This window comes from Megalobrama amblycephala, linkage group LG5 (genome assembly GCF_018812025.1).
Source record: "Megalobrama amblycephala isolate DHTTF-2021 linkage group LG5, ASM1881202v1, whole genome shotgun sequence".
Taxonomy (NCBI): domain Eukaryota; kingdom Metazoa; phylum Chordata; class Actinopteri; order Cypriniformes; family Xenocyprididae; genus Megalobrama; species Megalobrama amblycephala.
The window spans coordinates 35,408,640-35,471,139 of record NC_063048.1 but is presented as its reverse complement, the minus strand read 5'-3'; the positions used below and the strand labels follow the sequence as shown (position 1 = coordinate 35,471,139).

Sequence of the window (62,500 nt, the reverse complement as noted above, 5' to 3'; positions counted from 1 at the left end):
TCAAGATCAGTGCTTTACTGTCACATTTCCAAAGAATAAACATGTAATATTATTAATAACTGCGCTTATTAATGCAGAACAATAGTAATATGATTAAATTACCTTTATGATTAAAAAAAAAAATCCCAGCGCCACCTTCTGAAGAACTTCCTGGCACCAGCGCCGCCGCTGCTCTCAAATGTTAGTCTGAAACGCACATGTTTGAATGAGCAGCACCTTCCAGCCTTTTTGCTTTTAACTTCTCAGGTGATGTCACTGGTGTGACCCATTTAAACGTGGCCGAAATGACAACAACAGTGGTAGTATATGAGTGTTGTTTGATTGAATGTTGCATCTGTATAGATTACACCCTTTCTTTGAGCGAGAGAAAACACAAAACACCTCCAGGTTTTTATGTTGATATATTCTCTTGTACTTTCAGGGCAAGTTCTACCTGGAGGACCTCAGTGGCACAGTGCAGCTGAATCTATCAAAGGCAATATCCTTCCTGTGTTTATCATGAAGCAGATGAGCTTCTGTCTCAGAGAATGTCTCGAGTTTGTTCCTTAACGCTCATCATACCAGTTTCACAGCGGGCTTTACACCGAGTCCTGCTTCGTTCTGGCTGAGGGTGCGTCTCTCTTCCTCTGCCGTCTGAAACTCCTGACCCTGATCTGGATCTCTATAATCACATGCTCTGTCTGCGTTCACAGGATGGTACGAGGATTCTGTCTTCCATGTCAACGCTTTTGGGTTCCCGCCCACAGAACCCTCTTCGTTCACCAGGTGTGCTTTAGCTGTTGTTCACTGAGACTGGTCAGCTGACGTCGCTCTACATCCTCTCACGGTGTTTTCTCGTCTACACACAGGGCGTATTATGGCAATATAAACTTCTTTGGTGGGCCGTCCACCACTGCGGTCAAAGCGTCAGCCAAACTCAAGCAGCTGGAGGAGGAGAATGAAGACGCCATGTTTGTGATGGTGTCGGACGTGTGGCTGGACAGTGTGGAGGTTCTGGAGAAGATCCACACCATGTTCTCAGGTTCGGATTCTCTCGGATCATTTTGACGGCATCGTTATTAGCATAATCGCAGTGTCTGCTGTAAAACACCTTCGTGAATGTGAATGTGTGCGACTGACTGAGATAAATCGTTGCAGGCTACTCTGCCATGCCGCCCACCTGCTTCATATTTTGTGGGAATTTCTCCTCCGCTCCTTACGGCAGGAACCAGCTCCGAACACTCAAAGGTTGGCCATCTCTTCAGAGCTTTTGCTGTTGCACAATCACCTTTTAAAGGAAAACAAAGTGTTCACAGTGTAACAATGTTGTTTTCAGATTCCTTTAAAGCTCTTGCTGATCTGATTTGTGAATTTCCCAGCATTCACAACAGGTAAGACATTTTAATTAAACCTGAAACTGTGACACGTGAAAGCTTGATGACGTACTGAGTCCGACTGACTCCCTCTGAATGTGTTTTTGCAGCAGTCGTTTTGTGTTTGTTCCCGGACCAGAAGACCCCGGGCCCGGCAATGTCTTACCCAGGTATAATGTTAGGACTAGACATGTGCTGATATTCGGTAATGCGATATATCACGATAATGAATATGCACGATATTGTTATCGTGGGCATTTCAAAATACCATAAATAATAATTTATTACCAGTTATTAACGTTTTTATAATGCATTTAAGAATACTTTCCCCATCAACCGTATAAAATGCACGACACCGCTGTATTCTGTGTCAAAAGAACACGCGCTCAGATGTAAACAAGCCCAAAGTGCACGAGAAGCACATGACGGGAAGGAGACGCGCTGAATGAAAGTGCACGTTCACTCTCTGACAGCGGAGGGCGCTGATGGAACAGCAGAAATGCAGCGGTTACCCCGGAAACAAAGTTTTTAAAATGCTTCAAACACCCATTCAATTTTTTTTATCTCAATGTTGTTGAATCAGCACAAAAAGACAGAAACTCATCCAACTGAATACCAACAGAAATTCTTAGAGCTAAGGTCTTCATTTCCACTATATAAAACTGCATTCACGGATGAATCAAAGACTAATAATAGTGTATCAGCAGCAGCAGTGATAGATCAACAATATGCTATTCGAATTCCGGACCAAGGCTCTATTTTCACAGCTGAGGCTCGAGCAATACTTCTGGTTCTGGAAAATATTGAGAAGGGTCAAGAACGGGACTTTTTAATTGCCTCTGACTCAAGATCATGTCTTCAAGCACTTGAATCTCTAAAAACTGATCATCCCATAATTGTCGAAATCTTAATCAAATTTGATCTTTTAAAGAAGGATAAATTTAATATTATTTTTTGCTGGGTTCCAAGTCACATTGGACTTACTGGTAATGAGAGAGCGGATGTGGCTGCCAGGGCTGCACTTGACCTGGAAATATCTGACTGTCAAATACCACCTTCTGATTTTAAACCAGTTATTAACTTATATATAACTAATAAGTGGCAGAAAGAATGGGATGAAAATAAAAATAACAAGCTGTACGAAATAAACCCTAGTATAAAAAGAAGTATCTTCCATAACTTCAAATCAAGACATGATCAAGTTGTCTTTACTAGGTGTAGACTGGGGCACTCAAGACTTACCCATGGGTTTTTATTAATAGGCGAAGTTCCTCCTCTATGTCTTTCATGTAAAGTTCCTTTGACTATCAAGCATATTCTGTTAAATTGTAATTTTTATGATGTTGCTAGAAAACGCTTTTATTCAGAAACATGTTTGCATGGAATATTTGAAAATGTACCACCTGAAAATATTTTAGATTTTCTGTCTTATGTTAAGTTGAAATGCTTTATATAATGTAAATTTTATGGATGATACTGACCTCTTTTGCCATGTAAATAGCCATGATGCTAACATGGTGTAAAAACTTAATAAACAAACAAAAATCTCAATGTTGTTCATCACAGCACCAAATACTTCATACTTAAAGACTTAATAGGCTATTTATTTTCAAACTTAAACATTTTTATATTTTAATCTGGACCACAACATGCCCTAATGATTAGAAATGTTCTGATTATGTGTTATTGTTCAGTAAAACTTTGAGACATACGGCTTCATTAGTTAACATGTTAATTCATTATTACCAAACTGACAATGAAAAATACGTATAAAGCATTAATTATTCTTAGTTACTGTTTAATAACATTACTAAAATCAAAAGAACTTATTTAATGGACCTGAGATCAAACTAACAATGATCAGTTGTGTTTCTTAAATAACATTAACAAAAAATAACACTTTCTGTAACAAATGTAGCTGTTGCTCAATCTGAGTTAATGCATTAAATAATGAGAGCTTATTGTAAAGTTGTTCTTTATAGCCTAATTCTTTTGCACTGTTTGAAAATGTTACTTTATTTATTTTTGTGTATTGTATTATTGTATTTAAACATTCAGAGTTTTTTTGTTATTACAAAGAGTTTTTAAACCTGTTATACTGACAACACTTTATTTTGCAACTTATATATCGTGATAATACCGTATACCGTGATAAGAGCTTCAGCAATTATCACAACGTGAACATTTGAAACCGTCACATGCCTAGTTAGGACCAGTGTTTCCATCATCATCACATGCTGAACCTTCTTCATTTGTGTTTGAATCAATCGCCTTCGTTGAACGAATGAATAAGCAGTCGAAGTGTAAAATCTCTTTCCGCTGACAGACCTCCGTTGGCCGAGCACATCACAGAGGAGTTCAGACAGCGCGTGCCGTTCTCCGTCTTCACCACCAACCCCTGCAGGTACACGCCGCTCTGAGTCACGACTGATGTGTCATTCATCACTGGTGCTCTTCATTCGTATTATTCTATGATTATGTGTCAGGATACAGTACTGCAGTCAAGAGATGGTGGTGATTCGAGAAGACCTCGTCAACAAGATGTGCCGAAACTGCGTCCGACTCCCCAGCAGCAACCTGGATATCCCTTCCCATGTGAGCCAGAGCTTTATATGTGAATCCGTGCGATGGAGTCTCTTCAGAAAATTTGGACTAAACCACTCGATTCATGTGGATTAGTTTCTCATTATGAACTTTTTGAAACATCTTTTTGAGTCTCAGATTTCATCAAAAAGATCTTTATTATATTTGTTCCCAAGATTAATGAAAGTTTTATGGGTTTGGAACGACCAATTTTTGGATCATTCAAGTTTCATTCAAACCTTTAGGTTATTAAGCTTTCTTAAAGATTGTACTCTAAATTGCCTGCCACATGCAGAAAGTTAATTTTGCATTTGTTCAACAGTTTGTGAAAACCATCCTGTCACAAGGTCACCTGACGCCGCTCCCGCTCTACGTGTGTCCAGTGTACTGGGCGTATGATTACGCCTTACGTGTTTATCCCGTGCCTGATGTCATTGTCTTCGCTGACAAATACGACCCCTTCAACGTATCCAACACAGACTGCCTGTGCATCAACCCGGTACTCAAGCCATATATAAGGCATTGTGTGTGTGTGTGCGTGCGTGCGTGTGCGTGCGTGTGCGTGCGTGTGTGTGAGTGTGTGCGTGTGTGCGTGAGTGCGTGTGTGCGTGCGTGCGTGCGTGAGTGCGTGTGTGTGTGTGTGTGTGAGTGTGCGTGTGTGCGTGAGTGTGTGTGTGCGTGCGTGCGTGCGTGAGTGCGTGTGTGTGTGTGTGTGAGTGTGTGTGTGTGAGTGTGTGCGTGCGTGCGTGCGTGCGTGAGTGCGTGTGTGTGTGTGTGAGTGTGTGAGTGCGTGCGTGCGTGCGTGTGTGAGTGTGTGTGAGTGTGTGTGTGCGTGCGTGCGTGCGTGCGTGCGTGAGTGCGTGAGTGTGTGTGTGTGTGTGTGTGTGTGTGTGTGTGTGTGTGAGTGCGTGCGTGCGTGCGTGCGTGAGTGAGTGTGTGTGTGTGTGTGTGTGTGTGTGTGTGTGTGTGTGCGTGAGTGAGTGTGTGTGTGTGTGTGTGTGTGTGTGTGGACTGATGCTGACTGATCATCGATTCGGTGGGTTAGATGTGAAACCTGTTGCTGTCTTACTCTTTCAGGGTTCTTTTCCAAAAAGTGGATTCTCCTTTAAAGTTTACTATCCGTCCAACAGAACAGTGGAGGACAGGTATGATTATCAATAATGCCATCAACACCCTCTCCATTAACATTTACACATTTAAAGACACTGTGCTTTGAAAATAAACCCTCGTATTTCTCATTGTTCCCTTTACAGCAAATTACAAGGGCTTTAAACCAGAAGAAACCGTGGAAAATCAGACAGATGTGCTTCATGTTTTTAATTTTGTTGTTATTTCCATTGCAGTCTTTAAAATGTAGCTTTCTTTTACGTCAATTTCATATGGTTATTGTTTGATTTGATTATGTTGATGCACTTTTAAAGTAAAATAAATATAGACAAAATGTGGTTGTTGTGGGATTCATTACAGACTCGTATCTTTAACTTAGATAGAGATTATATCTGTGCAGATGTTCATAAAGTCTTAGTTTGTTCATAATCGCATATACAGTCTCTAGTATAGATATGAAGTCTTGGGAGCATTTAAATGTGAATCATAATCTATCCTATTTAATATGAAATATGTGCTGCTTATGCATACACCGTGAAAATATAAACTTCTGTACACTGGAAAAAAAACATTTTTTTCCCCACAAATTTCTTTAGAGAGAAGGATTATTTTTTTTCCTATTTTTACCCAGAATAGGATGGAGTGAACATTAAACACGTTTATTTCATACTGGATGCCAGAGGGCGCCCTTTAGCAGAAATTCAAATATGCCTCAGAATGCATGTTTTCCAGGAAATCCACAACCACCGGGTCATGGAAGATTCAACCGGGTCCCAAATTCGTTCTGGGGGAAAAAATGTCTAGTCTGTTTGTATTATTGCCACTGTATTATTTATTGTGCATTTCCCCATAGACCCACTATCCAAATTTACATGGGGCGCGATTTCAGAAAATTTTGGTTCCACACGTTTTGTTGTAATGTTTTGTTTTAGTTTGTTGTAGTATGATAGAGATCAGCTCTAACGTCACCCGAATCCACTGTGAAAACATCATCACCCGCTCCGGTGATTATCTCTGATGTAGATATCCTGATCGTCACATTACAATTATTCAAATTCTCAGTGTTAAAGGAACACTCCACTTTTCTTGAAAATTGGCTCCAACTCCCCTAGAGTTAAACAGTTGAGTTGTACTGTTTTCAAATCCATTCAGCCGATCTCCGGGTCTGGCGGTACCACTTTTAGCATAGCTTAGCATAGTTCATTGAATCTGATTAGACCGTTAGCATCTCATTAAAAAATGACCAAAGAGTTTAGATATTTTTCCTATTTAAAACTTGACTCTTCTGTAGTTACATCGTGTACTAAGACCGACTGTTCAGTTTCTTGATTATTACGCCGGAATTACTATTGTATGTAGATAATATGGAGATATAATTGGACGATTTTTTTGTTTAAATCTATTCAAATCTTCTGTTTTCAGCAGGAAAGGTGTCATTAATCATTTAACGATTTTTTTCAACGGAAGTGATTCAAAGTAAAAACTTATTTGTTATTTCTCAGTCTGTGAAGCTATATAATTTCAGTTATGTTATTGTTCATATGCAAAATTAAAAAAATTCCACAATTTTTTTTTATTTCAGCACGATAATTTTTTCCTAGAGCTGCTGTAAAGCAGAAAACAATCTGTCCATCATTTTCCTGTTTTCACTGTGAAGCTGCTTTAAAACAATCTATTGCGAAAAGCTCGATATAAATGAAGATGACTTGTGTTGCTTTTTCAGCTGCACGTTATAAATGACTCGCAGTTCTTTCAGATGGACCGATTCTGCGGACCACAAACCCGCTCTTCACTAACATGCTGTCTACATATTTATATAATTAAAAATCGAAAATTTGCAGCCTTTGCGATATCATAATAGCACATAAGCCAAATTGATATTGTTCATTGAAGCTCACTGTATCATGTAGAAGAGTGTTGTGAGAGAGAGAGCGAGTTTATTACCTGCATTCATTCATATTTAGCATTTCCCTTCAGGTCAGTCCTATGTTCATAATAAAACATCTGTTTAAATGTCTGATGCATTATCTTGTCCTTTTAACAGTTAAGGGGTTTTCCCGTGACTGACAGCGCTAGTCAAAGCATTTGTCAGGTGCATCTTGTTCCGTGTTCACAACAATTCAGTCTTTTCAATGTAAAAGTCTTCGCTACTGACTGACACACTCATAAAGTGTGTATTCACAGTCATGGTGTACAGGGACATGTGGTATAGGAGGAGGTGTGTATGTAGTTCTATAGCCGACAGTTCCTCTCTGTCTCAAACGTGTTTGTATAGATATATTTAAAAAATAAAATTAAAAAAATCAGGGGCCATATTATGGAAGAAAATGCTGTTAAGAACAGTCTTAATTTTTTACTTATGAGTCAAAACATTCTTAGTAAAAAGTAGGACTTGTCTTTTATAAAGAAACTAAATGTAACTTTCAGCAAAGTCTAAGACTGATTCTTAAGTGTTGACTGAGTGGTTTAATAAGAACTACAGTGATGTATATAGACAAAATGGCCACCATCAACCAATAGTGAGTCTGCAAGTGTATGACATATTAGCATTATACGACACCACACTTCAACTTCAACTTCAACTTTATTCATTTATATAGCACATTTTACTGCAATTTCAATTGCCCAAAGTGCTTCACAATATCTCACAATAAGAGATAAAGATAAAATAAAATACATAAAGGCGAGACAAATGAAAAATCAAATGAAATAGAATGTATAAATGTATCAAGAAACTATCTCTAAACATGGTCTATTCTCAACAAACGCTAAATTAAAAAGATAAGTTTTAACTGAGACTTAAATCCTTCTAAAGTTGAAGCCTGCCGAATCTGCAAAGGGAGGCTGTTCCACAGTTTTGGGGCGATATCGCCCTTAGATTATTTAGACAGTAGAAGTTTATCTCCTGATCTCAGAGACCTGACTGGAGTATGGTCCTTTAAGAGGTTGGTGATATAACTTGGGGCGATGTTGTGAAAAGCTTTAAAAACCATCAATAAAATTTTAAAATCAATTCTATACTGGACTGGAAGCCAGTGAAGAGCAGATAATACTGGAGTTATGTGTTCTCTAATTTTTGTGCCTGTTAAAAATCTGGCTGCCGCATTCTGCACTAATTGCAGACGAGATAGATTGTGTTTACTTATCCCAACGTACAAAGAATTGCAATAGTCCAGTCTTGAGGTGATGAATGCATGCACTATGACCTGTAGGTCTTTAGTGTTAAGGAAAGGTTTCAGCCTGGAGATCAGTCTAAGTTGATAAAAACTACTCTTTACTACTGACTTAATCTGGTTGTCAAAGCTGAGGGAAGAGTCAATGATAACACCTAGACTCCTAACAGTATTTGTTATAGGTAAATCCAGAGGGGCAATAGCACTAGACATAGCTTCCTTAAGATACGATGGACCAAAGATAATTATCTCTGATTTTTTTCCATTTAACTGAAGAAAATTGTGCGATAACCAGATTTTGACTTCATCCAGGCAAAGTATTACACTGCGTTCCAAATGATTATGCAAGAGACAAATCAGTAAGATTTCTGTACAATAAACATTCAGATTTTAGTTTGGTGAGGTTCTCGAGACTCCAGAGACACCAGCAGCTTCAAATACCTGTTTGCTGCTCAACACTGGCTTTTTTATAGCTGCCCTTTTAATACAATTAATTTTTTTGATAGGAACTTTAATTAATAAGCCTTTATCTGACCGAGTTCTGCTGTGCTCTAAATCACTCACAAATCTTATGATAATTCAATAATCTCCATTCAGTTTCACACACTATTAGTTGTTTTCATGCCTTTTGCACAACATTGCACCATTTCATGCTTTTCATCTTCAGAAAGATCTTTCTTCCTCCCCATATTGCATGAGAACTGTGACTTGCTTAATTATGTGGAACAACCTCTAAGTAGGGTTTCCATAGATCTGGCAAATTATTTTGTCTGAGATTGATACCAGTTATCTTAAAAAGACATGGATAAATAAACAAACAAACATTTTTATTTTTTTAACTTAGAAAAACTAAAATCTGAATGTTTATTGTACTGAAATCTTACTGATATGTCAATTGCATAATAATTTGGAACGCAGTGTAAAGGCTGTAGCGAATTCAAATTTCCAACTTTAAAAGGCAAGTATAATTGAGTGTCGTCAGCATACATGTGATAAAAGATGTCATGACGACGGCAGATTGAGCCGAGAGGGCTCATGTACAAAGAAAATAAGATGGGCCCCAAAATAGAACCCTGAGGAAGACCATGTTTTAAAGATGCCGGCGAAGAAGAGTTATTTGCAAAATTCACAAAGAATGTTCTTTCATGCAAATATGACTTAAACCATTTTAAAGCAGTGCCCTTAATACCTACTTCATCCTCCAAGCGTTTCAGAAGAATTAAATGATCTACCATGTCGAAGGCGGCGCTGAGATCCAGCATAATTAAAACATCAGTAGATCATTCACTACTTTAACTAACGCAGTCTCTGTACTGTGGCCAGCTCTAAAGCCAGACTGGAAGTTATCTAAAATGTCATTTTCAATTAAAAAAGGAGTCATTTGAGAAAACACAACTTTTTCCAATACTTTTGTGAGACATGGTAATTTGGAAATTGGTCGATAATTATTCAGCTCAGTAGGGTTACAGCCAGATTTCTTGAGTAAAGGTGAGACCACACCGTTTCTCAGAGAGCTGTTTACAATAGATAGAATGCTAGGACTCAAGATAACAAAAAGATCTTTTAGAAAGCGTGGAGGTATAGGATCTAGGGGAGTTTATGATAGTTTCGTGTGTCTAACAATATCCTCCAGAACTGAAAGAGAGACTGGGTCAAAATGATCAAATGTACATGAATTTGGGGTGAAAACTGCTAGAACACAACATGACGGCGTGATATCTTCTCTGATTAGTTCAATCTTCCTTTGGAAAAAAGTCAAAAAATCCTCACAAGTGTAAAGAGAGGAATCAATAGAGGTATCTATAGATGGATTAAGTCCTGAATTTATTGTACTAAACAGAGTTTTTGGGCAATGAGGAGATCTATTTATTAACCCTGAGACATTTAGTTCTAGCAGCTTTAACAGCACACTGATAATTCTTGAGGGATACCTGTAATATTTCAAAAGAAATCTGTAATTTATCATTCTTCCATCTACGTTCAGCTTGTCTGCAAACCCGTCTAAGAGCCCTTATATCATCATTAAACCAAGGCTGAGGCAAAGATTTAGGCCTTTTCTTCTTAACTGGGGCGATATCGTTTATAATGTCCAAGCAGACTGAATTAAAAGCAACAGTCAATTCATCTGTGTCCATCAGAGGTCCAGCAGTTTCTAGTACCGATGAAATAGGGCTATTTGCATACGCCTCAGCAAAACGATGTGCCGTTGACTCAGTCATAAACATCTGTAAATGTTCTCTTTGGTGGGGCAACGACTAGATCAAATCTAAAAAACACTGTCTATGATCCGATATGCAATTATCCTCTGTAGCCACATCCTCAACAGATAACCCCATAGATAAAACCAGGTCGAGAGTATGCCCATGACTGTGTGTGGCATCGAGAGCAAATTGTGTTAAATTAAAAGAGTCAATGAGATCAGAGAACTGCCGACCGAGAGGGTTTGACAAGCAGCACAGATGAATATTAAAATCCCCAACAATTAAAAGGTTGTCTGTAATAGGTACAATGTGTGAGAGGAAATCGGCGAAGTCCTGAATGAAGTCCTTGTTATATTTAGGAGGACGATAAATGAGAGCGCAGTAGAGACACATAAAATGGTATTTTAGTAACAGTTTACTTTATGTTGAATAATTCTTTGATAAATGAAATAAGGCCAATGTTAATTAATTAATTAATTATTGACAAATGTTGTCCTTTAATCAATATACATATTGAAAACTATACAAAGTCTAAAAGTAAGTGTACTCTATGCATCATGCAAAGAATTTGCAACATATAAATGCATTTTAATGTTACCAAAAGAAAATTACATACATGTGAATACCTAAAACGGCCCCTAGAAAAATGTAAAAAATTTTAGTCTTACATGTGTCAAAATTCTAAGAATGACGTAATTTTACTCTTATTCTTAGACTTAAGAATAAGTGTGATTCCTAAAGGTTCCTAAGTGTCAAGACTGGGTCTCAGCTCCGAAATTATTTAGGAGAGCTGGAGAGGTGTCTTAACCTCGTTAAGAGTAATAAGATGACAGCAGAGAAGAGGAGATACACTCTTTCCAATGAAGATATGATGTATTGGAGTTATATGATGACATGGATTTGATCAAATGATAGAATGTCAATTCTTTTTGTAACTGACCTAATAAGAAATGTAATAACTTAAATGTAATAAATTTAATAAATATTACTTAAACAATAATTAATATGTTTAATGCATTTTAATAAATTTAAAGGTGCTGTATGCGATTTCTCAAATTCGTTGTTGAACACTGTTTATATTTGAAATCAACCAAAACAAACCCACCGCTCTCTTCACAGCGCCGCCTCCAAACCTCACAGTCCAATCCTAACCACCGATCACTGCGGTCATGCGAGGCGAATGACGTTAAACACCTCATTCTCTAGTGAGCGTCAGTTTAACTGCACAACTCTCACTATCTAGCCACTTTTACATGTGGATATCTGTGTATCACAGCTGATGCGAAACAAAATGCTTGACAAAAAATAAAGCGCAGATGATGAACGAACGACAAGGAAGCACAAAAAATGAATACTGTACACGAGTAAATACAAACAAGAGTTTCTTGTTAATCGCAAACAATGTTGCTTAAACCATCAAAATATGAGGAAAATATTTTTATTTTTATATTATTTAAATGTTTTTAAAATATGACATTGACTACAACATAATCAGTTTTTAATATTTAATTGGTTCTCTCTTGTTTTTGCATGTGTTCATAATTTCTTTGTATGACAGCCTGGCCAAAAATAATTTGAAATATAATTTCATTATCACACATGAAACGACTGACTCCAAGAGCAGCTTGCATCTTTTAACACATTTTTAAGAATATTTGAATTAAGGTTGAAGATGTCAGTTTTCATATGGCTGGACATCACATTTGGTCACTACTCTATGGCAGTTCATTGACTTTCCAACTGACCATCAAACCATTTTGGGTTTTCCTGGAGTTGTTGGAGCCGTTGATGAACTCATGACACATGATTGCTCTAACTGTAAATGAGGAGACATATATCAGTAGAAAAAGATTCCACACCATCAATACTAATTTGTGAGAATTTTGCATAATGCAAAGCCATTGCTTTTAAATAAATATTAAAACTTTTGTGTTTTTTTTTATTTTTATAATAACATTAAATGATTGGTATTGTGCTGCTGTGACTTCACCCTTCCAGGCTTGCTATTGGCTGATTCAGAGGTTGAGGGCGGCCATTTTGAGTTGACATCACTGTAGTCCTTACTTCACTTAAGTCAGCACTTAAGAATCCGTCTTACACTTTACTAAAAGTTGCTTTTAGCTTCTTTATAAAAGAGTCTCCTACTCTTAGAAAACTCTTACTCTTTACTGAGAATTTTTTGACACCTAAGTCAAAACTTAAGACTATTTTTAAGAGCATTTCTGAGAAGTTTCATACATACGGGCCCAGACCTTGTTTTAAGCAAAGTATAATTTTTGTGCACTAGAATTTTATAATTTATAGAATTATTCTAAGCACTAGAACTTGTTATAAAGTTGTTTTGTCATTGATGTTGTACTTTTTTTTTTTTTTAAATTGAAATAGAAACTTACATTACTTTAAAATCTTTTAATTTACAGATAAGCGTAGCCTAAATAAAAGATTAGTTATGAGTTGTGGTTAAATAACTCTTCAGAACATTAAACAGCAGAAGAAAACTCAAAGCTCCACACATGAAAATATGAATTTCTATAAAGTGTTTTATACAAAGTACTTGTTCAAGCTCTTTGCAGATGCTTCTCTTTAATATTTGAAATGTCTTTATTTAAATAAATTTATTACAAGGCTCCATGCAATGCTTGAATCTCATACTATTGACCATTTTCAATAGCGATGCTCTAATAACTGACAGGTCATCTGAGAGACTGAACTTCCAGCTTTTCACCATTACAGCATTCTGTTCTAATCACCCTGTCAGGGATGATATAGCGCTTATACTCAGATAGATGTACAACCCCATTTCCAAGCTGGGTCATTTTGGAAAGAGTGAAATAAAATATTATCTGTGATTTGTTAATTCTCTTGAACCTTTATTTAACTGACAAAGGTACAAAGATTTCTAATGTTTTCACTGACCAACACACTCCTAAAAAGTTTGGACAGAGGCAAAATAAAAGTGAAAAGCTATTAATATATTAATGAATTATATATAGAATATCCAGATTGAAACAGTCCACAATTAGCAGGTGAATTGGTAAAAGGTGAACGTGTGGTGATTGGGTATAAAGGGAGCATCTCGGTCTCTGCAAGCAAAGGTGGGTCATGGCTCACTACTGTTTTACAAACTGTCAAACAATTCAGAAATCACATTTCCCTTGAAAGCCACATGTGTTCGGGAGTACTTTGGAAAACCATTGACACTCAATATAGTAACTTATCCCAATGTACAAATTAGTGACCCTAAAAGTCTGCTTTTTTTAAACCATCAAAATATGAGGAAAATATTTTTTATTTATTTTTTTTTTTTTATTTTAAAATATGAGGGAAGAACAAAACAAACTTAGTCAAGGTATTTATCTGACAAAATTATTTGGCAAACTACAAAACTACTTTTTTAGAAAAACAAACAAACAAACAAAGAAACAAACAGCATACATTGACTGCAACATGATCAGTTATTAATATTTCATTGGTCCTCTCTCATTTTTGGATGTGAATATTATATCTTTGTATGACAGCCTGGCCAAAAATCATGTCACACAATTTGACATGTTTCATTAATTTAAAATAAAACAATTTGATTGATAGAAACGGATTCTAGATCACTACTTTGTGATAATTTTCCACACTGCAAAGCAATATTTAAAATAAATAAATAAATAAAAATTTAAATAAATGTATATACTAAATTTTCAGTGTCTCAATTAAAGATTTTATTTTAATTACTTTAAATGATTGGTGTCTTGCTGTTGTGAAAACTTCTTAGAAATGCTCCTGCTTAAGTGTCAAAATATTCTTAGTAAAATGTAGGACTTTTCTAAGAGTAGGAGATCTTTTTAAAGAGGCTAATATCAACTTTGTTGTGCCACTTCAGTGATGCAAACTGAGGACTTTTGTCGTTTTATCCTTTAACTCCAATACATTATATTTCTGTTGGAAAGTGTGTGTCTCCTCCTCCCTCTTGTTACTCCTAGGTTAGGATACCTGTCCTGCTGTCTTATGTCCGCAGGAGCTGAGACCTAGACTTAACTTTATTTAATTCTTAAGTCAAGGAACAAATTACGACACACTTAACCCTCATGCGGTGTTTGGTCATTTTGACCTGAAGACGATTTTCTTTTCCAAAAATACTAGTTAATGTTATCACGTTGGACTGAAACTTTGTGACTTTGTTCACACAGGGTATAACTACTTATCAATTTTTTTGATAATTTTCATATTTTTGGGGTGAAGGTTTTTCATCTTGTCACATTTGCGGTGTTCCCGGTCAAAAATGACCGGCTTACAAATAATTGCTTATAAATATCTCATTATGCTATATTATCACCAAATATTGGATTAAATCTTTTTGTCAGCTTGTTTTCTTTCATTTAGGACTGGTTTTGTGTTTCTTTTTGCATCTGATTAATCGTAGGCCTCATTTATCTGAGAGTAGGCACCTTAGTATTTGAATGAAAAAAAAGTTTTTTTGTGGATAATTTTGTCAAATCACACAAGTGTGCTTTAATGTTTAAGCAGAAAGTGTGTTTGGAAATGTTTTTATTTTGGTTTTTATTTATTACAAAAAGGCATAAAATCACACTTGTGGTGTTTTCCTAGTCAAAAATAGCTTATAAATCACTTGTTATGCTATTTTATCACTAAATACTGGATTCAATCTTTTTGTCAACTTGTTTTCTTTAAATTAGGACATGTTTTGTATTTATTTTTGAAAATGACTGATTGTAGGCCTCACCGATCTGAGCTTATATTGGTAAAAAAATGACCTTTGAAAATGAATGGGGGAGTCGAAAATCAGAGAAGAAATTGGTGTTCAGGAACCAATGACGATGCAGTTACACTGCGTTATTCAGGAGACCTTTCCCCATAGGCAGAGTGAAGTATGGAAAGGGAACTGTGTGTGTGTGTGTGTGTGTGTGTGTGTGTGTGTGTGTGTGTGTGTGTGTGTGTGTCATCATTTCCACAGAAAGGCAGTAATTATTAGGCAATGGTCTGTTACTGCCCAGGGTGAGTAAATCAAGTCATACAGTGAGAAGCAGTACTGATTTTTAACTCATTATTTTGTGACAGATGAAGATGGTCAGTGTTTGGTTCAGATGTTTACTAGAAGTGTGTGTGTGTGTGTGTGTGTGTGTGTGTGTGTGTGTGTGTGAGAGAGAGAGAGAGATTGATTGTTTTTTGTTTTTTTGCTGTCCTTAAAACCGATCAAATCAATTACTGCGTTCGACTGATCGACTGTCTCTTGATGAATATGATGAACGGTGTGTGTGTAGATGCTTCGTGAATTTATTGGGTTTTTTCTGTTATCTCTGAGCGGAATGTGCGTATCAAGCGAAATAAGCCTCACATTGTTTCCAGTCACGTGAATGAATGCTTCACTGTGTTTGTCAGAAAGTTTGAATCCAGACCACTATATGAAGTTTAAGTCCATTTATTAAACATTAAAATATATAAGCCTGTAGCCTATATTACATCATCATATGTTCTGTGTGCGTGTGCGTGCGTGTGCGCGCGCTGTGTGTGTGTGTGTGTGTGTGTGTGTGTGTGTGTGTGTGCGCGCGCTGTGTGTGTGTGTGTGTGTGTGTGTGAGGGTGTGTGTGTGTGTGTGTGTGTGTGTGTGTGTGTGTGTGTGTGTGTGTGTGTGTGTGTGTGTGAGGGTGTGTGTGTGTGTGTGTGTGTGTGTGTGTGTGTGTGTGTGTGTGTGTGTGTGTGTGTGTGAGGGTGTGTCTGCTCTTATAAACTCGGACACTCCGGAGATTCAGTCACTGCTGAAACTGAAGGCCGGGTTTACATCATGTGAGTAACTCTAAATGATTCAGATATGCACCACATTTTGATAATTGCTAAAGAATAACTGAAGCCTCCATCAGAAGAACACGCTGAAATACTGAGATACTTCATCTAAACGTTTACTAACCTTCTGTCTTTGTTAACGATAATCTTAAACATCTGGGGCCGTATTCACAAAACATTTTATCTTACCACTAAGAGTTCTCCTAAATAGCAGTAAAAGTTCTTAGCTAAGAGTTTTCTCTTAAAAGCTATTCACAAAGCTGCTGAGACCAACTTTTACAAAGGAATAGACTGAAGTCTTAAGCTAAGAGTAAGGGCGGGGTTGACCTCGTTGCTATGGAGTATACACACAGTGATTGGCTGATGGGGAGGAGTCAGCGATTTAATCATAGAAATATTGTAAAATGAGGTGTCATGTTTCCATATTAAAATAAAGGTTTTAAAATGTAGGCTGTCACTAATTAAACTAGTATATACAGTTATATATATATATATATTACTCTATTCAATCATTTGTAAGTGTGAACTCATGAAAACCACTGGCACAGGTAATCAGATAATATTTATTTATTTGTTAAAGATTCAAATCTATAACTCAAAATGTATTGCATTTATGAAGAAAAGGTTCAGCACCCAAGGCTCTATCGCTATTGTCTCAATGGTGTCAGTGTCTTTGGGTGGATTAGGACTGTTTGTGATTTGCTCTTAGTGATTTAGGAGTCCTCTTGACTACTAACGTTTCACAGATTTAGGAGCTAGTTTTAGCGCTAAAATGCTTTGTGAAATACTCTTAGAGCAAAAATTTAGGACTCCTAAAATTAGGACTGACACGCCCATTATTTTTAAGAGTTTCTCCTAAATCGGCAAGTTAGGAGCTGCTTTTAGCCTTAAGATGTTTTGTGAATACGGCCCCTGAAGTCACTTTTCCAGCAGAAATGCGACGATTCTTATTGCCTTCATAAACAGCGTTGTCGTGGCGAAACTCTGTTTTAAAAAGTGAGTAGGACAGGTGTGTGTGTGTGTGTGTGTGTGTGTGACATATCAGGACACAAATGTGTATAATGACATGGGTATGACATAGGTATTACAAGAAGAGGTGACTTATGAGGACATTACCCCATGTCTCCACTTTTCAAAAGGCTTATAAATCACACAGAATCATACAGTGTGTGTGTGTGTGTGTGTGTGTGTGTGTGTGTGTGTGTGTGTGTGTGTGTGTGTGTGTGAATATTTAATATGATAGTTTCGTCCTTACATCTACTATAATACAGTATATTTTTAGTCTTGAAACTATTTACATTAGCCAATAAATACTTTGAACCTCATGTAATATTAGACTGTACTGATGGACGAAGGGTAGAACTGTGTGTCAGAGGTTCAGTGAGGTTCAGGGCTCGAATCCGCCCTCGTGTTGTTTTATTCATTTTTTTTCTCATTAAAACCAAATATGTTCATCAGTGATTGTATATTGTATTTTGTTTGTGATTTCACCGGAATGAATAGGTTCTCTGTGGCGCAACAGCGATAGATTGAAGCGCTCGTCCGTGTGAAGACTGCGCAGCGTGCACGAGCGCCACTGATAACAGCGAGAACGAGCACTCAACATGATCTCAAAACAACACATTACAGCGCCAGATCAACAAAACAAAATAACTGCTAATCAACTAGAGATGTTTCTTTTGTATCAGATACATCCGTGCCGCGAGAACGAACTGTGAAAGTTGAAATATAACATGTGTTTCATATTCAGAGTGTCCTCATTTATTATCCGTATTCAAGAAGTTAGCGTGAACCGGAAGTTGCAAACGACTTTTCTCAAGTGTTGTGACATAGGGTAGAGTGGGGGAAAACGCCCCCCATCTGTTTTTCCCAAAATAACCACTAAGGGAGTCAAGATACATTTTCACTGTTGCTATGCACTACGTTTGACAACGGGGATAAACAAATCTCCTTGGAGAAGGTGACACCAGCGACGTATGTGAAGAGAAGAGGATTACATGATAAGCGCTATAATTTTCAGATATTAGTAAAGTGTTTAAGAGAATATTGTTCTGCAGAATATCACAGTGATGTATGATAGATGAATAGTGAAGTCTGTAGTTTGAGAGGATATGTTATTTATAAGGAATATAATTATATTTTTAAAATTAAACATTTTTTAAAAAAGTCGTAGCTTATGGGGTAAAACGCTCCCCAGAGGGCATAGTTTCTCTCTATCATAATTACTATAATAACATATTTCTGTCTATCAAATCCTTTGTTTTACTCTTAATGCAGTATAACTAGGTGGTAAAATCAAAATATTTGAACAAAATTAAAAAAAAAAAAATAATAATTAGCCTACCTCAAGTGAGCATTAGGCTAGCTTGATAGCACAGTTAGCTCACTGATGGAAGGTGGTTAGGTGACCCAATGATAAAACATAGTGGCTTTTAATGCATTTATTGAATATATTTCACTACATAAATATACAAATTTATAAGTTTAATATTTATTTAGGGTTTTCTGTTTGTCTTGGTGATAGTGGTGAACAAATACATCAATTATCAAATGTTAAAAATTCGGATATGTTGGAAATTCCTCAAATAAATATTAATATATATAGGCCTATACATGTTGATACATTACTTGCCTTTTACTTTTAGAGATTAAAAACTAGTCTGTTAATTTTGCTGTTGATCTATGAAGCAAACACCGCTGGGGCAAAACACCCCCTTTATACAAAAATATTTTCAGTCAAAATACTAATTAATTATGAAGGCTGAGCAATTTTAATATTTGGTGAATAACTCCTGCCATAGTCACTCAAAACCAGGATGGCAATTCTAGTCACATTTATGTTTTGTTTCACTGTAATGTCACATTTTCCTTAAGGGGGGCGTTTTCCCCCACTCTACCCTGTTTATTTCCAAGTGAAACGGAATATTGAATAGAGGGCGGGGTTTTACTTTAGCGCTCCTCCTCTCCTTCTCTCGCTCATAGCAGCCGAACGGTTAGAGGGGAGGGGTTTAAGCGTTTCCAACCCAAGCCGTCAAACTGACGTCATCTGAGAAGGGACGCCATTCCTGACCGGAAGTAACTTTTCAGATTTTGATTAAAGATTACTGCGACAAACAATTTTTTTCTGTGTTTTAACTTGCACGGATCAATTGTTTACCACAAGACTCGTAATATGCACTAACAAAGTAAATAAGGTCAATTTTGATTTCATCTGCAAATGTAATGTGTGTGTGTGTGTGTGTGTTCAGTGTGAGAATGGAGCATCTGTCAGCAGCGCAGACGCGGTTCGCCCTCAATCTGTTCCAGAAGATCCGCGATGGAAACGCGTCAGGAAACGTCTTCTACTCTCCTCTCAGCATCTCTGCTGCTCTCTCCATGCTGTCTCTCGGGGCAGGAGGAAACACGGCGTCTCAGATGACCCGGGTGAGTCTGACCTCATCGAGAACTAAACTATACTTACAACAGCATAAAGAAAGCACAAATCACTTCACATGCTGATCACGTGATGCTGTGTTTGCTCATGGAGTGGCTGGTTTTGTCTCAGTCTGTACCTTGACACAAAATGATGATCTGTGTGTGTGTGTGTGTGTGTGTGTGTGTGTGTCATCATTACCACAGAAAGGCAGTAAATTGTTATGAAGTGGTCTGTTATCATCAGTGTGTGTAAGTCAAGCTATAAAGCAACTTCTACTGTCATTTTTTTAGATGAATTTATTGACAAATTGACAAATTTGAATAGACAGAATGACAGTCAAAACATTCATGTTTTATTAAATGATTAAATGATTTTGAGTAAGTAATTTTGATCACATTTTCGGCAAAAAACGGCTCAAAGCACCGTCTGTGAGCTGAAGAAACCATATTTATGCTTCCATATCATCTGATTGTGACAAACCCCTTTTCTCAGTGTTTTTTTACAGAATAACACAGTTGGTTAAACATTGTAATTTTCTTGAGCCGTATGGAGGCAAAGTTGAATGTAACTTTTTCTGATGAAGACTTTTGTGATTTTGAACCCATTATTTTATGGCAGATGAAGAGGGTTAGTGTTTGGTTCAGATGTTTACTCTCAGAAGTCATCACTATCTGCAGGAAACTGTGATTGCCTGTTTGTCTCCAGACTTTGCAGTTTCCCGAAGCGAAGGGTGAAATCCACGCTGGCTTCACCAAGCTCCTGAGCGAGATGAACAAAGCAGGAGCTCCGTACGCGCTGAGTCTCGCCAACCGCCTCTACGGAGAGCAGTCCTACCGATTTGTTGAGGTGAGCTCAGTTCATTCACACACACAGAGAACATGTGACGCTCGAATGGCTGTTCACCCGCTGTACCCTTCTGTGCCGATTTAGAAAAGCTACTCTGAGGTCCTTAGAGGACAAAAGTCTGTCAAACTGTCATGAACATTTGAAGTTTTGGAGCACAGACTTAAGTTTGATCTCATTTAAAAAAGACCTTTAGCAGATTATTGTTGAAGTGAAAGTTTTTATTTATTATTATTATTATATAAAGTTAAACAAAAGGTTACACAGGTTTTAGTTTAGTTTATGATTTATGAACTAAAATACATTTTATAAATTTGAATTTTATAAACTCAAAGCCATCAATTTAAATAAGCTGTTCCAAATTAGAGGTTATCATCTCAAAAAGTTAGCTTTCAGTAGGATTTTGTACCAAACATGGCAGTACCAAGCTTTTCCACTAGATGCCAGCAGAGGTTCACAGCGCTGAGATTCGTGATCTTTAGTACAATTGTTGTTCCCAACCCTTTTGACTTAAAGGTGCCCTAGAATGTTCTTTCACAAGATGTAATATAAGTCTAAGGTGTCCCCTGAATGTGTCTGTGAAGTTTCAGCTCAAAATACCCTGTAGATTTTTTTATTAATTTTTTTAACTGCCTATTTTGGGGCATCATTAAATATGAGCCGATTCAGGCTGCGGCCCCTTTAAATCCTCTCGCTCCCCGCCCCCCCGAGCTCTCGACTATTACAGTGCCGTAACAAAGTTCACACAGCTAATGTAACCCTCAAATGGATCTTTACAAAATGTTCATCTGCAATGTTATACTGCATGCATGCGTCGGATTATGTGAGTATGGTATACTGTTATATTGTTTACATCTGATTCTGAATGAATTTGAGGCTGTGCTCCGTGGCTAACGGCTAATGCTACTCTGTTGGAGAGATTTATAAAGAATGAAGTTGTGTTTATGAATTATACAGACTGCAAGTGTTTAAAAATGAAAATAGCGACGGCTCTTGTCTCCGTGAATACAGTAAGAAACGATGGTAACTTTAACCACATTTAACAGTACATTAGCAACATGCTAACGAAACATTTAGAAAGACAATTTACAAATATCACTAAAAATATCATGATATCATGGATCATGTCAGTTATTATTGCTCCATCTGCCATTTTTCGCTGTTGTTCTTGCTAGCTTACCTAGTCTGATGATTCAGCTGTGCACAGATCCAGACGTTAATACTGGCTGCCCTTGTGTAATGCCTTGAACATGGGCTGGCATATGCAAATATTGGGGGCGTACATATTAATGATCCCGACTGTTACGTAACAGTCGGTGTTATGTTGAGATTTGCCTGTTCTTCGTAGGTCTTTTAAACAAATGAGATTTATATAAGAAGGAGGAAACAATGGAGTTTGAGACTCACTGTATGTCATTTCCATGTACTGAACTCTTGTTATTTAACTATGCCGAGGTAAATTAAATTTTTACTTCTAGGGCACCTTTAAAGGCTCCTTCTCCTAATCATCACTGCAAGAGATGTTTGACATTTCCCATACTGCACATCTGCAGCAAAGAGAAAAGTCTCTGTTTTTAAACCATTTATTTAACAAAAACATTTGTTTGCTAGTGTTATTTCTCTTTTACTGCATGTTATTTTTGAAAAAAATTAATTCAAGACAGATGTAAACCTTCAATATTCTTTTTGCAAACAAATTTTGTGAATTAAAGCTATGCTTTATAACTTCATAAAAGAACTCACTCTGCTCTATTATACGTTTTTTTAAACAACATATAAGACAGATTCAAAGCTCCTGAGTTCTTCACTGCAGACACTCTTTACGATTTAAGTCTTTACTCTTAAATAAGTCAAACAGGACAAACCCGCCGCTTTGACCTGACTGTATATATAACTATATTGAGTCGACTAGATCATCCATTGTGAAGGCCTCATCAACACGACAGCCAGTGCCACAGTTCCTCAACAGACCGTCCATACCGGCGTGATGAATGCGATCCGCAACTGGATGGAACTGAAATAAATACTTTGATTTGTTTGCCAGAGGAGAACTGGCCCCCCGACTAAGCCTGGTTTCTCCCAAGATTTTTTTTCTCCATTTTAACACCGATTTGCCACCTGATGTCACCTGATGGAGTTTGGGTTCCTTTCCGCTGTCGCCTTTGGCTTACTTAGTCGGGGACACTTGACATTTTACTGACATTTGATATTCAACAGTATTCTTGACATTTATTCAACAGTGCTTATCTGCATTGACACTATTCTTTAAGAGCTGCTGTGCAGCGAAAAATATATACCAGTTATCAATGTAAAGCTGCTTTGACACAATCTACATTGTAAAAAGCGCTATATAAATAAAGGTGACTTGGCTTGACTACTATACGGATCCATTCAGAATGGCTAAACACAGTGAAATACAAGTAAAATAAAAACAAACATTCTGAATGTGTAGAAACACATCGATCAGAAGGCAGGTTGAAGTCATCAGTGAACAGTTCCTCCGTCAGAGCAAGTGTTTGTGTCTGTGTTTGGAGTGTCTGACACCCTCATTCACATAAACATCACTGACCCTCACAAACTCGAGCATCCATCGCAGGACACCAATGTTGACAATAGCCTATACTGAAGTGTGTGCGTGCAAAACTACGATGTTATGGGGATCAGTACGGCGAGAGCGCACATACATGGTTTGTTTGTACATCAATAATAATGGACTCACACATGCCTAAAGGGCTCCTGTATGTCACTGTAATCGTATGTCACTGTAATCATCTTTACCTACAGTCGTCATCCCTCAAAACTTTACTAGCTAGACACTGGTTTGATTTATCCAAGCGAAAGTTGTAGCTTGCGTACAGCGGTTGGGAGTTTTGAGCTACCGTTCAGTTTGTATTTCACACACAGCGCGATGAGAAGCGGCTTGGACTGATCCGAAACAATCGATGACAGAACATGAGTGTAACGATGTATGGATGAGGTCCAGAGAAGGCAGAGGAAACAGGTTTTCAAAAACTCAAAGACTTTAATCAAACTCAAAAGGCAGGGAAACGGATGGTGCAAACACATCTAAAGACAACAGAGACTGGACAAGGAGTGCAGGAAAGAGTTAAATAATGAACAAATGATATGATTAATAGCTGAAACAACAACTAATGATGGTAACCATGGAAACAAACAAGTGGCGGGAAACTGAAGGGAGTCATGTGACAAATGCTAACAGAAAGTCCAAACACATGACACATGAGAGAGGTCGCGTTTTGTTATTTTTCAACTTAACGCATTAATAATAAAACTAAAGAATTACAGAAATTCATTGTGAAGTTATCTCGCAGCCCCCCGGTGGAGAACCACTGCAGTACAGTATAACGTCTCTCTCTCACACATTACATGCAAACATGCAAACCACACTGACATCCACAGCATTATAGCTGCAGGACTGATCCTATCAGCTCCAGAATACAGCAGAAGCAGAAAACAGGAAAAAGGGTGTTTGCTTCATAGACGAAACCTGAGAAAATTGCTAAAAATTGTAAATTTTAACAAAACCTACTCAATTTTTATCACTGAAATGAACAATGATTTGTGTCTTAATTTTTCCTCTGTGTTGTTACAGAAATTTCTCAGTGACACAAAGAGCCTGTATCAGGCTGAACTGGAGACGGTGGACTTCATCGGTCAGGCGGACGCGGCGCGGGTCAACATCAACAGCTGGGTGGAGAAACAGACACAAGGTGGAGCAGCAGTTCGAACCTCTTCTGAAACTTAACGCAATGTTAGGAAGAAAGAGCACAGTGATGTCAGTAATGTGACATCACTTCATCGATTAAGTGCTGTATTACTGAAGTCATCTTCATTTATATACCGCTTTTTACAATACAGATTTTCAGAGCAGCTTCACAGTGACGATAGGAAAATTATTGGACAGATTGTTTTGGCTTTACAGCAGCTCTAGGAACAAGTTATTGAGCTAAAGTTGGTTTTTGACTGAATCACTTCTGTTGTAAAAAAATAGTTAATCATTAACTTAGGCCTTTTTAACTGAAAACAGAAGACTTTCAATGCCATTTATTTACGTGTTTAGTCTATGGGTTTGTGCGTTTGAATGTGTGTGTGCGCTGTCTTTTTTACAAAGTGACATTGCCGAATCACTTGTCTGGCCCACATAATACAGAAAAATTAGTCATTTTCGTGGATCCAAACGAACTGGAATAATTTTGATAACATTTTATCTATACAATAGGAAAGAAAAGGGAAGGAGGCCTGTAGCAACTCATAATGAAAAAACTGCACATAAAGAAGTATTACATTATTATTGTAATAAAATGTTCATAATGTAATAATTTTCTCAAAATGTAATAAAATATTGAGCTCATAATGTAATAATTTTTACATTATGAGAAATTTATTGCATTAATGAACTCACCAAAAACATGTCATATTTTCATAATTGTAATAATTGTAATAGCTTTTACAACATAAAAATAGTATTCTCTTACAGTTTTTACTATCTGCGAAAAAAGTACATTTTTACTACCTGCGAAATGCAACACACACACACACACACACACACACACACCTCATTGCTCGATACTGTGGTTTTACATTTTTACACAGTGTTGGTATTTAACACTGTTTGTAATTTAACAGTATGTAAGTAGTAGTTGCAGGTAGTTTAAGACTAAGATTATACTATTATACTATTTTTATGTTTAAAAAAATCTATTACAATTATGAAAATGAGTGAGTTCATAATGTAATTTCTCATAAAGTCAAAATCATTACAGTATGAGCTTAAGATTTCATTACATTTTGAGAAAATTATTACATTATGAACGTTGTATTACAATAATAATGCAATACTTATTACATTATGTGCAGTTATTACATTATGAGTTGCTACAAGGCCATCCCAGGGGATAGTTTAGTTGACACTTCTGAATTTAGTAGTAGGAAATTACTGGTCATCCAGTTTTTTATATCAGCTATGCATTCTGTTAATTTTGTGAATTGGTAAGTTTCGTCAGGGCGTGAAGAAATATAGAGCTGAGTATCATCAGCGTAACAATGAAAACTAACGCCATGCTTCCTAATGATATCTCCCAAGGGTAGCATGTACAGAGTGAAAACAGTACTACTAATAAAATCGCTTGATTTGAGAAATTCCTGCTGTGTCAGTTTTAAAGACGATTTATAACTGTAGAGAAGATCAAGGACCTGCTGGCTAAAGGGGACGTGAATTCACTGACCAGACTGGTGCTGGTGAACGCCATCTACTTCAAGGGCAACTGGGAGAGGAAGTTCAGAAAGAAACACACCCGAGATGATCAGTTCAAGCTGAACAAGGTAAGATTCGCTCTTACGCACTGCTCTGCATTATTATTTTACGTGTTTAATCATCTATTTTTAAATGAAAACTTTCTGACATGGTTTGACTTGTACGTCTGTTTATCTTTAATTTGCATGAATTACCATTGTGTGTGGAACTTGTGTACCATTGTGTTTTGATTCAATAACTGTGTAAAGTACATCAGTTATGAAAAGAGTTTGATTCACCTGTAAAGCAGAAAACAGTGATGTCATCATCCAGCTTGTGAAACATCCAACATGGTGAAAGTGTGCAGCAGGTCGATATAATTGAGTGTGGCATATTGAAATGGGTGACATCATGTCCAGATTACAGGGATGTTTTGTGGGAAGAATCAGTTCTGTTTTAGTTCTCGTTGTCATCGATCTCATTCCTGATGAGAGACACTGAAGATGCCGTTTGCTGCATGTGATGTGATTATTTTGATGATCTCTTTTGAAATGCGTATCTTGGATGGAGGGCAGACTGATCCGTGTTGTGTATTCTTCATTTCTTCATGGAATGTTTCATATTCCTGTTGTTTCCTCCTCGATGATTTGTGCAGCTAGTCATGTGATACTCTAACCAGACTGCGATACGTCTTCATTGATGGTTTACAGAATGAATCGAAGCCAGTGCGGATGATGTCCCAGAAGGCCAAGTTTCCTTTTCCTTCATTCCTGAAATGAACTGTCAGATTCTCGAGCTGCCGTATGTGGGGAAAGAGCTCAGTATGCTGATCATGCTTCCCAACGCCATGGAGGACGACACCACCGGCCTTCAGAAGGTGAGACAGCAGGCGTTTCATCAGTAGATCTGGTGTGTTGTCTAACACTTTAACACGACTCTCTTGTCCAGCTGGAGAGCGCGCTGACCTACGAGAACTTCATGAAGTGGACCCGACCTGACATGATGGATCTTCTGGAAGTCAAAGTGTCTCTGCCCAGATTCAAGATGGAGGAAACCTATAACATGAACGATCTTCTGATCAGCCTGGGAATGGTGGATGCGTTTGACTTGCAGAAAGCCAATTTTACAGGAATTTCCCCCAGCGAAGATCTGGTGCTGTCTAAGGTGGTGCATAAGTCCTTTGTTGAAGTGAATGAAGAGGGGACGGAGGCGGCTGCAGCCACCGGTGCTGTTGTCGTGGCGAACTGCTTACCGACACGCTTCTGCGCCAATCACCCTTTCCTCTTCTTCATACGCCACAATCCCTCTAAGAGCGTTCTGTTCTGCGGACGCGTCTGCTCTCCTTGAGATCCCGACTCATGTGACAACTTGCTGATGGGTTTGATCAGTTTAGGCAAGGCAAGGCAATTTTATTTGTATAGCACATTTCATACACAATGGTAATTCAAAGTGCTTTACATAAAGAAGAATAATAAAAATAGAACATAAGGAACAGAAATAACAGTAAAAACAGAGAATAATACTGGTAGATGAGGGATCAGGGTTCTGGTCTGTGCGCTACATGTGTTGAAATGTCCTTTTGCCTTAATTCCCCAGTGCCTGTGTTGTTTCCTCTATTGAATAATCTGGAGTGAAATTGTTTATGCATTTACTCTAAAGGTGCTTGCAACATTATGAATAAAGAACTTGTGATTGTTCAAAAAATAAAATGAAACCTGTGTTTTGCTTGATCCTTTATTGTGTTTTAATAGATGCAGTAGTTTTGCAGTGAAGGTTTATTGATCACGGCACATCTCAATTCTCACAAAGATACATTCTGTGTCCTTTCCAGTTAATTCTTCCAAAGTAACCGGGCAAAACCACTCTCTACAGTTTTTTTTAAATGTTTTATTTAGTGACAACTCACACAGCAAATATATAAAAATAATACTGTCTAGTCACCTTTATTTATAATGATTACAGATTGTGTCAAAGCAGCTTTTTCAGTGAAAGAGGGAATATAATCTTGGCTGTACAGCAGCTTTAGAAGGAAAGGTTGTCCAGCTTAAGTAACGGTAACTTGAAGTGCAGCAGAGAACAGTGTTTACGGCTTCAGGTGGTCAGAGATGAGTTTGGTGGTGTAAAGTTGGCATGAATCACACGGTTTGGTGCTTTGCGTGCTTTTGCCTGTAAGACGCTGCGGGCGCTGAGATCTTCTCTCTGGACGGGGAATGGAAGCTGCTGAACTCGAACTCGTCTGTTTCTGTCAGCGCCGAGGTCCCGGGCTGTGTTCACACTGCTCTTCATCTCGGTATATAACAGACACACTTCCATTCTTCCATTCAGAGTCATTCACTGAGAAATTAACTTTATTCTGTGTCAACAGGATCCATATTACAGGTTTAATGACCTGAACTACAGATGGATTTCACTGGACAACTGGACCTACACTACATCATTCTCAGTGCCTGCTCATGTGAGGTCAGAAACCCTCTGATTCAGAGCTGGAGTGTTAAAGGGGTCATGACCTGCGTTGTTTTATCATTTTATAATGTTTCCTAGGATACACTTATAATGATAGTATGATTTTCACATCAAAAATGGTCATAATTTAGAAATAAAACCCTGATTTTATCCTCTGATTTGAGCGCTCTGTTTTAAGGGGCGTGTCTGCTGTGAGACTTCAGTGTAAACGCCCACTGCTGTGATTGGCTAACATATTTGCATATGAAATAGCCAAAATGTACTCTCTTTTTTAGCACATTTTTACTACTACAGCTCTACAGGTTAAATAATCGTGAAAAGTGTTATTTATATATATATTTAGATCATGGCATGAAAGGTTGCAGTGATGAACATGTAGTCGATCACAGACATGTTGTTGAGCTCATGAAAGCAGTGATCTCGTCATTCTGCTCACTAACTAATGCTTTCATCATAACTAACAGTGCAAACATGATGTAACTAAGAGATTCGATGAATAAAATGGGAGTTTTGGCGCGAGTCACTGATAAACTCTGTTTGATGCTTTAAATGCTTTACACCTCTAAACATTGCATAAATCCTACAGAGGTTGTAGTAATACATAGGAAATATAACTCTCAGAATGGATCTTTACAAACGGTTGGTGAAGCAGCACATCAGATCACGTCAGTATTTTGTTAACATTCGATTCTGAATGAGGCTTGCCTTGAACATGGGCTGGTATATGCAAATTTTAAGGGTGTAAATAATAATGATCCCGACTGTTGCGTAACGCATGAGATGTTCACATGACGGAGGAAACACTATATGTAATTTCCATGTATAGAACTCTTATTATTCAACTATGCCAAGGTAAATTCAATTTCAATTCTATGGCACCATTAAGGAGTGAAGCAGGTTTATTAGAATACTTTATTCTAAGAAAAAATAACAACAACGACCTTACAGCAGATCTAATCCTTGTTTAATTCAAATCTTTACTTAATCTTTAATATTTGGCCACTTCTTTACAATAGAAATGCTACAGCCACTGTAATAATTCATGAATATGAATATGCAACATGCAAACTTAGAGCGAGAGTTTAAACTTTTATTTTGAAATCACAATGAACATTTCACAGGTTTATAAATAATTTACCTCACAAATCTGATGAAATGGCTCATTGCGTTCCCAGATGAACATTAGAATCGATCCAAACTCACAGCATGTGCAGAGATGGGATTCTCATCCGTGGAATGTGCCACTTCCCCTATATTATATATATATATATATTCCTGGTTACTCAACACGGGTAAATTGCAATCGTGACAGTCCTAGATCTGATGCTCAGAAAAACAGCTTTATCTCAGTAGTCATTGTTTGCACTTTTATTATTGTGCTTCAGGTTCGCCGGTTGAAATCTCACCTGTCTGTGGTCATCTGGAGCGGGAACAACGAGAATGAAGCTGCCATGGCAGCTGACTGGTTCAACATCTCTGCTGCCGAGCGGCCGCTGTACGTGAGAGATTACGTCAGTCTGTACGTGGAGAACATCAGAGACCTCGTGCTGCAGGTGAGACTGACACACACAGACTTACATCACACTTCTGCCTTCAGTGTTATCAGCGGATGCTGTGCTTTAATTCAGGAGGACGGCACGCGTCCGTTTCTAGTGTCCAGCCCAACCAATGGGGTCGAGTCAGAGAAGGAAGGCTGGGTGGCTCATGACCCCTATGACCCCCACTATGGCGACACGCACTACTATAGCTATTACAACGATTGCTGGAACTGGACTGCTTTCCCACGCACGCGCTTCGCCTCTGAGTACGGCTTCCAGTCCTGGCCTTCGTTTTCCACCCTCCGTAAGGTACTTTCTGCTTTTACTGGTTTATTTTTGTGACCGCAAATCCGACTAATGTCACTAGTTTAAAAGGTGAAGTGTGTCCTTTTTATGCCAGTAGTGGAACCAAACTGAACTGCACAAGTAAAGACTTTCCATCTTCGATTGTTCGAACAAGCAAATAGTTCAGGCTCCCGCCACAAACGCATGCTTCTGGTTGAGCTAAAGACCAAAGTATACTTCACTTTTCACACGTACACGAGGGTCAGCGCACAGTGCACGTGACATGAATTTCGACACCAGAATAGTATGCGTGTACTGTACCGTTTAATTGTTTTGCAGTAATTAGTTTATCCACAAGGTGGCAGCCGTGCTCTGGGGGCGTCGATTCACAAGGTAGTCGAAAAAAACTGCATAAACAGAACAGGAACACGTGCAAGCTACAGCGACAGTGGAGGAAGACATAGACGAGAGAATGGTGTGAAGAGGTTAGAAAGTACCCTCAACTCTAGCATGACAGAATACAAGGATGTTTATGTTCGACAGTGTTTATGAAAAACACACTTTGGGCCTAATTCAACAATTCATCAGAGCACATTACGTAAGTACAATAAAAAATAGTCTTTCATTGACATCCCTTGTAACAAAAAGTACACTTTAGCATACTTCTAAAAAGAATACTTATGGAAATAATATACTTGGAAATAATATACTTTAAGTGCGAACTGAATGTAATGTTTTCAAACAGTTGCGTGTTAATTGGAATTAAATGAAAATGTTTTATAGTTTAACTTTATATTAAATTAGCCAATAGCTGAACTTTGTAAAGTCTTAGTCTTAAGAACATCTCCATATGTATTTTCAGTGATTACTTACAAATTACTAATTTTTGTAATTTTATAATTCTATTGTTTTTGAAATATGGTTATTGTAATTTCTATTGAAACGTGTGTTTAAATATGATTGTAATCACACATTTGAATTGAAGTTGCAATGTAGTACATTTAAAGTATATTAACTTTTAAATGCAATATCAAATATAATCAAGTATAATCAAGTACTTATACATGTGCGTTAGTATGTTAGCCAACACATCAAAATAAGTGTACTACGTCAACACAACAAAAGATGATTTAAAGTGTACTTCAACATTATTACAAAATGCACTTTTTAAGAAATGCAGTCAGGCAACTACTCTGCGTGGCCTTTTATTTCATTAATATATTTTTTGCATGTACGGTTTTTTAAATGCACTTAAGATTTGAAGTACACTACTAGTGCAGGTTAGGTGTGAAGTGACAAATGACCATCTGTTGTTGGGTTGAGATCCAAACCGGACGCTTCCAGTCCAATACTGCGTTTATCAAATTTATTTATCATAAAGCTCATAGATGTTTAAAGGGTTAGTTCACCCAAAAATGAAAATAATGTCATTAATTACTCTCCCTCATGTCGTTCCACACCCGTAAGACCTTCATTCATCTTCAGAACAAAAATTAAGATATTTTTGATGAAATCCGATGGCTCAGTGAGGCCTGCATAGCCAGCAATGACATTTCCTCTCTCAAGATCCATTAATGTACTAAAAACATATTTAAATCAGTTCATGTGAGTACAGTGGTTCAATATTAAGTGATTAAGTGTTGAGAATACTTTTTGTGTGCCAAAAAACCCCCAAAATAATGATTTTTCAACAATATACTGATGGCCGATTTCAAAACACTGCTTCAGGAAGCTTTACAAATTGAATCAGTGACTCAGATCTCCTATCAAACTGCTGAAATCATGTGACTTTGGTGCTCTGAGTCACTGATTCGATTCGTAAAGCTTCCTGAAGCAGTGTTTTGAAATCGGCCATCACTAAATAAGTCGGGGTTTTTTTTGTGTTTTTTTGGCGCACCAAAAATATTCTCGTGGCTTTATAATATTAATATTGAACCACTGTACTCACATGACCTGATTTAAATATGTTTTTAGTACATTAATGGATCTTGAGAGAGGAAACTGGATTTCATCAAAAATATCTTAATTTGTGTTCTGAAGATGAATGAAGGTCTTACGGGTGTGGAACGGCATGAGGGTGAGTAATAAATGACATTACTTTCATTTTTGGGTGAACTAACCCTTTAAACGTACAGTTCTGATTAGGGCTGCACGACAAGCTACGCAATATCACGTTCATAATTGCAGATGAATCGCCTTCGATTATGAACACGATATTGCGTAGCTTGTCCGCGAACTACGGCTCTGTATATTAAGTGCCGCTCCATTTGAAAGCAGGTGATGGACATTTACCGCTAATCACAGAACCGGCTTTACTGACGAGACACGCATGACAATCACATGCGATTAATCGTGCAGCCCTAGTTCTGATGCACAAACACACAGTAATCCCACAAGCTTGCGTCCACCTGCAGTTGTTAGACCCACACTCCCCCCAGTGTCCAACAATGGAATTACAACACATTCATAATGCATAAGCCCTCTTATTTCCCAACTCCTCCGCTCCAAACAGGTCTCAGTGTCTTCAGACTGGGATTTCAGCAGTAATTTCTCGTCTCATCGGCAGCATCATGAAGATGGGAATCAGCAGATGCTGAAGCAAGCAGAACTACATTACATCCTCCCCAACCGCTCCGACCCGGTGCAGAGATACAGAGACACTCTTTACATCACTCAGGTCATACACTGATTCAGATTTACAGTATAATTACTGTACAACATTACTGTATTCTTGATCAAGAGACTTCTGTCAAAAACACAAATAAATCTTACAGACCCAAACCCTCGAACTGTAGTGTATATGTCAGATGATTTCACACGCTTTGGTTTGATCAGGTGATGCAGGCGCAGTGTGTGAAGATTCAAACAGAGTTCTACCGCCGCAGCCGCAGTGACATCGTCGAGGGCAAAGGTCATACAATGGGCACTCTTTACTGGCAGCTCAATGACATCTGGCAGGGGCCATCCTGGTCCTCTGTAGGTAAATGAATAATGAATACACTGCAAATATCTAAACATGCCTTAAATCAAGAAGCATTTTCTAGACAAGTAAAAATTAGTCTTGTTTTCAGAAAAAAAGAAGTCAAAATTAAGTAAGTTTTTCCTTAAAACAAGCAAAATAATCTCACTTTCGGTTTGAAATGGACTGGAAACAAGACAAAAAATCTAAGTAAGAGTAGCATTTGTTGTGTTGTAACGAATGTTGTTCATCTCTATATAGCTGAAAGATCCTTGTTTATCAGATGTCATTTTAATGGTCATTTATGAGTTAATTGTTAAAAACTGTCGCACATTCAGAGTTTGGTGGTAAATGGAAGATGCTGCACTACTGGGCTGCAGATTTTTTCGCTCCCGTCCTCTCGGCGGCGGTCGAGGATGAGGGAGACCTGCTGATTTACGCCGTCTCTGACACACACTCTGAGCAGCACAAGGTCAAAGCCACGGTACGATGGCAGCGCTTGGTAACACAAGTTGTTATTATACACTACAATGATCATCTGTTGCAGAACAGAATGTTAGATCGAAATTGTTTGACATGTTATTGATTTAATTTAAAGTGATCCAATCACTGCAAATATGCAAATGAGAATGTTACCCCAGGGTGAAACAATGGTTTACGTATAACCAGGATTAATTGTTAACCCTGGGTAAATTATGAGCAGTGTGAAATGTGAAGCAAGATAACCCAGGATTTGTTTTATTCAAAGGTTTAGAGAATGACCCAGGGTTAAAGGGACAGTTTACTCACCCTCGTGAGCTCAAGCATGTTTCTAGTTCGTTTTGGACAAACTACATCTAATATCAGGCTTACTAGTGCATGCTTTCATTTGTGTTGACTTGCATTAGTAAATGAATGAATTTTGATCAGTTTTGGTCATGTTCACACAGGTGAAGTTCTTCAGCTGGAGCAGCTTTGATGCCGTTTGCTCTCTAGAGTCTAATGTGACTGCAGTAAAAGCAGGAGGAAGCACGCTTGTGTTTCAGCATCCCATATCCGCTCTCCTGGAGCAATGTGGGAGCTGCACTCGGCGCTCCTGCGTCGTCACCTTTCACCTCAGTAGCCCAGAAGGTCAAATGATCAGCCCTCTCAATCACATCTTCCTCAGCTCTCCACGACACGCGGAAGGTTTGCAGAAACCCGGCATCACGGTGAGAGACGCTGAAGCACTCATCTGCTGCGATAGACGCCACTGAACGAAATTGACATCTCGTTATTTCCATTCTACAGAAACTGCTGTCCCACAACCAAAAACACATTAAAAAAGCATTTAAAGGTGCCATCGAACGTTCTTTCACAAGATGTAATATAAGTCTAAGGTGTCTCCTGAATGTGTCTGTGAAGTTTCAGCTCAAAATACCCCATAGATTTTTTTTAAATTCATTTTTTTTAACTGCATATTTTGAGGCATCATTAGAAATGCGCCGATTCAGGCTGCGGCCCCTTTAAATCGCGCGCTCTCCGCCCCCTCCTGAGCTCTCGACTCTATCACAGCATAAACAAAGTTCACACAGCTAATATAACCCTCAGAATGGATCTTTACAAAGTGTTCGTCATGCAGCATGTCTAATGTGAGAATAGTATTTATTTGGATGTTTACATTTGATTTGATAGTGCTCCGTGGCTAAACCTAACATTACACACTGTTGGAGAGATTTATAAAGAATGAAGATGTGTTTATGAATTATACAGACTGCAAGTGTTTAATAATGAAAATAGCGACGGCTCTTGTCTCCGTGAATACAGTAAGAAACGATGGTAACTTTAACCACATTTAACAGTACATTAGCAACATGCTAACGAAACATTTAGATAGACAATTTACAAATATCACTAAAAATATCATGATATCATGGATCATGTCAGTTATTATTGCTCCATCTGCCATTTTTCACTATTGTTCTTGCTTGCTTACCTAGTCTGATGATTCAGCTGTGCACAGATCCAGATGTTAATACTGGCTGCCCTTGTGTAATGCCTTGAACATGAGCTGGCATATGCAAATATTGGGGGCGTACATATTAATGATCCCGACTGTTACGTAACAGTCGGTGTTATGTTGAGATTCGCCTGTTCTTCGGAGGTCTTTTAAACAAATGAGATTTATATAAGAAGGAGGAAACAATGGTGTTTGAGACTCACTGTATGTCATTTCCATGTACTGAACTCTTGTTAATTATGCCGAGGTAAATTCAATTTTCAATTCGATGGCACCTTTAAGTATTTAAATTTGAGATGTTTACTAAGATCCTTCTATTATCTACTGAATCCCACAATAATATTTAAAATATCAGTAAGATTAATATATATAAAATCATCATTTATTGGGTACTTTCAATTGGGAGGAGTCTATCCTGAACCCTGACCCCTAGATTTACACTTGTGAAAATGTTGAAATAATTTTTAAAAAAAATTCAGTTATTTATTTATTTATTTATTTATTTAAATGAAGTTAAATTATTTATTTTACATTTTATTTTTAAATCTTGAATCTTTATGTTAAAAATGTGTCCCTCATGTTCACGTCACCACCGAAACAGTGTGTGTTTGAGTCATTGTCTGAGACTGATTTTAACACACTTCAGGCAATATTCCTGTGTTCCTCCTCACAGCCTCTCTTTCACAGCAGATCATCATCATTCTGAGTTAAATGTGTTCAGAAGCCTGAAAATCTGTGTGGAGCTTTAAGGAACGTCACTAACAAACACCTTTTTCTGCAATTAAACAAACTTTTCTGGCTGTTTTTTCCATTAAATGTAGTTTTTATGTGTGTTCAACTGTTCAGATCTGTGTTAGATAACCATGTGCTGATCATCATCTTTGAGCGGCTCAAAAGTGTCTGAAATTGTCACTACTGAAACATGTGGTGAAGTTTCGGTAGTGACATCATAGTTTTGGTAGTGACAAAAGTGAACACATTATCATTTATTTGGGGGAAAGAAACACAATTTTAGTACAGTTATGCAAATCATTAGTATTTTAATATGTTTTAGTATGCGAGTTAAATTGTGTCATGTGATGTGGTCACTACCAACACATTACTGTCACTACTGAAACTGTGCATCACGACCGAAACATGGGATGATTTGTCAGAAATAAAGTATATTGAATGATCAACTCAGATGTTATTATAGTGTTTGGTTCAATGTTTATTCAAACTAATGAATCCTTCACTTTGAAATCAGTTTGATAAACTTTATGACTTTACAAAGAAAGATTGGATTCAAAATACAACAAATCTCATAAATTACACTTGAAATATTGTTCAAATTGTATTTGTTATTGATTTACCTGTGAAAACTTTTTTAAAAAAATAGCAAAAAATATATTTCCAAGGTAGATGTAAACAAAATCTTAATAGGTCAACGTGACTCTTCTTATTAAATTATTTATTATTGTGTTTCGGTAGTGACAAATTTGGGGAGAGGAAAAATATTCCAAAACTTTCTGAAAATGCAATATGAGAATTAACTGCACAATTACTAGAAATGTGTAGCTACGGATATTATACAATTTGCAAACATACAAAATTTGTGGAAAAAGACACATTTTTTTCAAGATGTTTCCAATTCTGACTTTGATCCAGGAAGTTCCTCAAATGACTGACAGGTTTATTTTATTTGTGTGTTGCAGTTCACTGTAAAGGATGCTGGGATTGTTCAGAGTTTTGTCGTGACTCTGCACTGCTCCTTTCCCGCCGTGTACGTTTGGCTGGATGTTGATGATATTCCCGGTCACTTTAATGTCAATGGCTTCCTGATGCTGTCTAACACATCCACAGTTACTTTTGGAGCATGGAGACCCACCACTGCCGAAGAAATCACTGCAAATCTCCACCTCACGTCTCTCAGAGACGTCTACTGATCATGATGCTTCAGCTGTCTGACCCACGGCTTCTTTAAAGGATTGGTTCACCCACAAATGAAAATAATGTCATTAATTACTCACCCTCATGTCGTTCCACAACCGTAAGACCTTCGTTCATCTTCAGAACACAAATTAAGATATTTTTGATGAAATCCAATGGCTCAGTGAGGCTTGCATAGCCAGCAATGACATTTCCTCTCTCAAGATCCATTAATGCACTAAAAACATATTTAAATCAGTTCATGTGAGTACAGTGGTTCAATATTAATATTATAAAGTGACGAGAATATTTTTGGTGCGCCAAAAAAACAAAATAACGACTTATATAGTGATGGCCGATTTTAAAACACTGCTTCAGGAAGCTTCGGAGCGTTATGAATCTTTTCTGCTCAGGATGGCCCTGTTAATGACTGCTTATGGTTCTATTTGTTAACATTAGTTACCTGCATTAATTAACAAAAAATACTTGAAAAATACTTCTAAAGCATTTATTGATTGTAGTAAATGTTAATTTCAACATTTAATACAAAAGCTATATCTAAATACTTCATAGCCTTGAGCCAACATGAACAAATAAATAGTTGTTTTTTTATTAACTAATTTTAACAACAGTTAATAAATACTATAAAAATGTATTGCTCATTGTTAATTAATGTTAGTTAATGAATTAACAAATGAAACCTTACAAGAGATTTTTTTTTTTCAAACAAAGTGCTTATGAATACTTGAATCAATTAGAAATAAATGTTGCAATAATAAAAAAATATTGAATGTGTGTGTACATATTTTTATTTTTACTTACAATGTGACAATTTTTGAAAAACAAAGTCATGGTTGGTCAGCAATATTGGAAATGTGCAAATATTGGGATTCTGTCCTTTCAATGATTGAAACTTCCTCGAGTCAGAGCTGAACGCGTCGTGAGAGTCTGAAGAGCGTCACTGAGCGGCAGTGAGGGCAGAGACTGTGACTGTATCCCACTATCACTGATGAGGAAAGCCCAGAACAGAAATAAGTGTTCCTCCCTGTAAGCGAACTAAGCAGCTGCTTAGGGCCCCGCCACCACCAGGGGGCCGCAATAGCAAATTAAATGATAGCTTTATTATTATTATTATTATTATTATTATTATTATTTTTATTTTTTTTTTTTTTTACAGCGGTTATTCTATCAGTTGCAGTTCTGGCGCCTCCATCCCAATACTGTACACGACGTACATTTGCGTCACGTTAACGCAGCGGTAGAGTTACGCTCACGGGACTCTAAACTTATTCGCTATCACAAACGTTTATTATCTGCATGTGCTTGAAAGCCGGTTGAACATTTCATTCATTTCATTCTGACATGCGCTTTTTCTGAAGCCTGTCAAACAGCGCCCGAATAGTGGACTTTATCTTTCGAATCTGCCTGCATGCCCTCAAACCAATTTTTTTAGCATTTTTACTGTGCCACTGCCACTGCTTTTTGTTTTGTTTTTTGTTTTTTTCCCATGAACCATTAAATGTGGTATTATGACAATGCACACCGAGCGCATTTCCCAGCGCGATTTCTTGACCACCACAGAGTTAAATTCTTTGAAAAGGACATAAATCCGTAAATATGACACATTGCCCTTAACGAAAGCCACATTTTGAGCACGCTTTTACTGTATCAGCCTTTTTAACTTGGCAAAAAGGGCAATGCACATATCCATTCCTGTCGTCACAGAGAATGCTTACAAGCGTCGTGAAACTGCGCCTCCATAGTAAAGCGCGTTAATTCACCCTGGAGTTATCCGTGATCATTTGACTATGTGTGAATACTCATGTTTTGTTGTTCTGCTGTTTAAAAAAGATGAGAAATGTTTGTATTGTTTGTCACTGACACTTGTCAATTTTATTTTTATTTAATCCTAATTTAACATTCAAATCTTATCAGTTAATGGTTAATGGTCGGTTAACGTGTGTCGGTCATGAAAATTAACCGAAATTAGCATTCAGCCTTTAAAAAATTAAGCCAAATACGTTTTCTTTATGTTTAAATTGGCCTATTATAATGTTAATTTTTTAATATTTGATTGTGAAAAATGAACTGCATGACTAAGATAAGATGCTCAATAGGCCTATCGGGAGGCATGGAGTGGGTCAGACATGATTTTGACCACTTTATTAAGTTTTGTTTTGTAGAAAGCCTTTCTTTAAAGTGAATTTCGTTTTGTAAAAAATGTATTCTTAATCTTAATCGATATTTCATCAACCAATTGCCTGGATTTAATAAATAAGAAGCAAATATAGCAGACAAAAGTTATTTTCAAAGTATTTTCAAAAATGTGATTTAATATATCACTAAGTTAAACCAAGGGTCAAATAAAATAGAAATGGCACATTAAAAAGTTACAGTTGCACGATAAAACCTTTTTTTGCGTGTGTGTGTGTGTGTGTGTGTGTGTGTGTTTACGTTCATTGTACAGGTCTGATATAAAGAAAGTTTGCTCAGGTGGCTCAACATAGAAAAGTTTTGCTCAGCGAGAAAAAAAATTAGAGGGAACATTTGCATGTCAAATAAACCTAATCCATGGATATTGACATGCAGCCAGGAATCGTGTTTCCTGACATTTATATGTGCCTGATTTCGACGCTGGGGAAATACATAAAGCAAATCTGCCTGTGAATATTTTATATAACTACAACATAGGTAGGTTTAAATCCGCGTAATCAACTTATATGTTATATCGTCATATCGTCCAGCCCTAAAACATATATAGTTTTATAGAATAGTTTAGTTAGTAGTATAGTTTTTGTCCCAATTATGCAGAATATATGATGGAAAATATTTAATTGATGAGTTGTCAACATCAGGGATAGGGCAAAAATTCATCAAAATATATTTTAAAATAAAATACCAAATACCTTAATTTAAAATGTATCAAAATAAACTACAAAATACAGCAGCCAAACCATGTATCAAAATAAACTACTGTATTTTTGTATTTTGAAAATACTACAAAATACTTTTACAAGGGAGCATGAAATTTCTTCGCAAACCTTCCATCAGTCGGCCCGTTTGATCGATCCCTTCACCATTACACTGACTTGATTAATGTTTTATAGCAACAGCTTTTCTCTGCCCGAGTCATGCGATATAAATCTGACATAAGCAACCAGTTAAAGGCACAAATATGTAGGATTTTTAGATTAAAATATTCAAAAACCACTAAAACGATGTTATATTTTTTTTGTTGACTTGTATACTTACATTATCTAAGTAAGTGCGCTGAAGTGTTTCCAAGAAATTCTAAATCCAGAGAAATAAGCAATTTTAACCAGGACACACATGTGTCCGTGTGTCGCCTATCAATGACATCATTACCCTCGATTTCCCCTTTTATTTTGTCAAAAAACCATGGAAACATCAAAGACACTGTATATTATGAGTTTTATCAGACAGGGAAGCAACTGTTTGGATTCATTCATCGAACAGAAAACTCATCATGTTATATCACTTAACACATTAAGGGCCAGATTTACTAAACGGGGCAAATTAGCATGAGAGCGCAATCCACAAATGTGTTGATGGGAGTGGCAAGTTTTGCACGTGATCTGCTGACATGCAAATTAAAGAACACAGACACGGTCAGATCATTTACATAATGACTAACGCAATATACCAAGAGCAGTGCAAACTTAGAGTCGGGTCGCAAATAAACAGAGCTGAATCCTGATGTTGGTGTTCTCATCAGGGTGCGGGTCGACACAGGCGCAACTTAACCTGTAATCTGACAAACACATACACATATTCTGTATAATATAGTTTGCCAAGCTATGTTGGCCTATAGATTAGATATAGGCAAACGATATGTTCGGATAAGGTCTTACTCTGGCATTTCAAAGAAATGAATAATCCTTCTTCCATGCTCTCTGTTCTCTGCGGTGTCTCCTCCTCACAGCAACAACTGCAGCCATGTCACAAAATGGGTTAGACATGCTTTTTTAGGGCGCTAAATAATGGTGTAAATACCAGTAAATTGACGAGCGCAGAACATTAGTAAATCGCACTTGTGTGATTCATTTAAATACTCTCCTCACATAAGTTTTGCATCTGAAAGGGAAACTCCTAAAAATGCATATGCAATAAGGTCAGCCGCAAACACAACTCGGTCCACGTGTTTTCAGCGCTTAATTTTATACTGCGTGTCTTTAGTAAATCCCGACAGTTTTTTAAGGTTTGCGCTGGCACAAGCTGTTAGTAAATCTGGCCCTTAAGTAAGTCTTTTTGTTTGAATCTCGTTTTCTTGATTTATCGCGAGTACCATGCTTTATCATGACTAATACTGATCTATCTTACTGCAGTGTGCATCAAGTGTCTCATAGCAGCCGCTGAGCGAACGCACAGAGTAGCGCTATACCGACTTTCAACACACAAATGTATCTAATATGATAAGCAGCGCTGCTTTACCCTACGTGCACATGACCGAAGGAAGCGGAAGCGGCGACTGTGGCGTAATAACAGATCCGCTGCTGTCGAGCTCGTCTCTCATTAGTAATCGCTCCAGTGGGCTTGTTACTGCTCTCACAGCATTCGGTCCTGCTCTGCTTCATACTACAGTAACGTTAATAATCTCTCCATGAACATGATTTCTTCCTGAGTCCTGTCCCGATTCTTTTCCACCGGCTATAGACGTGAAGACAACACCTCCCATGATTCAGTGAAATCAAGGTGTCATCGAGCTTCACCTTTGTTTTGAATTAGTGATCTTTAGAGGCGAAAATTTACATATTGTTGCTTTAACAGATTAAATATTTACATATCCCTGTGATCTCGCAGATGAAGGTTAGTTTTAAAATAACCAACAGTATAATGTTTGCAAATGACTCATAATTTTATCCTAATTTAGTTACTTGATGTTTGGTAATGAAGGGCCTACTTTGCATCAGCAACACTGACTCGATGACAACAACTCATTTATAAGTCTACTGTTGGCTCCTGTATTCATAGCAACTAGTTTTTAACCAATGAATCATTTGACTTGTTAATCATAAATATAGGGGATTGCTGCTCGATAATGTTTTCAAGAGCATTATGTAAATTGGTATACTATTTAGCCTAGGCTACCAAAACGGGTTAGGGTTAGTTGGTTAGGGTTAGCCTGCACGTTTCTTGACCACCTTCTTCCATATGGATCAATTTTCTGTTCTGATCTCAACAAGTCTCAGCAAAACTATAGAGTAGGCACCAATCAGAGGCTGCAATTTTTATGATGTCATCATGTAGACTTCTTACAAAGTATTTCAGTATTTTAAAAATACAAAACACTAAAGTAATTTGATACAAAATACAAAGCCATTTTCATCAACCCTATCAAATACAAATTACAAAATACTATTTTGTATTTGAAATACGTATTTGAAATACATGTATCATAAATACTGCCCATCCCTGACCACAGCTGACATCTTTATACATGGTTTAAGAATGTTAAGCATCCTTTACAATTACAATTACATTAATTAAAGGAAAGTTCCAACTTACCTTTCATCCGAATCCCGACAGAAAAAGCAGCAGCAGGTGATAATCTGGAGACGCAGGTAAACTCGTGCCTCATGACGTCAGCCTGACTGAATGAAACATCGCCCAAAACAGCATACATTCAATTTCAGCATTTTATTCATAATACCACAATATGCCTTTACAATCGTAAAGACAAAATTAAATAAACTATAAACTTTCCACACATTCACCCATTTTTCTTATTACCCAGGGATAAGATGATGAATTTAAGTTGATGTGTTAGGGCAGTGGTTCTCAACCGGTGGGGACACCGGACACTCTCCCGGGGGGGCGCGAGTGGCTACAGGATGGGAGGAAAAAAAACTGAAAAAAATTTTTTTGCAAAATTTATCACTAAACTACTGTCATAAAACGTTATAGTTTTGTATATACATAACTCCTGAATAAAAATTAAAATGTGTTTGGACTGATTAAAAAAAAAAGTTTTGAACAAATTTGATTGGTTTGTCGATAGTGAGCGCAAATGCAGGTGATAAGCGGTTTTATTAAGCGAGTCACTGAGTCGTTCATTCACGATTCGTTCAAACGGCCGATTCATCAAGAATGAGACAGATGTTTGTGAATGGGTCATTGAATCTTTGACTCAAACGATTTGTTCAAAACACTGAATCATTCAAAACACGGTTGAGTGTTGCTGTGAGATGCGCTATGTTGTGATCTTTGTTTGGATTCATCGGATCTATTTTCGCTGCTAAAATAGACAGTCATTATTTTGTCTAAAATGTAAGTGACTTAATATTATTAACTTGTTTGTTGAACTGTCATATCAGTGTCACATTTTCAATCGCGAGGTGATGGTCAATTAAGTGATGGTCAATTGTCAGCTCTCTTGATCGTCAGGTCGTGTGATGTTAGTTGCTGAACTGTATTCAAATGTTATAAATATAAAAACACCACATTTTGAAATTTAACTGCAGTATGTCAATTTTGTTTATTTGTGTGTGCTGCGCTCATAGACTTTAGAAAACGGCGCTCATTTGTTTGATTTCTCCTCGAGAAACTGCACAAGCCTCAAAAGTTTAAGGTCCTTGCACCCTGACTGAGTCCGAAACTGTCGTATTCGTTTTTTCATATTCGTCATTTGGTGGATCGATTGTCAAAAACCCCTCAAAATATTTGCTACGGATGCGAAAAATGCAGAAAATCGAACCATCCGAATTAATTTTTATGACGGACGGAAGTTTCAGAGGCTGCAAACGTATAAAACGTGAGGTCGTATTTAGTTTATATATATATATATATATATATATATATATATATATATATATATATATATATATATATATATATATATATACATACACAGGGTGCGATTTGTATGAGGGGATGGGGGGAATTTCCCCCCTTCTGGTCTATGTATCCCTCCCTCTGCTGAAATATTTTTATCCCCGGTGGGGATAAAAAAATATCCCCCCGGGTGATGCTATTCCACAAACCACCAACAGAGCATATAAAATACCAAAAATAAAAATCTTTTTTTAAAACATCGCCAAGTAAAACGCTGCGTTTAGCCTATAGAACCGTCTCTTTACCACCACAACAAACAGGACACTTTTCAGACGCGCATTCCGACTTCGTCTCAGTGCCAGCTAGGCTCAAGTCAAACGAGAACGGAAAAGGTGCAGGTGACGACGAGGGAGCTTCAGTTGAACAACAGTGAATTGCGGTCAGATGAGATTTTGTCAGGCTATGTCTGTAAAACTCAGAAAAATGAACATGACTGTCCAATCAGCCGCTATACTGTGCTCGAGGCGCGCACTCAAGAATTGCATGCGCAAATGCGCCGGCGCGCGCTGCATAATGACTTTATTATAGCTTAAATAAAGCGCAAAAGAAACTACGAGCAATGATGGTCGTTGTTCTGTTGTAAGTGAAGTCATGAAATTGCCAAACATGCGATTAAAGCTGCCTCAAAACTGTGCATGCATGTAAACATGGTTTTAAAGCTATTGTTATCCATTTTGTTGGCCTTGAAACGTCTTAAAATGCACATATGTACACCAGGGAAATCTAAATTTTCTCGGGGGAGCATGCCCCCGTACCCCCCTAGCAAACAACATTTTCTGACCTCGGGAATTATGAAACCCTGCGTACGGCCCGGCTTATTCTATATAAAAAAATCTGAGGTAAACGTGTATGCACTGTGATCAAAAATAAATAAATGGGGCCAAACGCGATTGAATGTAAAGGTTTGTGTCTCGTTATTCTATTAATAACTACCGATTGATTTTGCATTTCTATCAGAAATTAAGAATTATTAATGTCATTTTAGTGGTGCAAATATCTATATATATATATATATATATATATATTTTTTTTTTTTAAATGTTTCTGTAACAGCTGCCAAAAAATAGTATATAGCACTGTGGTTTTTAACAAATTAAAAAAAAAAAAAAAAAAAATTCAAAACATCCTCCCCTCTGTTTTTTCACAAATCGCACCCTGTATATATATAAACGAATAAACTAGTCAGAATATAGGCTACAGTTAAAGCTTTCCTTTAGTTTTTGTGAAATGCTCACACGCACTGGGGCCCCAACTGCAATGAACCAGCTTTGGGGGGGCCCAGCTTGCAAAAGGTTGAGAACCCCTGTGTTAGGGAATGCAAATTGTTATCATCATACAAACATTTATGAACCAAAATGTCATATATATATATAGAACAGGTCATGCCTCTTTTTAACATAATAAATCAAAAGTTCAGCTTAGTTAGAGCATGTTTTACACTGGAAAATCAAACAAAAACCAGTGTGTTTGAGAACCCACCTGACAGCTTGCTGGAGCTGAAAAATCAGTGATGTTTCTGAAATGGTCTTTTATATCTTTGCTGTGGTGCATCATGGGAGGTGGGAGAAACCAAACTGGGGGTTAAAGGGGAGGTTTTTTTTTTTTTTTAAATGACAGGCTTTACAATGATGAAAAATGTTGCTATGTAATATATTTATTAGGGCACATACAAAAAGCTTATAATACTGAGGTTTGTTTATTTGGTGAACTTAATGTCTGGTTGCTTGCATGTCTGTCAATGGTTGTGCCCATGAGTATAAATTCCCACTAGCTGAACTTCCACAGCATTGTCAGTCTGTGATGGAAGTTGGAGAGTGAAGGTGTTGAAGGTTGGAATTATTGAGAGTGAGTTTTTTTTAAATATGTTTTTTTTTTTATGTTTTTTTTTTTAAATGTTTTTTTTTTAATGTTTTTTTAAATGTTTTTTTTTTTTTTTGTATTACAGCTTCATTATATCATTAAAAATAAATTGTCAACAGCCTTAATTTAAGTTCCTTGAGTCTGGTGTTAAAGGGAAAACAAAAATATTAGTCTAAAAACTAAAATAAATCTGTTCTATAGTATGGCATAAAATGTTTTGTAGGAATACCCACCTTCAATCCTCTGTAGTATGGTGCTTTATGTAAAACTACTTGTAATTGGATAAAAATGTAAGAGTTAGCGCATGTTAAAATCCATTTGTGTACTGCTCTTATAAATCATTCCTTTGCTACTAGGTTATGAAGGTTTAGATTTTAGGTTCAACATATCATTGTATGGGCAGTTTCAATGTGTTGCAGCTCTAGTAATGAGGATGTTTTACAGTCTATTAGCAGCTGCCCTATGCCAGTGTTTCACTATTATTTCAGAGTTTATCTTTTGTCTTTTGCTGCTTTCACTCAAATTTTAGAAATATTGATCTGATCTGAATTTGAATTGTGTAAATTTGAATTATTGACAAGTGTCATTTAACAGAATTGAATTGTAAGTGCCATTTTATATAGATTTTTTTTTTTTTTAATAAACTTGAATCCTGGACATTTGAAATTTTTTTTTTTTTTTTTTTTTGTTTGTTTTTTTTTATGGCATAATTTTCTACATATGTATTTTTAAACGGCATATTTTTTGTTCTGAATTCTTAGACTGCAAATATTCACTTAAAAATACAGCTTCAAGTTTTCAACATGAATAACAAATTCAAAACCCCAAATTCAATATTCTAGTAAATTAAGTAAAACGTTGCATTTTGGCCAATTACAGAGCAGCAATAATTCTCAGCATGCTAGACATTTATCTCTGGGGCTCTTTGCTACGTCTTTTTGTTTTAGTATAAAGTGTAGTTTAGTATGGAATTGATTAGGTGTTAACCCTTAATTGGTGTTTTGAATTTGTTATTCATGTTGAAAACTTGAAAAATATTTGCAGTCTAAGAATTCAGAACAAAAAATACGCTGTTTAAAAATGCATATGTAGAAAATTATGCCATAAATTCATTTTCTTTACATTTCAGCTCTGCTTGCTTGTGTACGAGCCTTTGAAGAAATTGAGTCTTGAATCTTGATTCTAGTTAATTTGGATGTATGCTTTAGTGTAATATGCTGTTAAACCTGTCTGCATGCTTCATATTCATGCCCCTTTCTAATTTAAGCCTATGCCTTTTTGTCCCTTATTTATTATCCTTTTTAATCTGTTCTGTTTGCTGTGACTGTGACCTTTTTGTAGCTTTATGTACTTTCATTTGTGTCTTTTTTTTTTTTTAGTTTTTTTTATAGTCATGACTTTTTTTTTTTTTGTCCTTTTTGTATTATGCTGCTTTTATGCTTGTCTTTGTATATTTTTGGTTTTATAGCCCTGTCTATTTAAGCCATTCTGTCATAATTTATTACCAATTTGTAACAAATTTCTTTTTGCTGTTTTGTTATAGTATTTTACCTAGTTTAGCTCTTTTTGTGCCCTACTGTAGTGATGCTTTTAATGTAAGGTTATACAATTCCAATTTCTTCATAATCCTTAAAGCACTTAAAATGTAACTTGACTAGGACTAGGTTGTGCTCCTTTCTACTGATGTATTAAAGCTAGTTTGGAAACTTGTATAAATGGACTTAGTAAAGTTCTGTCTTTTTGGCCAATTTCACCCCCTCCCCCCTTTTGTACTTCTGTTTCTATTTATTTATTTATTTTTTTTTTTTGTGCTTTATTTTTTCCTGCCACTGGTGTTCTCTTTTTTTTTTTTTTTTCCCTTTTTTTTTTCTTTCACCAGTATTTTTGTGAATTGTGGCATTTGTATAATGCGGCTTATTTTTATACCTTAATAATTTTTGTCCCAGTTGTTGTTTGAGTTTTTACTTAATGTTCTTTATCATGCTGTTTGTCTCCTGTTCATGCATCTGTGAGAATTAGGCAGCAGAGATGCATTTAGCAAGGTACACTAAAAAGCTTCAGGTATGGTTAATCATTGGTACATTGTCAACTTTAACAAGATATTTTGGTGTTTAAAAATGCTCTACATTTCAGCTTGCTTGTTTGTTTTTTGTATTCTTCTGTGCTCATTCCTTTTATACTTTTTTTTTAAATTTTTTTTTATTTAACTTTTCTCTTATACCCGTTATGCCTATTTTTTCCCATTTGTTTGTCAGTAAAATTTAGTAATGCATTTTCAATTTATATTTTCTTGTCCCTTTGTACTTTATGGTTTTCCAGTGTTAAGTACAAAGACAATGCAAGGAATTGACAGCAGAGCATAAAGTAATTTCAAGGTTAAAATTTCCATTATATTAATGTCACCGATATGAATTTGACTTGACAAGTTTACATTTATGGCTTCCCTTGTTCCTTTTTTAACTCTGTTCCATTTACCTTTTGTCCTTTTCCCCTTAATACTCCTCTTGATTATTTTATGACACTTTTGTCTGCTTGTCCCTTTGCAATTAGGATCTTTATCTTTATCAGTGCTTTGTATGCTCCTTTCTATATTGTTGTCACGATCGCCGTCAGTTCCTGGACTCCAATTCCCATAATCCTCCCTGCCAGTCACATGCACACACTCCACACCCATCACCCATTGCCACATACAGCTGAAGCTCATCTGGACAATTTAAGACTCACTCACACACCACCTCATTGCGAAGTCTTGATTCACCTTGTGTACAATTCTGAGTGTTTCCCTGTGTTGATTGCCTGCCTGTTTCTGATACTGTTTGCCTTTTGTTTACGACCCTCTGCTGCCAGTCTTTAGACTGTGTATTGTTTCCTGACCTGTGAGTGATTATCTGCCTGTCCTGACCATTGCCTGCACTGTGACCACGATTCTGCCTATCCCTTGCTGTTCCTGTTTGCCACTGTTTTGACTTGGACTGTACTACTACGCTCTCATTCAATAAAGCTTGCATTTGGATTCAAACCTGTTTCCCGCTTCGTTACAATTGTAGACCTTTCTATGAAAGTGAGTATTTGTTATACCTTGTTTTGCATTTATGCTTTCATTTTGAAGTATCTTTGTACTTGGGTTAAGGTTCCCTTTCTTGCTTCCGTGACCATTTTTAAATCTCTTAAACTTTCCTTTTTGTTACTACACTTTTCTTTATTTACCTTTTTATTCTTGTACTTGTGCTCATTGGGCCCCTTTGTACTATTTGTAATTTTTATATAATTCAAATTTTCAAAATGACTTGAGTACTTAGTCTGGTTTGTTTTAGTCCTGGTACCTGTAAATTTCTTGTCTTAGTTTCTGTACATGTAAGAAGTTTCCTGTATTTTTGTTAAAATAACAACCTATTGTGTCCACCTGCTCCTTGTTGACTCTGTCTGTATATATGTCCTCCATTTTCTGTCTTTACATCTATTTAATTTTTGTTCTTTCCCTACGTTTTAAGCTCTTGCGTATTTATTACTTTTTTTGATTTATTCAAGTTTTACTACTGCAACTAGATCCTACTAAAAACCATATTGTCTCAGCTGGCTCCTTTTCAGCCCTTGGTTTAATCCTTTTATTGGTTATACTCTGCAGTTCAGATCAACCTTGGGCTTCCTGTTTGCCAACTCTGCCTCAATGTGTCAATCCACTGGCTTTGCTTTGAGCCTTGGATAGGGATGCATGATACGATTTTTTTTTTTTTTTTTTTTTTTTTTTTTAAGGATCTAGTACGAGTCATCACCCTGGTTGCGACATGGACTTCCTATCCTATGGCTTTGCCTTCCTGTCCTTGCCTTGTCTGTCCCCCCTTTTGGCGCTATTGTTGTCCTTTCTCCCTCCATCTTGGGTTGCAAAGTACCTGTTGCCACCTTGATAGCCAGTGTGATCCTAGGCCTTTGGCTCAGCCTGGGTCCTCACCTACAACTTGTCCACTTGTCCATCCTGCAAATCCATTGTGGGCCTGCATCCTGATGATCTTTTCCTGCCGTTTTCTCCTTGAATCATGCTTAGAGAAAAATACCAGAGATAATCCATCAGCGCCCCCCCCATCCTGATCATGCTTGATTTCCATCTTCACATCCTCTGTCAGAAAGCCCACATGTTTTATTTTTTTTTTTTGCCTTTTTGTTCATAGTTCTTTTGTAATCTAATCTTGTTGTTGTGATGTAATGCACTTTGGTTTCTTCCCTCTTTGGATGAATCTTCATGTTTTTGTTTATGTAAACATTTGTAATTGTTTTCTTGTAAATATTTCAGTTGTTTTTGAGAATAAATTAAAGCTTTAAATATATTCTTTTTGGGTTAGAGTCCGAGGGTTAGAGTCCGAGGGTTAGAGTCCGAGGGTTAGAGTCCGAGGGTTAGAGTCCGAGGGTTAGAGTCCGAGGGTTAGAGTCCGAGGGTTAGAGTCCGAGGGTTAGAGTCCGAGGGTTAGAGTCCGAGGGTTAGAGTCCGAGGGTTAGAGTCCGAGGGTTAGAGTCCGAGGGTTAGAGTCCGAGGGTTAGAGTTAGGGTTAGGGTTAGGGTTAGGGTTAGGTGAAGAAAAGCAACGCCTCCCCCCAGATAACCGTCTCACGGCTATCCAGTTTGGGATAGGGAGGACGCAGGAGTGCACTGGCCGGCGCATGTTTTTGATGAGGCTGATCCACCCATAAACGCTTGTTTTACCTTTTCTCTCCAATACTCCATTCCCCTAGTTGTTTTATTATTCAGATTTGAAATCGCAACCCCTTCCCAAGGCTCTTCCCATCCCCCTTCCCATACGGATATCAATGAGCTTCCCAAGATTGTCCCCCCCAGAGATGTCCCAATTGGTCCCAAACTAATTCTTCCTTCAATAAGGAGTAGGTATGTCACCAGCAACCATAAAATCCAAATCATCCCAAAATCCGGGCTACTCCTGTAAGGGGTAGATTTAGGCCTGTTGTCAGCGACGGGTAGGTTTAGGTATGTGTAGATCTATGCCAAGTCCAAGAACTAACTCTGCTACCCAAAAGACACATCATCAGTGGTGTACCTCAGGATCATTGGGTGTTTCGGCTCTTTAAACACCAGACACCCTCCTCTGAGGCGGCCCGCCAAGGTGATCAATCCCGGCGTGTGTCCTCCCTCCATCCCAGTACAACCCGACCCAGAACTGATACCAGAAGTCCAAAATTACAACCATTTAACCAAATCCAACCCCAACACCTCAACCAACCTAGAATAACCCTCTGATGCTAGTCACCGATAGAAGATTGGGATCCATTTGAGGCCTTTCCACCCAGGCCACCAACTCTGCGTGCTGTCCAAGTGGACCCAGAGCGGCCGGTACACTTACCTTCTACAGTGCCCCTTCGTTAACACCGCAAGGTCTCCGGGGCACTGCTCGAGGTTCATACTGGCGGGTACCTAAGCACCAAGCTTCTACCAATAATCCCCCCTAGGAACCACCCAACCTTATCCAGACATCACACACTTACCGTGCAACCGTAAAGGCGAATGATTCCTAACCACCTCCCATATTCTCAAGCCTCCTATCTATCTGCACCACTTCTTACACCCATGGTGAACTGAATTAACTCTTTACCCACAATCCTTTGCAACCTTTCTTCGATTTATTTCCACTTTCCACAAGTATCTGACAATCGTCGAATTCTCCTCAGTCACCCATTCGCTTGTTGCCCTGACCAATCACAATCTCAATTTCCCCTCACCATCTTACCGTTCACCAGCACCTTAACCTAACCTCCCTCCCAACATCAACCTAATGCTGATCGTCCTCCAGACCAAAACTGGTCCTGGTGCCGGGCTCGAACTCGGGACTCCTTGCTCCCGAGCCGCCCCCACTGACCACCACTCCAACCATCTAGTTCCCTCCACCCCCTACTCCTAGACCTATGAACCTCCTCCACCCAACTGTATTGTTATAGCCCACCATTTCTACAAGAAAATATTCCTTGCTCCACGCTGGTCTCGAACTCGGGTCCCTCTGCTTCCCAAGTCATTACTTTAACCACTACACCATCCCAACTCTCCCATTCAAGGTATAATCTTGAATAAGAGGGCTACTCCTGTGAGGGTTAGGATTAAGGTTAGGGTTAGGATTAGGTATGTCGGCGGTGCTCCATCATCTAGAATCCGGGCTACTCCTGTGAGGGTTAGGTTTAGGCAATGTGCAGGTACAGGGATAGCCAAATTATCCCCAGTGACGGTTAAGGTTTAGGTATGTCGCCGGTATTCCAGCATCTAGAATCCGGGTTATTCCTATTAGGGTTAGGTTTAGGTATATCGCCGGTGTTCCATCATCTAGAATCCGGGCTACTCCTGTGAGGGTTAGGTTTAGGCAATGTGCAGGTACAGGGATAGCCAAATTATCCCCAGTGACGGTTAGGTTTAGGTATGTCGCCGGTATTCCAGCATCTAGAATCCGGGTTATTCCTATTAGGGTTAGGTTTAGGTATATCGCCGGTGTTCCATCATCTAGAATCCGGGCTACTCCTGTGAGGGTTAGGTTTAGGTAATGTGCAGGTACAGGGATAGCCCAATTATCCCCAGTGACGGTTAGGCTTAGGTATGTCGCCGATATTCCAGCATCTAGAATGCGGGCTATTCCCGTGAGGGTTAGGTTTAGGTAATGTGCAGGTACAGGGATAGCCCAATGACGGTTAGGTTTAGGTATGTCGCCGGTGTTCCAGCATCTAGAATCCGGAGGGATCTGGGCCCTGGCTCCTCCTCTACCCCCCCCAGGTTCTTTAAATGATAATTAATTTTATGCATCTCCCTGACGAGGATCTTGAAGAACTCATTCCTATCCATCGTTTTTACCACACAAAGAAAACAGACCACATTAATCTCTGGCCCACCATCCAACATCTAACCCTCCCCCTCCACCCTTCTCTCTAAGGAGCGAAATCTTCATTCTGGATTTACTTCCGGCCGGCGAACCGAACCACACCCCGAAGGGTCATGACCCGATAATCCCGACCAAACATCACTCCCCCCGGAAAAAATTTCCCTTCCAATTGTCCCTCTAATCTATGACTCCCCAACCTTCCCAACCACCAGCCAGCTCTCTGGCCCGGGCTAGTGTTGAACCTCATGAAGGAAACGAAACGAGGGAGGGCGGCGAGACTGCGTCGGCCCCCCTCAGGAGCCTGGCTTGGCATCCTTTCCGCTCCCACACTCGATTCCCACCCGGATCACCCGGTTCAGAACCAAGTGAGGTAGCATGTCCCTAGACTATCACGACAAACACCCTAAATTACTATAAAACCCCCCCACACACATCATCCCACCCATATCTATCCAGGGGAGCGAAATCTTCTCTCTGGATTTACTTCCGGCCGGCGAACCGAACCACGCCCCGAAAGATCATGGCCCGACAATCCCGACCGAACACCGCTCCCCCCGGAAAACATTTTCCTTCTCATTTCCCCTCTAATCTAAAAAACCAAACCTTCCCAACCACCAGCCAGCTCTCTGGCCCGGGCTAGTGTTGAACCTCATGAAGGAAACGAAACGAGGGAGGGCGGCGAGACTGCGTCGGCCCCCCTCAGGAGCCTGGCTTGGCATCCTTTCCGCTCCCACACTCGATTCCCACCCGGATCACCCGGTTCAGAACCAAGTGAGGCAGCATGTCCCTAGACTATCACGACCAACACCCTAATTTTCTATAAAACCCCCCCACACACACATCATCCCACCCATATCTATCCAGGTGAGCGAAATCTTCTCTCTGGATTTATTTCCGGCCGGCGAACCGAACCATGCCCCGAAAGACATTGCCCGATAATCCCGACCGAACACCGCTCCCCCAGGAAAACATTTTCCTTTACATCTTCCCTCTAATCTAAGAAACTCGTTCCCAGATTACGACGACCCAATGCTCTGGTTTTTCACAGCCCCCCCATGTCCGAAGGCACTGGCTAGGTTAGGTGAAGAAAAGCAACGCCTCCCCCCAGATAACCGTCTCACGGCTATCCAGTTTGGGATAGGGAGGACGCAGGAGTGCACTGGCCGGCGCATGTTTTTGATGAGGCTGATCCACCCATAAACGCTTGTTTTACCTTTTCTCTCCAATACTCCATTCCCCTAGTTGTTTTATTATTCAGATTTGAAATCGCAACCCCTTCCCAAGGCTCTTCCCATCCCCCTTCCCATACGGATATCAATGAGCTTCCCAAGATTGTCCCCCCCAGAGATGTCCCAATTGGTCCCAAACTAATTCTTCCTTCAATAAGGAGTAGGTATGTCACCAGCAACCATAAAATCCAAATCATCCCAAAATCCGGGCTACTCCTGTAAGGGGTAGATTTAGGCCTGTTGTCAGCGACGGGTAGGTTTAGGTATGTGTAGATCTATGCCAAGTCCAAGAACTAACTCTGCTACCCAAAAGACACATCATCAGTGGTGTACCTCAGGATCATTGGGTGTTTCGGCTCTTTAAACACCAGACACCCTCCTCTGAGGCGGCCCGCCAAGGTGATCAATCCCGGCGTGTGTCCTCCCTCCATCCCAGTACAACCCGACCCAGAACTGATACCAGAAGTCCAAAATTACAACCATTTAACCAAATCCAACCCCAACACCTCAACCAACCTAGAATAACCCTCTGATGCTAGTCACCGATAGAAGATTGGGATCCATTTGAGGCCTTTCCACCCAGGCCACCAACTCTGCGTGCTGTCCAAGTGGACCCAGAGCGGCCGGTACACTTACCTTCTACAGTGCCCCTTCGTTAACACCGCAAGGTCTCCGGGGCACTGCTCGAGGTTCATACTGGCGGGTACCTAAGCACCAAGCTTCTACCAATAATCCCCCCTAGGAACCACCCAACCTTATCCAGACATCACACACTTACCGTGCAACCGTAAAGGCGAATGATTCCTAACCACCTCCCATATTCTCAAGCCTCCTATCTATCTGCACCACTTCTTACACCCATGGTGAACTGAATTAACTCTTTACCCACAATCCTTTGCAACCTTTCTTCGATTTATTTCCACTTTCCACAAGTATCTGACAATCGTCGAATTCTCCTCAGTCACCCATTCGCTTGTTGCCCTGACCAATCACAATCTCAATTTCCCCTCACCATCTTACCGTTCACCAGCACCTTAACCTAACCTCCCTCCCAACATCAACCTAATGCTGATCGTCCTCCAGACCAAAACTGGTCCTGGTGCCGGGCTCGAACTCGGGACTCCTTGCTCCCGAGCCGCCCCCACTGACCACCACTCCAACCATCTAGTTCCCTCCACCCCCTACTCCTAGACCTATGAACCTCCTCCACCCAACTGTATTGTTATAGCCCACCATTTCTACAAGAAAATATTCCTTGCTCCACGCTGGTCTCGAACTCGGGTCCCTCTGCTTCCCAAGTCATTACTTTAACCACTACACCATCCCAACTCTCCCATTCAAGGTATAATCTTGAATAAGAGGGCTACTCCTGTGAGGGTTAGGATTAAGGTTAGGGTTAGGATTAGGTATGTCGGCGGTGCTCCATCATCTAGAATCCGGGCTACTCCTGTGAGGGTTAGGTTTAGGCAATGTGCAGGTACAGGGATAGCCAAATTATCCCCAGTGACGGTAAGGTTTAGGTATGTCGCCGGTATTCCAGCATCTAGAATCCGGGTTATTCCTATTAGGGTTAGGTTTAGGTATATCGCCGGTGTTCCATCATCTAGAATCCGGGCTACTCCTGTGAGGGTTAGGTTTAGGCAATGTGCAGGTACAGGGATAGCCAAATTATCCCCAGTGACGGTTAGGTTTAGGTATGTCGCCGGTATTCCAGCATCTAGAATCCGGGTTATTCCTATTAGGGTTAGGTTTAGGTATATCGCCGGTGTTCCATCATCTAGAATCCGGGCTACTCCTGTGAGGGTTAGGTTTAGGTAATGTGCAGGTACAGGGATAGCCCAATTATCCCCAGTGACGGTTAGGCTTAGGTATGTCGCCGATATTCCAGCATCTAGAATGCGGGCTATTCCCGTGAGGGTTAGGTTTAGGTAATGTGCAGGTACAGGGATAGCCCAATGACGGTTAGGTTTAGGTATGTCGCCGGTGTTCCAGCATCTAGAATCCGGAGGGATCTGGGCCCTGGCTCCTCCTCTACCCCCCCCAGGTTCTTTAAATGATAATTAATTTTATGCATCTCCCTGACGAGGATCTTGAAGAACTCATTCCTATCCATCGTTTTTACCACACAAAGAAAACAGACCACATTAATCTCTGGCCCACCATCCAACATCTAACCCTCCCCCTCCACCCTTCTCTCTAAGGAGCGAAATCTTCATTCTGGATTTACTTCCGGCCGGCGAACCGAACCACACCCCGAAGGGTCATGACCCGATAATCCCGACCAAACATCACTCCCCCCGGAAAAAATTTCCCTTCCAATTGTCCCTCTAATCTATGACTCCCCAACCTTCCCAACCACCAGCCAGCTCTCTGGCCCGGGCTAGTGTTGAACCTCATGAAGGAAACGAAACGAGGGAGGGCGGCGAGACTGCGTCGGCCCCCCTCAGGAGCCTGGCTTGGCATCCTTTCCGCTCCCACACTCGATTCCCACCCGGATCACCCGGTTCAGAACCAAGTGAGGTAGCATGTCCCTAGACTATCACGACAAACACCCTAAATTACTATAAAACCCCCCCACACACATCATCCCACCCATATCTATCCAGGGGAGCGAAATCTTCTCTCTGGATTTACTTCCGGCCGGCGAACCGAACCACGCCCCGAAAGATCATGGCCCGACAATCCCGACCGAACACCGCTCCCCCCGGAAAACATTTTCCTTCTCATTTCCCCTCTAATCTAAAAAACCAAACCTTCCCAACCACCAGCCAGCTCTCTGGCCCGGGCTAGTGTTGAACCTCATGAAGGAAACGAAACGAGGGAGGGCGGCGAGACTGCGTCGGCCCCCCTCAGGAGCCTGGCTTGGCATCCTTTCCGCTCCCACACTCGATTCCCACCCGGATCACCCGGTTCAGAACCAAGTGAGGCAGCATGTCCCTAGACTATCACGACCAACACCCTAATTTTCTATAAAACCCCCCCACACACACATCATCCCACCCATATCTATCCAGGTGAGCGAAATCTTCTCTCTGGATTTATTTCCGGCCGGCGAACCGAACCATGCCCCGAAAGACATTGCCCGATAATCCCGACCGAACACCGCTCCCCCAGGAAAACATTTTCCTTTACATCTTCCCTCTAATCTAAGAAACTCGTTCCCAGATTACGACGACCCAATGCTCTGGTTTTTCACAGCCCCCCCATGTCCGAAGGCACTGGCTAGGTTAGGTGAAGAAAAGCAACGCCTCCCCCCAGATAACCGTCTCACGGCTATCCAGTTTGGGATAGGGAGGACGCAGGAGTGCACTGGCCGGCGCATGTTTTTGATGAGGCTGATCCACCCATAAACGCTTGTTTTACCTTTTCTCTCCAATACTCCATTCCCCTAGTTGTTTTATTATTCAGATTTGAAATCGCAACCCCTTCCCAAGGCTCTTCCCATCCCCCTTCCCATACGGATATCAATGAGCTTCCCAAGATTGTCCCCCCCAGAGATGTCCCAATTGGTCCCAAACTAATTCTTCCTTCAATAAGGAGTAGGTATGTCACCAGCAACCATAAAATCCAAATCATCCCAAAATCCGGGCTACTCCTGTAAGGGGTAGATTTAGGCCTGTTGTCAGCGACGGGTAGGTTTAGGTATGTGTAGATCTATGCCAAGTCCAAGAACTAACTCTGCTACCCAAAAGACACATCATCAGTGGTGTACCTCAGGATCATTGGGTGTTTCGGCTCTTTAAACACCAGACACCCTCCTCTGAGGCGGCCCGCCAAGGTGATCAATCCCGGCGTGTGTCCTCCCTCCATCCCAGTACAACCCGACCCAGAACTGATACCAGAAGTCCAAAATTACAACCATTTAACCAAATCCAACCCCAACACCTCAACCAACCTAGAATAACCCTCTGATGCTAGTCACCGATAGAAGATTGGGATCCATTTGAGGCCTTTCCACCCAGGCCACCAACTCTGCGTGCTGTCCAAGTGGACCCAGAGCGGCCGGTACACTTACCTTCTACAGTGCCCCTTCGTTAACACCGCAAGGTCTCCGGGGCACTGCTCGAGGTTCATACTGGCGGGTACCTAAGCACCAAGCTTCTACCAATAATCCCCCTAGGAACCACCCAACCTTATCCAGACATCACACACTTACCGTGCAACCGTAAAGGCGAATGATTCCTAACCAAGGGTTAGGGTTAGGGTTAGGGTTAGGGTTAGGGTTAGGGTTAGGGTTAGGGTTAGGGTTAGGGTTAGGGTTAGGGTTAGGGTTAGGGTTAGGGTTAGGGTTAGGGTTAGGGTTAGGTTAGGGTTATAGATAAATGCGAAGAGTGCCTCCCCCCAAAGTGCCCCCCCCCTCTTATCTCGGGAACCGTAAGTCCCAGAGTGCTGAAACTTGGTAGGTATACTAATTAGGGGGCGGGCTTTCGAATGCACCTACTGCCGTCTCTCTAGCGCCACCAGGCGTCGAGTTATGACATTGCATCCCCTACATTTGGGTGTGCCTTTTGACTTTTATGGGTGAGACTTTAACTTTTTTTGGGTGGGACTTTGACTTTTTTGGGGTGGGACTTTGACTTTTTTTGGGTGGGACTTTGACTTTTTTTGGGTGGCTTTGACTTGGGTATGTGTGGGAGTTATATGGGTGTAACTTTTGATTTATATAGATGGGAATTTGACTTTTTTTGGGTGGGACTTTGACTTATTTTGGGTGGGACTTGCATTGGTTGGGACTTATATGGGTGTGACTTTTGACTTATATGGGAGTGACTTTTATGGGTGAGACTTTGACTTTTTTTGGGTGGGACTTTGACTTATTTTGGGTGGGACTTGCATTGGTTGGGACTTATATGGGTGTGACTTTTGACTTATATGGGTGTGACTTTTATGGGTGAGACTTTGACTTTTTTTGGGTGGGACTTATATGGGTGGGAGTTTGACTTTTTTGGGTGGGACTTTTATGGTTGAGACTGCCTTTTTTTGGGTGGGACTTGCATTGGTTGGGACTTAAGTGGGTGTGACTTTTGACTTTTATAGGTGGGACTTTGACTTTTTTTGGGTTCGACTTTGACTTTTTTGGGGTGGCACTTGTATAGGTGGGACTTATATGAGTGTGACTTTTGACTTATATGGGTGGGACTTTGACTTTTTTGGGGTGGGACTTTTATTGGTGGGACTTATATAAGTGTGACTTTTGACTTATATGGGTGGGACTTTGACTTTTTAGGGGTGGGACTTGCATTAGTTGGGACTTAGGTGGGTGTGACTTTTGACTTATATGGGTTTTGAGGGTTAGGGTTAGGGTTAGGGTTAGGGTTAGGGTTAGGGTTAGGGTTAGGGTTAGGGTTAGGGTTAGGGTTAGGGTTAGGGTTAGGGTTAGGGTTAGGGTTAGGGTTAGGGTTAGGGTTAGGGTTAGGGTTAGGGTTAGGGTTAGGGTTAGGGTTAGGGTTAGGGTTAGGGTTAGGGTTAGGGTTAGGGTTAGGGTTAGCGAAGAGTGCCTCCCCCCAAAGTGCCCCCCCCCTCTTATCTCGGGAACCGTAAGTCCCAGAGTGCTGAAACTTGGTAGGTATACTAATTAGGGGGCGGGCTTTCGAATGCACCTACTGCCGTCTCTCTAGCGCCACCAGGCGTCGAGTTATGACATTGCATCCCCTACATTTGGGTGTGACTTTTGACTTTTATGGGTGAGACTTTGACTTTTTTTGGGTGGGACTTTGACTTATTTTGGGTTGGACTTGCATTGTTTGGGACTTATATGGGTGTGACTTTTGGGTGACTTTTATGGGTGGGTTTGATTTTTTTTGGGTGGGACTTTGACTTTTTTGGGGTTGGACTTGCATTGGTTGGGACTTATATGGGTGTGCTTTTGACTTTTATGTGAGACTTTAACTTTTTTTTGGGTGGGACTTTGACTTATATGGGTGTAACTTTTGATTTATATAGATGGGAATTTGACTTTTTTTGGGTGGGACTTGCATTGGTGGGACTTGCATTGGTTGGGACTTATATGGGTGTGACTTTTGACTTATATGGGAGTGACTTCCATGGGTGAGACTTTGACTTTTTTTGGGTGGGACTTTGACTTATTTTGGGTGGGACTTGCATTGGTTGGGACTTATATGGGTGTGACTTTTGACTTATATGGGTGTGACTTTTATGGGTGAGACTTTGACTTTTTTTGGGTGGGACTTATATGGGTGGGAGTTTGACTTTTTTGGGTGGGACTTTTATGGTTGAGACTGCCTTTTTTTGGGTGGGACTTGCATTGGTTGGGACTTAAGTGGGTGTGACTTTTGACTTTTATAGGTGGGACTTTGACTTTTTTTGGGTTCGACTTTGACTTTTTTGGGGTGGCACTTGTATAGGTGGGACTTATATGAGTGTGACTTTTGACTTATATGGGTGGGACTTTGACTTTTTTGGGGTGGGACTTTTATTGGTGGGACTTATATAAGTGTGACTTTTGACTTATATGGGTGGGACTTTGACTTTTTAGGGGTGGGACTTGCATTAGTTGGGACTTAGGTGGGTGTGACTTTTGACTTATATGGGTGGGACTTTGACTTTTTAGGGTTAGGGTTAGGGTTAGGGTTAGGGTTAGGGTTAGGGTTAGGGTTAGGGTTAGGGTTAGGGTTAGGGTTAGGGTTAGGGTTAGGGTTAGGGTTAGGGTTAGGGTTAGGGTTAGGGTTAGGGTTAGGGTTAGGGTTAGGGTTAGGGTTAGGGTTAGGGTTAGGGTTAGGGTTAGGGTTAGGGTTAGGGTTAGGGTTAGCGAAGAGTGCCTCCCCCCAAAGTGCCCCCCCCCTCTTATCTCGGGAACCGTAAGTCCCAGAGTGCTGAAACTTGGTAGGTATACTAATTAGGGGGCGGGCTTTCGAATGCACCTACTGCCGTCTCTCTAGCGCCACCAGGCGTCGAGTTATGACATTGCATCCCCTACATTTGGGTGTGACTTTTGACTTTTATGGGTGAGACTTTGACTTTTTTTGGGTGGGACTTTGACTTATTTTGGGTTGGACTTGCATTGTTTGGGACTTATATGGGTGTGACTTTTGACTTTTATGGGTGAGAGTTTGATTTTTTTTGGGTGGGACTTTGACTTTTTTGGGGTTGGACTTGCATTGGTTGGGACTTATATGGGTGTGCCTTTTGACTTTTATGGGTGAGACTTTAACTTTTTTTTGGGTGGGACTTTGACTTTTTTTGGGTGGGACTTGTATGTGTGGGAGTTATATGGGTGTAACTTTTGATTTATATAGATGGGAATTTGACTTTTTTGGGTGGGACTTTGACTTATTTTGGGTGGGACTTGCATTGGTTGGGACTTATATGGGTGTGACTTTTGACTTATATGGGAGTGACTTCCATGGGTGAGACTTTGACTTTTTTTGGGTGGGACTTTGACTTATTTTGGGTGGGACTTGCATTGGTTGGGACTTATATGGGTGTGACTTTTGACTTATATGGGTGTGACTTTTATGGGTGAGACTTTGACTTTTTTTGGGTGGGACTTATATGGGTGGGAGTTTGACTTTTTTGGGTGGGACTTTTATGGTTGAGACTGCCTTTTTTTGGGTGGGACTTGCATTGGTTGGGACTTAAGTGGGTGTGACTTTTGACTTTTATAGGTGGGACTTTGACTTTTTTTGGGTTCGACTTTGACTTTTTTGGGGTGGCACTTGTATAGGTGGGACTTATATGAGTGTGACTTTTGACTTATATGGGTGGGACTTTGACTTTTTTGGGGTGGGACTTTTATTGGTGGGACTTATATAAGTGTGACTTTTGACTTATATGGGTGGGACTTTGACTTTTTAGGGGTGGGACTTGCATTAGTTGGGACTTAGGTGGGTGTGACTTTTGACTTATAGGGGTGGGACTTTGACTTTTTAGGGTTAGGGTTAGGGTTAGGGTTAGGGTTAGGGTTAGGGTTAGGGTTAGGGTTAGGGTTAGGGTTAGGGTTAGGGTTAGGGTTAGGGTTAGGGTTAGGGTTAGGGTTAGGGTTAGGGTTAGGGTTAGGGTTAGGGTTAGGGTTAGGGTTAGGGTTAGGGTTAGGGTTAGGGTTATAAATGCGAAGAGTGCCTCCCCCCAAAGTGCCCCCCCCTCTTATCTCGGGAACCGTAAGTCCCAGAGTGCTGAAACTTGGTAGGTATACTAATTAGGGGGCGGGCTTTCGAATGCACCTACTGCCGTCTCTCTAGCGCCACCAGGCGTCGAGTTATGACATTGCATCCCCTACATTTGGGTGTGACTTTTGACTTTTATGGGTGAGACTTTGACTTTTTTTGGGTGGGACTTTGACTTATTTTGGGTTGGACTTGCATTGTTTGGGACTTATATGGGTGTGACTTTTGACTTTTATGGGTGAGAGTTTGATTTTTTTTGGGTGGGACTTTGACTTTTTTGGGGTTGGACTTGCATTGGTTGGGACTTATATGGGTGTGCCTTTTGACTGTTTGGGTGAGACTTTGGGTGGGACTTTGACTTTTTTGGGTGGGACTTGTATGGGGGAGTTATATGGGTGTAACTTTTGATTTATATAGATGGGAATTTGACTTTTTTGGGTGGGACTTGCATGGTTGGGACTTATTGGGAGTGACTTCCATGGGTGAGACTTTGACTTTTTTTGGGTGGGACTTTGACTTATTTTGGGTGGGACTTGCATTGGTTGGGACTTATATGGGTGTGACTTTTGACTTATATGGGAGTGACTTTTATGGGTGAGACTTTGACTTTTTTTGGGTGGGACTTGTTTTGACTTTTTTGGGTGGGACTTTTATGGTTGAGACTGCCTTTTTTTGGGTGGGACTTGCATTGGTTGGGACTTATAGTGGGTGTGACTTTTGAC

At 39.3% G+C, this 62,500-nt stretch overlaps 3 protein-coding genes across 3 annotated transcripts in view; all 3 read left to right on the top strand.

Annotated features, from left to right (window-relative positions):
• pole2 (polymerase (DNA directed), epsilon 2) overlaps positions 1 to 5,380 on the top strand; it is a 9,110-nt gene extending 3,730 nt beyond the window's left edge. The window contains exons 8-19 of the mRNA XM_048192024.1: positions 422 to 478; positions 562 to 610; positions 693 to 765; positions 849 to 1,021; positions 1,138 to 1,227; positions 1,316 to 1,370; positions 1,463 to 1,522; positions 3,679 to 3,756; positions 3,839 to 3,947; positions 4,258 to 4,434; positions 5,013 to 5,080; positions 5,189 to 5,380. Coding sequence (XP_048047981.1) covers positions 422 to 478; positions 562 to 610; positions 693 to 765; positions 849 to 1,021; positions 1,138 to 1,227; positions 1,316 to 1,370; positions 1,463 to 1,522; positions 3,679 to 3,756; positions 3,839 to 3,947; positions 4,258 to 4,434; positions 5,013 to 5,080; positions 5,189 to 5,207 — 1,008 coding nt within the window. The 3' untranslated portion in view covers positions 5,208 to 5,380. The remainder of the gene's footprint in view (positions 1 to 421; positions 479 to 561; positions 611 to 692; positions 766 to 848; positions 1,022 to 1,137; positions 1,228 to 1,315; positions 1,371 to 1,462; positions 1,523 to 3,678; positions 3,757 to 3,838; positions 3,948 to 4,257; positions 4,435 to 5,012; positions 5,081 to 5,188) is intronic.
• Positions 5,381 to 16,079: 10,699 nt separating this feature from the next.
• Positions 16,080 to 27,430, top strand: LOC125269191 (leukocyte elastase inhibitor-like). Its single transcript, XM_048192022.1, is given in 8 exon segments — positions 16,080 to 16,212; positions 19,458 to 19,632; positions 20,330 to 20,470; positions 24,081 to 24,198; positions 25,668 to 25,810; positions 26,432 to 26,477; positions 26,480 to 26,598; positions 26,670 to 27,430. Coding segments are annotated over 7 exon segments (1,134 nt in total). The 5' UTR covers positions 16,080 to 16,212; positions 19,458 to 19,464; the 3' UTR covers positions 27,069 to 27,430.
• A 479-nt stretch (positions 27,431 to 27,909) lies between these two features.
• On the top strand, positions 27,910 to 37,041 carry LOC125269190 (beta-mannosidase-like). Its single transcript, XM_048192021.1, has 9 exons — positions 27,910 to 28,011; positions 28,087 to 28,181; positions 29,570 to 29,737; positions 29,813 to 30,031; positions 32,520 to 32,684; positions 32,843 to 32,987; positions 33,305 to 33,450; positions 33,896 to 34,156; positions 36,639 to 37,041. The coding sequence occupies exons 2-9, from the start codon at positions 28,122 to 28,124 to the stop codon at positions 36,867 to 36,869; spliced, it is 1,395 nt and encodes a 464-aa protein (XP_048047978.1). The 5' UTR covers positions 27,910 to 28,011; positions 28,087 to 28,121; the 3' UTR covers positions 36,870 to 37,041.
• The last annotated feature ends 25,459 nt before the right edge of the window (positions 37,042 to 62,500 follow it).

What these genes read in the sequence shown, in the direction of transcription:
- LOC125269190 (XM_048192021.1), top strand. Translation starts at nt 28,122, where the DNA reads ATGGATTTCACTGGACAACTGGACCTACACTACATCATTCTCAGTGCC. An exon ending in CGTTTTCCACCCTCCGTAAG is followed by an intron (nt 30,032 to 32,519) that starts GTACTTTCTGCT and finishes CGCTCCAAACAG; the next exon opens with GTCTCAGTGTCTTCAGACTG. An exon ending in ACACTCTTTACATCACTCAG is followed by an intron (nt 32,685 to 32,842) that starts GTCATACACTGA and finishes TGGTTTGATCAG; the next exon opens with GTGATGCAGGCGCAGTGTGT.